Source organism: Dipodomys ordii, unplaced genomic scaffold (genome assembly GCF_000151885.1).
Source record: "Dipodomys ordii isolate 6190 unplaced genomic scaffold, Dord_2.0 Scaffold31, whole genome shotgun sequence".
In the NCBI taxonomy this organism is placed as follows: domain Eukaryota; kingdom Metazoa; phylum Chordata; class Mammalia; order Rodentia; family Heteromyidae; genus Dipodomys; species Dipodomys ordii.
This window is the reverse complement of record NW_012267247.1, coordinates 9,412,048-9,479,353: the sequence shown is the minus strand read 5'-3', so window position 1 is coordinate 9,479,353 and position 67,306 is coordinate 9,412,048. Positions and strand designations below refer to the sequence as shown.

The 67,306-nt window shown below is 45.0% G+C and overlaps 1 protein-coding gene and 1 pseudogene across 1 annotated transcript; one reads left to right on the top strand and one right to left on the bottom strand.

Annotated features, from left to right (window-relative positions):
- Positions 1-661: 661 nt before the first annotated feature.
- On the bottom strand, positions 662-14,881 carry Med9 (mediator complex subunit 9). Its single transcript, XM_013016274.1, has 2 exons — positions 14,638-14,881; positions 662-2,496 (listed from the first exon to the last, which is right to left on the bottom strand). Exons 1-2 carry the CDS (start codon positions 14,859-14,861, stop codon positions 2,280-2,282), a joined length of 441 nt encoding a protein of 146 aa, XP_012871728.1. The 5' UTR covers positions 14,862-14,881; the 3' UTR covers positions 662-2,279.
- A 17,403-nt stretch (positions 14,882-32,284) lies between these two features.
- On the top strand, positions 32,285-62,915 carry LOC105985711 (annotated as a pseudogene).
- Positions 62,916-67,306: the final 4,391 nt, after the last annotated feature.

Genomic DNA, 67,306 nt, shown 5'->3' with positions numbered 1-67,306 from the left:
GCAGTGAGTGGCTCCAAAACTGCTCTGCACCTTGTTGTCTCTAATGGCTCAGGGTACCTGCTTGTGACTCATTCTCCCTGCCATTCCTCATAGCAAACCTAGGGCAAGGGGCACTACCAAGGTCCAATACTTCACCTGAGTAGTACAGAGAACACCCTCTGCATGGGCTGCTGTGGGGATTAAGTGCAATGTTTGAAAAGTACTTAGCACAAGTGTCTGCTGCCCAGTGAGCCAAATAATTGGTGGCTTCAATTATCTGCTCACTGTGAGGAACACTCAATGCTGCTCTGGAGAAGGCTATCCCTTGCCAGGGCTGGACCCCCCTCCCCCGCCCCCCCCCAAAAATCACCCAAGGCACCTGTCCCCATATACAAGGGATGACCCAGACCTTCCATAGGCAGATGCAGGCACCACCCACCAGGCTAACAGCACCCATGGGACAGATGCTATTGCCATCAGAGTAATTATTCTGCTTTTATACTGGCTTAACTAGGGACATGTGCTGGGAAAAGGGAAGAAAGGATGTGTCTAAATAAATATTTTTTTTCTAATTTATCCAAGGGCTATCCCATTGTGAATTCTTTAGGATACAAACCATGATCCTGTGGGTTCAATTCTCATCACTGCAAAAACAAAGAGAAAAACCACAGTGTCCTGAGAGCAGAGCCTAAGTTCTTTTAATTATACATTTTTAAAAAATGTCACAAGTGAAGACATGAGAATATTGGAAGGCTGCCTCTCCCTCTAGTCCTGTGAGGAACACTTCTCATTCCGGCCTTGCAGAAATGATCCTGAAGTTCTTGTATCTCTATATGCTTCATGGTATTTGGTCTGAGCCTTACAACTGGCCCACCCACTACTCTGAATGAAATTTCAAATAACTGATTCAGTTAAGTAATAGTCCCAATGTAGAGCTGTAGAACTGTCTAAATCGAGTTTGTTCTGGCTAAAGCCACTGAAACCTGATATTTCCTACCCACAACCCTCCCCCCAGCCCCAACACACACAGACAGACTCCAGTCCCAATGTCCCAGCCACCTCCTGACAGTGGGCTATAGGCTAATGCCACTGGAACTCCTAAAAACATCTCCAGCCAGCACTCCTGCCAACAAGGTCAGTGACAGGCACCTGCTAAGCCCTGAACTGGTGGTCAGCACAGGGCTTGTGCCCATTTCTAAATCCAAGCACTATTCGGTTACTTCTCACCTTGCAGGGAAAGAACTGCTCTCTCTCCTCAGTCTGACAGTCATAGGCCTACCTGGACACTAATGGGGCTGAGCCCGGGCCAGAACCTCCAGGCCTAACCCATCTAACTCTTCAGAACAGTTCCAGAAGCATCCAGTCATTGCTGGCTGTGGGACGATCCCACTGCCACTTGAAGCCATCCATTTGTTTACAGGGCAGCAAATGTGGCTGGCTCTCGTGGGCGGACTAGAGGAGAGATAATGGTTTAAGCTAGGCCAGTGTAAACAACAGAGCAAGCTGCCTGCCTAAAAGACTCCCTGAGCCTGTTTAAGAAGGGTGAGTCCTCTCCATGCCAGAGAAGTGCTGCAGGTGTAGTGGTTTGGCTATTGTTGGGCACTAACCAGAGGTAATGGGGGGTGAGGGGGGTGGGGGAGACAAAGGAAGCAAGAGTCAAATGTGGAAGGATAGAGCCTGGAGTCAGTGGCTGTGTAGTGGAACTCTGGGCTGACACCCCCACGGATACAGTTCCATTCATTGGCTCAAACATAAATGGAACCATACTATTTGAGGGGGAAAAAAACCCACCCACCCTGTTTTTTTTCGAAACAATGTTCATTCTCTCACAGGCTTCTTTAATCAAATTAAATCTGTGCCATATGAGTGCAGGCCTAATTCACCCAGTGAATTCTATGCAAATATTCATGAAATTGCTGCTTGGGGAACAATATGTACCTAGCACATGGATCTTATCAGGGTAGGAGGAGCTGTGTCAGGAAGAGGGAGCAGCCTCCACTCCTACTGTGTTCTTCTGATCTGCCAGTAGGGCCTAGGCACAGCAGGTGGCCCCTCTCTAGCAGTCCCCCTCCCCCCAGCCTCAGGAACATTCTCATTCCAGCAGCAGACATATGGATAAGTACAAGCTCGAGGTGGGTGCTCTACACAGACAAGGCTAATTTCAGCTCCGAGGCTCTCCACAAGCCCCACTCGGCTATCTGGTTCGGAGCTATGGTCCTTAGCTGCTACACACCCAGGGAGTGTGCAGGGCAGACCATTTGCCTCCTGCATCTTGGGCATTCCTGGAAGATGGCCTCCCTCTATTCTTTGGGGATCTCAAACATGCAGAGGCTCTTGTACTTCTGTAGCAGTTCATTCTTGGTCCTGACTTGCTCTCGGAGACTGTGCAGCTGCTGCTGCTGCTGCTCAGGGCTCAGGTGGATGCCAGGCATGGTGCTGATGAGCTTCCGCATCTCCTGAAACTTGGTTTTTAGGGCGTTCAGGTCCTGGTGGACATCTGGGCTGTCCTTGTCCATGCTGCAGGAGCAGAGGGCAGTCATTAGCATACACAGTTCACCTTCATGCTGGCTTCCCTGCTCTGCACCTTATGATATGGTTTAGAATGCTTTCTTTGATGTATCTGTCCTCTGACTAGGCTGTGCACCCCAGAGGGCTGGGACTGGCTTGCTTCTGTATAAGCTTTAAGCCAGGCCATAAAAGCATCCTTTCATCTAGCAAACCCACTTCCACTCTAAACTCTTCAGCTCTGAGGACAGCCTCACAGGTATCCCCTCCCACTGTGGTGTGGTGTGCTGGACACTGGAGACAGAATACTTGCTGAAAGAACGAATTCCTGGCAAGTAAGTTCACAGATGTGTCTTGCATGAAGAAACAAATTATCAGCTGACCAACACCAAACAAAAGTTATTGAGGGGCTGGGAAGGTGGCTCAGTGGTAGAGTGCTTGCCTTGCGTGCCTGAGGCCCTGGGTTCGATTCCTCAGCACCACATGAGCAAAAAGAAAAAAGCCGGGAGTGGCAGTGTGGCTCAAGTGGTAAAGCACTAGCCTTGAGCTGAAAAGCTGAAGGACAGCGCCCAGGCCCAGAGTTCAGGCTCCACAACCAGACCTTCCCCCGCCCAAAAAAAAGTATTGATATACTCCAGTTTGTTTAATGAGAGCCATTTTTAGGCCAATCAGGAGACTCTTTCAGTTAGCAAGAGCCAATTTTAGCTGAGGGTTGATGCCTATTAACGACAAATTTCCATAGAGCTGTTCATAAATTTTAAATCACTTACAAGTTATTGGAAAATGCTTAGCAGTTATCAGCCTCTAGTCATGAAAGCACCTTGCCTTTGGGTTAGGTTCATTTGAAGTCAGGTCATCATCTCCTCTCTCAGCTATTGTCAGCTACACAGAGAGCTCTACTCTCCTACTCTCCTACCAAATTAAAGCAAAACAAAAACAGAAACTTCACTAATGTATGTTCCTATACATTTTCTTTTTAGAAATTAGAACCTGGACAAGCTTTAGAAAACAAGCAGTTGAGGGTAAAACCAAAATGCCAATTCAGTAAAATGTTCTAAAACGATGCTCTCAAGAGGGAAAACTATAAATGATCAGTTATCTTTTTTTTAATATGCATTTATTCCTGGTGGGAAATCTCAACCCAGATGGTACTAATTCATCTTTTTATTCATCAGTTCTCTGCTTACGCAGACAGAGTATCTCTCTTTCCTGGCAATCTGTCAGCTGTGTCTCACACCTCATGAATCTGTCAACCACTAGGGTCTGCTAGCTATTTATCAATAGCTCTAGAGGCGGGATAGAGAGAATCAATCATTTCTTCTAGGGAATGAGCAGCCAGGCAAACATTTCTTCTTCCTCTATGATGCCCCTTAGTTCAGAGAAAAAACAATGGTATACTAATGATATACTATACCTTATCTCAATTGTTAGGGAGGGTAACTGGAATTCATGAGAACTACAAATGGTTTGGAAGGAGGCAAACACAGAGTTTTTCTTCTTTTTTTTTTTCTTTTTTTTGTGCTGAGGATAGAACCTGGGGCCACATGCATACCAGGCAAGTGTTCTACCCACAGCCAGGGAAGTATGTTTTAACTTCCTTCTTTCTTTTTTTTTTTTCTTTGTTGGTCGTGGGGCTTAAAACTCTAGGCCTGGGTGCTGTCCCTGAGCTCTTCAGCACCACTTGAGCCACTTTTGGCCTTTTCTGTTTATGTGATGCTGAGGAATTGAACCCAGGGCCTCATGCATGGGAGGCAAGTACTCTACCGTTGAGCCACCTTCCCAGCTCTCCTTCCTTCCTCTTTTTCTTTTCTTTCTTTCCTCTTTCTCTTTCTTTCTCTCTCTTCCTCTCTTTCTTTCTCTTTCTCTCTCTTTCTTTCCTTTCTTCTTTCTTTCAGTTTCAGCTCAAATACACAAATCTGGACAGAAAGCATCTTACTTCCAAAAGCATTACACTTGGATGGCATGTGTGTTAACACACTAAAAAACTTATGTCCAGAAAGTTTGGGAATTTAAATTCATTTTAAGAAAACTGACTCTCATAAGTCTAGAAGGACATAATAAAAACAAACAAAAATATATAAAATTTAAGAGGAAGAACTGGCAATCCAGTTCTTAAAGCAGTGCTCTAAATCTGAAAGCAAAAAGCGGGCCATGTTTAACATAGTGATTTCTGAAAACCTCCAAATCTACAGGACTGCCCATTCTTCACCCACTAAACTTTAGGGAGATGGGGTGGTCTTCAGATAAAAAAAATAAGAAGCCATATGAAAAGTACCTTTCTTCGAGCTGCTCACCTGACCTAGTTGGTAGCAGTAAATAGCACAGAAGTCCCGGGGTGAGGAAAACACACTATTCTATTCAGAAACTAGCTCAAACCAAGTGGGAACCTGCTATGCCAGGATGACTGTGAAGTACCCAGGCCCAAAGGAAAGGAACAGGCCCAAACACTGAGAGAGTCAGAGCACAAAGCTCTAAATGGGGCTGCCTTTGTGCCTAACATTAGTCATCATCCAACTTTAGAAGGGGAAAAAAAGAGACTAGGTCAAGAAGGATGAAAATTATACAAACAAGGGCAAAGTTAGGGCACTTTGGTCCCACCTACTATGCTTTATTAGAAAGTGGGCAAAAATACTACAGCTGTGGATGATAGTCAGGACACCCTTCCAGCAGACAAGGACATCTGGGTCTCCAGATTCCAGGCAAAAGCATGGGGTCAGATGAGTGCATCTAACAATCACACTACAACCAACCAACGAACCAATCTTCCTTCCTTCCTTTCTTCCTTCCTCTCACCCCCATCTCTCTCTTTCCTCCTCCCCCTCCTACTTTTCTTTCTCTTTCTTTTTCTTCTTTATGCTTTATTAGAGAGAAAAGAAAAGAAGCAAACAGACAACAGGGCAGTGTGAACTCAGAAGCAGAGGAAACCCATGAGATTGTAGTCAACCTGGTCCCTAAACGCAATAGTCCTTTCTTTTGGCATCTGGTCCTCCATATGTTCTCCACAAAACTTCCACCCCCTCACCCACATGCCCCTAACCCATGCCTGCTTGCTCACCCATGACTAGTGCTCTGGCCCTTTCTTCTACTCACAGTCTTTCTTCCCACTGTATTGACACCAGTGGTCCTTATCTTTTCAAAACTGCTTTTTTTTCTTTTAAATATTCATGGATGATTGAGGGGGAGAAAAAAAAAACCACACCTCAAAAGTGACAGACACCAAGGCTTAAAAAAGGGAAGCTCCTTTAGTACCAGAGACAGCCTATGGTAATGACATAAACACCATTATCAGAGCATTTCAAAACCCACAGTAACATACAAATGTACGCAGACTTCTGTTCACCTACACTGACAGGAATGTGACCAAACTTGGTTCTGATTGTTGCTTCTTCACATAACTATGCACGATGGAATATGCCTGTGTTAACAGGCATACAATTAAACAGAGAAATTATTTGTGTTTGGGGTGTTTGCAATTTATCAGAATGGCAATGAACATTTTACACACACATCTTTATATACCTGTGCAAGTATTTTAGTAAGATAGTTTTCTACCATTGGGAATTCTTGTTCAAAGGATATATATTTTACATATGAAGTAGCGGTAGGTGCCAGAGAACCAATAAACTTTTAAGTACACCTGGAAGCAATTTTGGAAGCAATCTCCAAACATGCCCTATTGGCCTTCCTCTTCCTCTCTGAGGCACTGTGGTAATGATGCGCAGCTCCACTGTGGTGCTGGTGCGGGCACTTCTTGCACAGCCCAGAGCTGGTCTCAGCTGGCTTGGAGAGCCAGGCGGATCAAAAAAGACCCTGTGTGGGAAGAGGCAGGTCAATAACACCCTGTTCCCAGGAAAGAGGTCTTGCTGGAGCTCCAAGGTCTTGCTGACCTGCCAAAACAAGTGGACTTGCTTCAGCAGCCCGGCCTGGCAGGGGGGCCAGCTTGAAAGGTGCATCACTTGAGCTCTCTGTGGGGTCAAGGATGATTCCCCTGTACCCACTAGCAACCTAAGGCATTGTGCAGAAGTAAAACATTTAATTAGAGCCATGTTGTGAAAGTACCTATACTGACAGAATATGGGAACTGGATGGGCCAAAAAACAGCAGGAAGGCAGAGACAACCACAATTCAGAATTCCTAGGCTGGGACACTTAGTTCTAGACTCAGATTAGATTTGCTGTACTTGAAGGAAAAACTTACAAACTTCCCTGGAGTTGGGATTTGTAATAGTTCTTATAGGCGCATCCCATGGAAGGCTGTAGCTCGCAGCCCTGAGCTCAGGAGGTACATTTGAGCGAGTTCCTCAAGAACACACAGGATCTCATGAGGAGTCCCCCTTCTCAAAGACCCCACTCTAGGCCTCACAGCGGCTTTCCAAGCAGGCTATGAAAGGTTGTCTGCTGAGATCCCTGACTGGAAGGCTAAAAGTTTGGGCTCAGTTTGAGAAGAGGGAGCCCTAGAGAATTTTGAGCAGAGAAAATATTAACCTGATAACATGCACTGATAAACTACAGAGACTTTGAAGTCTAAGAGACTAATCAAGGCATTATTAGATCCAAAACTGAGGTTTAGACGAGGATGATGCATGGTATCCACAAGCATGGGAGTAAAAGAGCAAGTTAAAAAGGAAATGCTCCACTAAACAAAAGTATCATGACCTCAGAAAGGGTACTGGGAAACTGGACTGGAATGGTAAGAAGCCACAGGGAAGTACAGCAAGAGTGAGGAGGGGAAGCCTGCTTTAAAAGGAACACAAATGCATCATGAAGTTTAGAATATAGAGGCTTGATGCCAGAGGAAAAGAGAATGTCTAGAAGCAGACCAAAAAGTATCTGGGGGGACTGGGAAGGTGGCTCAGTGGTAGAGCGCATGCCTTGCATGCCAGAGGCCCTGGGTTCGATTCCTCAGCACCACATAAGCAAAAAGAAAAAAAAAGCTGGAAGTGGCGCTGTGGCTCAAGTGGTAGAGTGCTAGCCTTGAGCTGAAGAGCTGAGGGACAGCGCCCAGGCCCAGAGTTCAGGCCCCATGACAGCCAAACAAACAAACAAACAAACAAAAAGTATCTGGGAATTCAGTAGATGATAAAGACAGTAATTCAAGCAGGGACAATAATAAATATTCAGTAAGTGGCCATGGGAAGAGGTGGCTAACTGAGGAAAAGCTTGTCCTCTCTAGTACTTTCCACCAAAATAAATTTTGAAAGCACCCAACTAAAAACTAGTTGGGCAATGCTGGTTAATGCCTATAATCCTAGCTACTCAGGAGACTGAGATCTGAGGCTAGACATTTAGAGCCAATCCAGGAGAAAAAAGAAAGAAAATGAGACTCTTACCTCTAAATAACCAGCAAAAAGCAGGGAATGGAGGTGTGGCTCAAGTGGCAGAGCCACAGCCATTAGTGAAAAAGCTAAGGAGAGAACTCGAGGCCTTGAGTTCAGGCCCCAGTACTGACCCCCCCAAAAGTTAAATCCATGGCTAGAAACTTGCCCTGCAGAGATTCTGGAAAATCTGAAAAGAACCACAGACACAGATGCTCACTGTAGCACCAAATGCAACAGTAACACCAGCCACTCCTGCCCTTAAACAAATTGTTTGAGTATGTGATGGCACAGTCATAAAATGGAGTTTGAGACAAGAAAGGAAGCAGAGAGGCAGAAGGAATCACTTCCCTTTTTTTTTTTTTGTCAATCGTGGGGCTTGAACTCTGGGCCTGAGCGCTGTCCCTCAGCTCTTCAGCTCAAGGCTACAGCGCCACTTCCGTTTTTCTGGTGGTTTATTGGAGGTAAGAGTTTCACGAACGTTCCTGCCCGGGCTGGCTTTGAACTGCGATCCTCAGATCTCAGCCTCCTGAGTAGCTAGGATTACAGGCCTGAGCCACAGGCGCCCAGCTCACTTCCCATTTTATATCTACAGCTGGCTACTCAAGGAGTCCATTATGGCTTTCCATTTTTTAATACTTTTAAGGTGGTAGGTTTATGAACCATTTTAAGTTAATAGAACTTTTAGGTTAATTTAAGCAGCCAGTCTCTGGGACTGAATTTTGGAGGAGTTAGCTAAAGGAAGATGCAGTGAGTAATAGCTATTGAAGTAAGTAAGTAAATGCATGTGTCTCCTGTTCCAATAATTACTCTATAGAGGCTTACCTCACAGACTGCCTAAAGGTTGCTGATACCAGTACTGCTGGCAGCAACAAAAATGAGAGAAACACCTAGAAGCTCCTAGGTGCAAGACTAAGACTGGATTTCGTAAACGATAGCACATGTGAGAGATGGAATTCTCTGCAGCTGCCTGAAAGGGGGCCGATCTGAGTACAGAACAGAGTCCACGTAGTCCACGTCAGGCTTATCAATGAAAAGGCTAGGCCTTATCTTTATTTGAGGGACTTTCTGAAAGGTCATAAGCAAACAACTTCTGGAAGGAACCTTGGGAAAGTATTCCTGGCAGTTACACGTTTCTGTACTTGTGCAACTATAGCTTTTAATGCTTAAAAGCAAAACAAAACTAACCTGATGATGTAATGCTGAGCTTTTTATGAGAACAAGAAAGGTGACACTCACTTCACATCAGTTTTGCCTTCCTTCCCTTATTCATCCTGATAAAGAGCAAGTCATAACAGATTGCTAAGCTACCAAATACTGAGACCAGGGCCCTGGGTGGGGAGGGGGGGGGTGCCGTCCTGGGTGACCACACTTGACCCTGGACCTCATCCCCTCCGACTAGTTCTGCCAGGGTGGTGTCCCTGTAAATTTTGCTAGCTTCTTATCCCTCAGAAGTCCTGTCCCTAAAGGGAATGTATCCTGGCTCCTTTTTTTTCCTACGTGGTCCTTCTGAACAAAAAATCAGTGCCAATTCTTGGCTTCACATCCTTACCCTTGCTTTCTAAACCAAACCATTCTCCCTTTCTCTCCTCATTTCAGTTTAGTGGTAGATGCTGCTCTCTCTAAGACAGCCCCTGGCTCCTTCAAGCCTTTTGAGGTCTTCTGTGCCAGCCCCCTGCCCTTATCAAGGTCCACATTTCCCCTCATTGGCCAGTAAACGCAAATACACAAGACACCGAAGGTTTTCAGACAGGTTCCTAGTGTTCTGTCATGGAGACAGAATCACTTTCTCTGTGAGCACTGTCGTGTTTTTCTTACTGGGTTTTTTTTCTCCCATGCTTAGTGGTCTGCTAGACCATACCTTACAAGTAAAGCAGTTTAAGTTGGGAGTGATACATTAGGATTCTCTTACAATGAACTGACCTGGCTTTTCGTAGGGCAACAAAGTTTTGTTTTGTTTTTGTCAGTCATGGTGGCTGAACTCTAGGCCTGGACATTGTCCCTCAGCTCTTCAGCTCAAGGCTAGCACCCTACCACTTGAGCCACAGTGCCACTTCCAGCTTTTTTCTGCTTATGTGGTGCTGAGGAATTGGAATCCAGGTCCTCATGCATGCAAGGCAAAAACTCTACCACTGAGGCCCCTTCCCAACCCCAAACAAAGTCTTTTCATTCAGTGTCTTTTTTTCTTTCCCAATGCTTTTTCTCTTTAGCTGGTCAGGTACCCCAAAGGAGGCACCTTAATCTGGCTACTTTTAGCAGTAACACCAGGGGAAAAAGACTAAAGGGCTCACTATTCAATCTGGGAGCTTGCTCTCAATCCCTACTTTTGACATGGTTCCCCCTACCAACTCTTGCAAAGTGCCTGCTATGTCCCAGGACAGATACTCTGTAGTTTCTCCTTACAAATGTTAAATCTTAGGAAGAGCAATGCTTTCCTTGTCTGCCAAAATGGAAGAAGGGCAGTCACCCATATGCTTACAGCCAAGAATTGGGGAGAACCCAAGACTTTGAGTACTTGTTTCTTAGGCTTCCTTCTGTTCTTAGCATGCACACAAGTGTACACACACACAAACATCCCTACCTTATACTCTCTTAGGGAGGCTTCTGGCAGCCAAGTCCTGAGATTTGTGGGAGGCTATGATCAACGGCAGATGTTTCAGGGCTTTTAGGCGAGGCAGCCCTTGACTATCTGCTTTGAGCCAACTATTTCCTATCCTGTTCTTTTTGTTTTATGCTTTAAAAAAAAATCACTTCAGTTATTCTTTAAGACAACACATATGATCAGCCTGCCATCTTTCACATGTGTGTATGTGAGTATATCTCATAATTCTATGACAAGTACCACTGTTCCATATGTCAAGAAAAAGAGGCTTGGAAAGCTAAGTTACCTGCCCAAGGCCACCCAGGTAGTACATTATAGAACTCTAATGTGAACCTATTATTTGAGGTGGCCAGTATTCACATATTAGAGACAGGTAATGACAACTGGGGAAATTAAGTATCAGCAAGTATCAGCACACAGACTTGAACCCAAGACCAACTGACTTCAAAGCCTATTCTCCTTAGTATATCTTACTGCCCCATATTGAAGGCCAGCCCAATCCAAATGCTCTATAAGGATTTAAGAATACCCCTTCTGAAGTCCAAGTGCTGTCTTTGCGAATGACTTGTGAATAATAGTTCTTTTCCATATCTTTCTTTTTTTTGGGGGGGGGAGTCCGGTCGTAGGGCCTGAACTCTGGGTCTGGGTGCTGTTCCTCAGCTCTTCAGCTCAAGGCTAGCGCTCTACCACTTGAGCCACAGCGCCACTTCCGGCTTTTTTCTTTTTGCTTATGTGGTGCTGAGGAATCTAACCCAGGGCCTCATGCATGCAAGGCAAGTGCTCTACCACTGAGCCACCTTCCTAGCCCTTCCATATCTTTCTTAAACTCAGTATATTTGGATTAATCTGGATAACCCCTGCTAATCCAGCTTTTCCCTGGGACTTGGGTCTTCATTTGTACATCTGTTCGTGATTTTGGTACTGCTAAGTAGTGCCACTTTATTGCACTCAGCTAACTCAAACACAACAGAGTGGGCCTTGTACTACCAACAGCATTTTCACACTGAGCAAAGTGAGAGTCTAATGTGAGAGCAAAGGCTCACCGCAATAGTCACCTGAGGAGAAAAGTGACGGAAGAGAACTGACCTCACGTGAATTTCAACTACCCAGTCCAAAAGCAGGTTCCACGTTGGGAGCAGCAATTCACAAGAGCACATTATGCTCATCTGAATGTTACCGGAGAAGGGTAATTGTGCCTTAATTTGCCATTTTGGTTTTACAATAACTAAAAGAGAAGTTATAAACTCAGGAGTTTATGCCTAGTATCATGTAGCTATACAGTCATGTGCCAAAGAACTTTTCAGTTGGGCTGGGAAGGTGGCTCAGTGGTAGAGCATTTGCCTTGCATGCATGAGGCCCTGGTTTCAATTACTCAGCACCACATAAGCAAAAAGAAAAAAGCTGGAAGTGGTGCTGTGGCTCAAGTGGTAGAGCGCTAGCCTTGAGCTGAAGAGCTGAGGGACAGTGCTCAGGCCCAGAGTTCAGGCCCCACAACCAGACCAAAAAAAAAAAGAACTTTTCAGTCAACAACAGACCACAGTTATTATGATGATTCCATAAGATTATACTGTAATGAATTAAAAAGTTCTATGGCCTACTGACACAGGAGCTGTGATAATGCTGTAGCATGAGGCATCAGAAAACCAGCCTACTGTGGAAGTATGAAGTATGGCAGGTACAATTATAGACAGTACATAATACTTGATAATGATAACTGTACGTACTACTAAGCTGGGTGCTAGTGGCTCACACCTGTAATCATACTCCTAGCTACTCAGAAGGCTGAGATCTAAGTACAGTTCAAAGCCAGCCTGGACAGGAAAATTTCTGAGACTCTTATTTTCAACTAATCATGAGAAGACTGGAAGTGGAGCTGTAGCTCAAAGTGGTAGAGCACTAGCCTTGAGCAAAAGAGCTCCAGGACAGAGCCTAAACCCTAAGTGAAAGCTCCATGACCGACCCCTGATCCCCCCCCAAAAAGACTGTGCTACTGAGGTATATACTATACTGTATTTATTGTTATTTTAGGGTGCACTTAATTAAAAAAAACAGTCCACCAAACACAGTGTATCATGTGACAGTAAAGGGCAGTATGTCAGGTGATACTAAGAGCAGCCTCATACATCTGTTTACCAAGTCTCTTGATTGCATCAAGAGTTCCCCAGCAGAGGTTGACCTTTACCACCTAGTTTTAGGGAAGTATCTTCCAGGATGTACCTCTTCAAACATATTCCCATTCTTTTTTTTTTTTTTGGTTGGTCGTGGGGCTTGAACTCTGGGCTTTGGCACTGTCCCTGTACTCTTCAGCTCAAGACTAGCACTCTATCATTTGAGCCACAGCGCCACTTCCGGTTTTCTGGTGGGATATTGGAGAGAATAGTCTCACAGACTTTCCTGCCTGGGTTGGCTTTGAACTGTGATCCTCAGATCTCATCCTCCTGAGTAGGTAGGATTACAGGCGTGAACCACCTCAACATGTTCCCATTCTTTTTTGTTGGTGGTGGTGGGCATGGGGCTTGAACTCTGGACCTGGGTGCTGTGCCTCAGCTGTTCAGCTCAAGACCAGTGCTCTACCACTTGAGCCAGAGAACCACTTCCAGTTTTCTGGTGGTTTACTGGAGATAAGAGTTTCATGGCTTTTCCTGCCCTGGCTGGCTTTCAACCTCGATCCTCAGATCTCAGCCTCCTGAATAGCTAGGAATACAGGCGTGAACCACCGGTGCCCAGTTATGTTCCTATTCTTAAGCAACACAACTTGTAAGGAAGTAACATAAAAGAAATAAAGTATACAAAAATTATAATTAGGTAGACTTTGGGCCAAAAGAATGACCACATCCTTGGATCCTATGTTACTACTGCGATCTAACCATTTGGGGTTTCTTGCCTCATATGTTTTCCATGATCAGGTCTTCTCTCAATTAAAAAAAAGGGGGGAGGGGAATATTACCTAGGCAAGGTGGCTCATGCCTGTAATCCTAGTTACTCAGGAGGCTAAAATCAAAGAGAATCAAAGATGAAGGTAGCTTGGAAAAAGTTTGTAAGACACTATCTTAGCCAACAAAAAATCTGGGCACAATGGCATTTGTTTGTCATCTCAGCTACCAAGGAAAGTATAATTAGGAGGATAGGAGAACCAGGTCCAACAGGCAAAAAGCTATATCCTAGCCAAAACTAACCACAATAAAAACAACTGGAGGCATGGCTCAAGCAGTAGAGCATCTGCCAGCAAGCATGAACTTTTAGTACTGTAAAAAATAAGTAAAAATTATGGGTTCTTCATGCTGAGCTGGGTACAGGATGGTAAAAGTTGGCCCCTGTGCAGTGTGCCACATAAGATAGATTATGCATATATGTTGAAAAAGTGAACCAAACTGAGGATAAGGTAAACATCTATACTTTATTATTTTTTTTGGTCATGGCTTGAACTCTGAACCTGGGCACTGTACTTTAGCTCAAGGCTAGAGCTCTACCACTTGAGCCACAGCACCACTTCCAGTTTTCTGAGTGGTTTATTGGAGATAAGAGTCTCAGGGACTTTCCTGCCCAGGCTGGCTTTGAACTGTGATCCTCAGATCTCAGCCTCCTGAGTAGCTAGTATTACAGGCATGATCTACTGGCGCCCAGCTAACATCTATACTTTGAAATCAGAAATACACAAAAATCTGAAAACTTAAGTGGGTAATCAAGTGGAAAATTCCACCCTTGGTCTCATGTGACTAGTTTCTGATAAAACACAAGGTGAACTACAGCTAACTAAAAGTACTTTCAGGCTGTGTGTATAGGATCTCATCCCCAAGCTCTTGCATTAGGTATATGTAAACATTCCACAATCTGAAAAAGAAAAAACACACCTAAATCTGAAATACTTTTGATTCAGGCATTTCAAATAAGGGACACGCAATCTCTATTAACCTATATTAAAAGTGAGGAAACTGAGGCTCAAACAAGCGTAACTTCCTCAAGCTCGTTGGGATGCAAACTTGAACCGTCGCACTGAAGAGCCTGTGCATTCATCTGGTCAATCCGCAGGCTTCGTTCTTAAACATATTGCAACCCACGGGGTTCAAGGCGCATGCTGGACTCATGGACAGGTCTCTTCCCGCTCTGGGCCTCAGTTTCCCCACCTGTGAAATGGGGGCGTACCCAGGAGCGCCCAAATCTCTAGAAGCTAGGTCTGAACTCGGAGAGACCGGAAGCGAGGAAGGATGCGGCGGCTCGGGGTCTCCAGGGCGCTTACCATTTGATGACGTTGTGAACCAAAGGTAAAAAGGAGTGGTTCTCCTCCTCCTTCATGCCGGTCGATGACTGAGGCTGCGGCGCGGGGGGCTGGGGCGGCTGGGGCGCCGCCACTGGCGGTGGCGGCTGAGGAGGCGGCAATGGCTTTGATTCGGGCAGAGGCGGCTCGGACCCCGTCGGTAACGCGTCTTCCGCCTGTCGCCCGGCAGCCACCCCGGAGGCCATAGCGCCGGGACACAAGTCAACAAGTCAATCAGCCCGCCGAGAACGTCGCAGACTATACACGTCACTATCGCGCGCCATTCGAGGACAGAACGACTGCGCGTGCGCATTGGAGTGGGCGGGGCACAGGTACATGGGCGGGGACAGCCATGGCTGTGGACCCAGCTGGAAGGGTTTGGATTGGGTTGCGATAGCAGAGTTATTAAATAGTCTTTGTGTCAGGCGCCGGTGGCACCTGCTAACAATCCTATCTACTTGGGAGGCTGATAGTTGAGGATCGAGGTTTGAAGCCAGCCTGGGCAGGAAAGCCCCTGAGATTCTGATCTCCAATTAGCCACCAAAAGCTGAAAGTGGAGCTGTGGCTCACGAGGTCTTTAGAAAAATCTCAGGGACAGCGCCCAGGCCCTGAATTCGGGCCTCAGAACCAGAACCAAATAAAAAAATGTATTTTAAAAATATAGAGAGTTCTAAGAGGTTGGAGATTTATTTCAGAATAACTATTTTCTTATTTCTATGATAATAAAGCACCACATGGCCCAGTTTGCTGAGAGCTCCATGAGGACCCAAGTGGAGCCCTGGGAAGAGTAGATGACATTTAGGGAGCACTTCTGTAAGTCCTTGGCTCTGCAGACACAGAGTCCATACAGAGACAAAAGACCTGAGCTTCCTTACCATGCTGGCTGACCTCCAGGAGAAACTGTAAATCTGGCCCATGGCTGGAGACCCCAAGGCAAGAGCAAGGGGCACGGAACAAAGAAATCATTTTCCTCAGTTCCACAAGACTGCAGAGAGAGAAACTAATAACTGTACTCCATAAATATTTAATATGCACCTGAACCTATTGTCTCACAGGTGCTGGGTTGTGTGTATGTTTGTAATTGAGGGGATGCTGTCCCAACTTTCCATACAAGGCAGAAGGGAGTTTGGGACAGGAATAAATGCCAGAGCCTTAGGAGAAAGCATCTAATACGCTCAATACTTTTGAGGCACTTGGCTCACCTCTAAGCTAGTTAGTCCAGGGTCATTGTAGATCCTAAACTACATTCTAATTTCGAATGCATAGTTTTCTTCAAATGGTTTTATAGGCATGGAGATCCTCTAGGATCCTGGTCCAAATAAACGGATTTATGATAGGCTTGTGCTCATGTTGCTCAAAACACGTATGATATGGAAATGTATTATAGATTTTGGGACAATAAGAATAGCCATCCTAAGACAAGAAATTAGGAGATGAGCAAGGAAAGTGTCAGTTGACAGAGCTCATCCTGCATTAGTTCACTATCACAATCCAGATGAATCCAGACACTGAAGGCCAAGGTAGCTAATCCCTTAATGTCTGAATTTTTATTTATTTATTTATTATTGGCTGAGGGGCTTGATTGGGCCTGGCTGCTGTCCCTCAGCTCTTCACCTCAAGGCTAGCGCTCTACCACTTAAGCCACAGCGCCACTTCCCGTTTTCTGGTGATTTATTGGAGATAAGTGTCTCATGGACTTTCCTGCCTGGGCTGGCTTTGAACTGCGATCCTCTGATCTCAGCCTCCTGAGTAGCTCAATTATAGGTGTGAGCCACTGGTTCCTGGCTAGATGTCAGTATTTTCAAGAGCATTGGGAGGAGCAAGTACAGGCTAGTCCTTACAGTGGACATTGGAGGACTGCTGGAGAGGTTTTAAGATATTGGTGTCAGCCCAGCTAGCTTTTATCAGTTAAAGTTGCCCAGAATTCCCCAGCTGGAAAAGCAAGGAAAGCCCATAGGATGTTCTTCTCTCTAACCATATAGCTCTCTATGTAAGAAATGAGTTCAAGTCATAATGGAGAACAAAGGTGATGAAATAGGACCAGATGTGCCTGAAGAAACTGGATACTTTTGGCAGTCATTTGGAGAAATAATGTTGATAGAATAGTGGTAATAATAGTAGCAATTACCACAATTGTGATAGAATAAATGTAGATACAATGAACAGAGTTAAAACCCCCATCTCCTTTAATCCACAGGAGAGCTCTAGAAGCTATGTATTAGTTTCCCCATTTTATAGATAAGGAATTAGGTTTATGACACTAACTACAAAATCACTTGGTCACAAAGCTTGCCAAACACCAAGTGTGATCTAAAGTTACACTTTGGTGACCTTAGCTTCCTCCTTGTTCTGTAACTTCATGATTCAACATTCAACTTTAACATTAAAATGAGTTTTTATTCAGAATTTTAAAAGCAATCCAATAGTCATCAATAATATTCCCATGGCAACCGCTCGTTGTCTTCTCCTTCCCAGTGTGCTTTACAACTTAATTATAAGCCCTAACTTTATCATTGACAGAATAATGAGGACATCTCTTAAAATAAATAAAACACTTTAGGTATAAATAGATATGGCTAAAGAAAACAAATTGAAAACGTAAAAAGCAGGAATAAATATGGGGCATTGGCATCTTGCCCTAAAAATAGCTAATATAATTAGTGGCAAAGAGTAAAGCTGACTTCATACTATTGCAAGTGGATGTCAGAAAAATACTGCCTGTGAGGATTTCATTAAAGCTAAAATTGCTGCAACAATTATGTATCTAGGGGCTGGGAAGGTGGCTCAGTGGTAGAGTGCTTGCCTTGCATGCATGAGGCCCTGGGTTTGATTCCTCAGCACCACATAAGCAGAAAAAGCCGGAAGTGGGGCTGAGGCTCAAGTGGTATAGCGCCAGCCTTCAGCTGAAGAACTGAAGGGCAGCACCCAGGTCCAGAGTTTAGGCCCCACAACCGACAAAAAATAAAATAAAAAAGTATGTATCTACATATCTGCTCTGTTAAAAGTTAAAAGAGCCTAATGTTCCACTGATAGGGAAGGAGGATGTATTGTCAGAGACATCAAGTTCAACTACAAGACCATTGCTCTCTTGGGCAGATTTTTACTATTCCTTATAGTACCACATCCTTTTCAGGTTAGTGGCTAAAAGAACAGACTTCAAATCCAGCACAGCCTCTCTGAAGTTGTATGACTTTGGACAATCATTTCATCTCACTTGGATCAGCCATGCAACTTTGCAGGATGACCTATTGGATTATAACAGATTGCTGTGGTTAGAATGTGGCCCCAAAATCCATGCATTAGTAATGATCCCTAAGGTTGAAAAGTGACACCTTTAAGAATGGATGCATGGGGGCTGGGAAGATGGCTCAGTGGTAGAGCACGTGCCTTGCATGCCTGAGGCCCTGGGTTCGATTCCTCAGCACCACATAAGCAAAAGGAAAAAAGCCAGAAGTGGCGCTGTGGCTCAAGTGGTAGAGCGCTAGCCTTGAGCTGAAGAGCTGAGGGACAGTGCCCAGGCCCAGAGTTCAGGCCCCACAACCCGACTCAAAAAAAAAAAAAAAGAATGGATGCATGAGCCGGGCAGTGGTGGCTCACACCTGTAATTCTAGCTACTCAGAAGGCTGAGATCTGAGGATACCAATTCCAAACCAGCTAGGGCAGGAAAGTCCATGAGATGCTTATCTCCAATAAACTACAAGAAAAATGGAAATGGTGCTGTGGCTCAAGAGGTAGAGTGCTTGCCTTGAGCTGAAGAGCTAAGGGATAGCAGCCAGGTTTGATCTCTGGTTCAAGCCCCACAACAAACAAAAAGAAAAAAAAAGAATGGATTTATGTTATGGTAAGGAGTGGCTTTATTATCAGACCGCTCATACTCTCTGACCCTTTGCTGCTTTCTGCACAAACACCCTCACCAGATATGGCCTTCCAATACTGTCCTTCCTAGCCTGTAGAACTGTGTGTAATTTATCCCATCTATGATATTCTGCTGTAGAGCATAAAATAGACTAAGAAACTTGCAAAGGACTGGGAATAAATTATCTATGCACAGTAAATATTAATTTTAATTACTCAGATGCAAGACTGCCTCCCTTACCAGGTAACAAAACCCAGACTGACAACAGTTTTAAAAAATATATATCTCGGGCTGGGAAGGTGGCTCAGTGGTAGAGTGCTTGCCTTGCATGCATGAGGCCTAGGTTCAATTCCTTAGCACCACATAAGCAGAAAAAGCCAGAAGTGGCACTGTGGCTCAAAGTGATAGAGCACTGACCTTGAGCTGAAGAGCTGAGGGACAGTACCCAGGCCCAGAGTTCAGGCCCCATGACCGACAAAATAAAATTTTATATATATATATATATATATATAGGCTGGCTTTGAACCCAGATCCTCAGATCTCAGCCTCTGAGTAGTTAATGCAACTAAAATATCATCTTAAAAATTATGATTAAGCCAGGTGCTGGTGGCTCACGCTTGCAATCCTAACTACTCAGAGGCTGAGATCTGAGGATCTGGGTTCAAAGCCAGCCTAGGCAGACTCTTATCTCCAATAAACCACTAGAAAACCAGAAGTGGCACTGTGGCTCAAGCAGTAGAGGGCTAGCCTTTTGCTGAGGAGCTGAGGGATAGTGCCCAGACCTAGAGTTCAAGTTCCATGACCAACAAAAAAAATTATTATTAAGCTAAAATTTCATTTTTTGTGCCAGTTCTGGGCTTGAACTCAGGGCCTAGGCACTCTCCTTTAGCTTTTTCCCCTCAAATCTAGTGCTGTATCACTTGAGCCACAGCTCCACTTCCCATTCTTTTTTGGTGGTTCCTTTGTTCCTGTGGCTCAAGTGGTAGAATGCCAGCCTTAAGTGAAAAAGCCAAGCAAGAGTTCAAGCCCAGCACCAGCAGAAAGAAAGAAAAAAGGGAAGTGAAACTGTGGCTCAAAGTGTTAGAGTACTAGCCTTGAGCAAACATGCTCAGGGACAGACCTGGGCTGCAAGTTCAAGCCCCTCAACAAACAAATAAAATAGACTTCCCAGGCACTGGTGGTTCATGCCTGTAATCTTAGCTACTCTGGAGACTGAGATCTGAGGATTGCAGCTTGAAGCCAGCCCAGGTAGGAAAGTCTGTGAGACCCTTATCTCCAATTAACCACCAGAAAACAGGAAGTAGTGCTGTGGCTCAAGTGGTAGAGCGCTAGCCTTGAGCTGAAGAGCTTAGGGACAGTGCCCAGGCCCAGAGTTAAAGTTCCACAACCAACAACAACAACAAAAATCCTCTTGGAGGGCATAACTCCAATAACCAGAAGACTTTTCACCGGGTCCCACCATTCCCAACAGCACAAGGTCCTGAGAACTAAGACCTTTAACACAGGGGCTGGGGGGGGTACCTGTATCCAAACCATAGCATTATGTCAATGTTTGAAATATAAAACTCAAAACTACATAGTGTCCCTAGCTAGATATGAGACAAGATACATAAAAATATTTGAAAAATCAAGTGGAGGGGGCTGGGAATGTGGCTTAGTGGTTGAGTGCTTGCCTAGCATGTATTTAGCTCTGGGCTCAATTCCTTGGTACCATATAAACCAAAACAAAAAAATAATCATAAAATTATTTTTTTAAGAAAAGGAAGTAGAGGGTACACTTACGCAGGAGACAGGGGTTGGAAGATGTAATTAAAGTATGATAGGCTTGGAAACTTCCTGTGTAGTGATTGTTTCCTTTCACAAATTCTTTGAGGCAAATAGGAAAAATATGAAGCATGGCCACAATATGGGGTTGGGGGTTGCTACATGAAAGCCAAGCTCTGCTCCTCTGTGTATAAGCTTAGGTAAGACATTTAATAACCTCCTCCTTCCCATCCTCTTCCTCTTCCTCCTCCCTTCTCCTCCTCTTCCCTCACACTCCTTTTCTCTTCTTTGCAGTACTAGGATTTGAACTCAGGGCCTTGAGCTTTAAAGATAATCAGAGTCAATGCATGTAAAGAGCTTGTTGAGAAGTGCCCAACACATAATAAATGCTTTTTTGACTTTAAACTGCCTGAGACCAAATATCAAAACCAGACTGATCTAAAAATTGTTCTTTCAGACATCTAAAGTGGACCTGCATCACAAATACCATGAACTTGCTTGTGATATATTTCTGCTATGAAAAGTCCAAAAATAGTCATCTCTTTCCGTCAGATGGACGTTGTGGGACTTGTTAAACCAATCAGGTCATTGTGTGGCTGGACAGTTTTTCACCAAAGCTATATTCTTACATATGATTCATCCTTTTCTTTTCATTATCTGGGAGCATTGAGCAGGTGGATGCTTTGATTTGTGCGTGGGGGGTGGGTAGGTGTGAGTTTTAAAAAATAATAACAAAGCAGCAATCATAGCTCAAGCCAAAGGAAATTCAGTATTTACCAGGAATCAGCTCAGTCCACCCACAATAGGTTGTCTAAGCTCCAAACAAAAACGCTTTCCTGGTTCAGCCTTTCTTCTGTCTCTGAACTCCTTTTGATTTTTTTTTCTTTTCCTTTCAATTGCCTCTTCTTACCCAAAGAGTGCTTTTATGCCTCATTTCTCCACTCACAGTATTAGTGGCTTTCTCTCTCAGAAGCTCTCATTTTGGAGCTTTTCAGCATATAAATCTGTCTACATTTCTTTTAGACGCAGAGAATTTTTCTTTTAGTTCCTATTCCTTCTGTGTGTGTGTGTGTGTGTGTGTGTGTGTGTGTGTGATATTTTTGTCAAACCCTCACCAGCTGCCCTTTACATTTCCAAACAGCTTTTCATATAATACAGGGAGAAGCAATCCGTTCCAGGAACTAGCTTTTGTCTAAAATGCCTCATTATTGTTTGGAGACCATATTCTTTCCAATCTCTTAACTAAGTCATTTTCATTCAAATTATTTTTTAGCCAAGGTTTTTTTTTTCCTTTTCTTTTTTTTTTCTTCTTCAGTCTGCCAGCTGCTCCCCCCAAAGCCTCAAACTTCACCCCTTGTTCATTATTTTTAATGCCATTCTCTAGGAAATCTTAATTTAAAAAACATATAACGCTTATTTATTTGCAATTTCATCCTGTAGCTCAAACCTGGATACTTCTGCTTGCTAGGCAAGCAGCTATACCATTGGACAATAGCCCCAGAACTAAGACTTCATTTCTTTGTCTTTTGTTCTTTTTGTGCTACTACTGAGGCTTGAACTCAGAGCTTTACTCTCCTCACTTAGCTTCTTTGCTCACAGCTGGTATTCTATCACTTGAGGCACACCTCCTGTTCCTTTCCTTTTCTTTCTTTCTTCTTCTTCTTCTTCTTATTATTACTATTACTATTGGTTGGCCATGGGGCTTGAACTCTGGGCCTGAAAACTGTCCCTCAGCTCTTCGGCTCAAGGCTAGCACTCTACCACTAGAGCCACAGCGCCACTTCCAGTTTTCTGGTGGTTAATTGGAGATAAGAGTCTCACAGACTTTCCTACCTGGGCTGGCTTTGAACCAAGATTCTCAGATCTTCCTGAGTAGCTAGGATTACATTAATGAGCCGCCGGGGCCCGGCTTGTTTTTTTTTTTCTTTCTTTCTTTCTTATTTATTTATTTATATTCTTCATTCCTTCCCTTTTCCAGAAATTAGTTTATTTTGCATTTTTGGACTTTTTTTTTTGTTCTAATACTGGGGCTTGAACTCTAGGCCTGGGATGCTGTCCCTTAGCTCTTCTTTTCCATTCAAGCCTGATGCTCTATGGCTTAAGCCAGAGCTTCACTTCCAATGTTATGGTAGTTAATTGGAATTAAGAATCTCATGGACCTTACTGCCCAGATTGGCTTCAAACTGATCCTCAAATCTTAGTTTCCTGAGTAGCTAGGATTACAGGCATGAACAACTGGTAACTAACTATCTTCTTGGATTTATTGTAACTCTTTCCATTCAAGTATTTACTCCTATTTCAAAATTACAGTTAAAAGTGATAGGACTCAGATTGTGGTTTGGTGTACAACATGTACTTAGCATGTACAAGGCCCTGGGTTTAACTCTAAACTGTCTTGGGAATGTATTAATTAAATAAAATAAATAAAATTTAAAAGTAGGATAGTGAATTGGAATGCTAGGGCACATGTTGGCTTGAACTATGTCAGTACTTGCAGCTGGTTGATGATGCCACAGTACCCAGGTTGGGCCTTCAGACCAAAGAATGGAAGGGCAGGACACATAGACACAGATGTTTCAAACCATCCAAAGCTGTGGAAGGAAGCTGAAATACTGAAGCAGTGCTGAGCATGAGCCGTGCTCATCACTCCTTACCTCCTTTTAACACATTCCTAAAAATGTATCTCTTAGAGCTCTGCACCTGATTTTCACCCCTGACCCTCCTTTCTTTTTTTTTTTAAATTTTATTTTATTTTATTTGTGAACATACTGTACAGAGGGGTTACAATTGCATGGGCAGGATAATGCGTACATTTCTTACCAAGCACTGCAGCCTCCTCCTTTGTTAACCTTCCCATCCCTTCCCAGCCTCCCCCCTCCCCCCCATTGACCCTCCTTTCTTTAGCTTTCTGATTCAGGGTCTCAATATGTAGCTATGGATGGCCTTCATTTCACTATAAAGCCCAGGCAATAGCCTTGAACTCATGACCCTCCTGCCTTGGCCTCCCAGGTGCTAGGATCACAGGCTTGTGCCACCTGGCTAATGGTTGTTTATTGATCAGCCTTGTGCTAGGCATTTTACATGGGCTTACTCCCTTCTTAGACTTCTCTGAATGATCTGTATCTTCTCTAGGCACAAGGTGAGCTGGAGACTCGGGTGGACCTCCCTCTCTTAGCAGCTTACATTGTGGTTCTTTCTGACCTCTGAACCTTGATGGAGTTCAACCTCCAATAAACCTGCTTGCCTCCAGCTGCCCTCCTAGTGGGGACACCATCTGCTCCTCTCTTCTGGCTCTCTCTAGCTAAGACAGCTCACTTTGGAGGTAGTGAGGACAGGGAAGACAGGTGGGCTGTAGGGCCAACAGGGGACTGATATGTGGGTAAAGAGCAGCGGGGCTCTCCTGAGAGGTGCTGGGCTGAAAGAATGAGCCACAGCTAATGGGGCAGTGTAGAGCTGGCACCTGTGCCCTAGATCCTATTTCCCTTCTTTAACATGCTCTGGGTAGAGGACAGAGATGTCACCCACTGGACACTGCAGGCTTAGGTCATCCTCTTCTCTCAGTGCCCTTTCCTCGCCTGCAGATTGAGAACATGGATACCATTTTTCATCTCTCTTGGAGCTAGAAGTGCTCGGGCAAGGCTGAGCTAGAATGTGGGGACTTGGGAAGAGCCTCTGTGGCCATATTATATCTAGCAGAATAAATCTAGGGCTCATGAGCTCAATCCTGGTTCAAACAAACAATATGATCTAGAACTGAAATACCCTCTACCTGTCCACATACCATGTGAGCCCATTCGCCTGCCAGGGTCCATTCTGGACCTGTGGATAAAAGGAGGCAGGGAGCACCCCAGACTTGTTGCTTCATTGTAGAGGCACCTGGGGATAGCATCCCCCATTCTGCACTCGACGGGGAGTTGGGGTGGGGGAGGTAAGGGCACCTGAACAATGCATTTGAGGTCACGGTGTCTGTTTGTGGAAGAGTGGGGCGTGGAAACCAGGAGCAATTGTATGATCCTGACCTCAGGAAGAAATCAGGGACCAGGGACAGAGGATTTCAGGAGTCATGTTACTGTTGCCAGCCTCTTAACTGGTTTTAAATTCACAGAAAACACAACATTGTTGTTTCTCCTGCTTTGGAAAAACTCAGGGATGGTAATGAGAGGGCTCAACGCAAGCCTCCATGAGCTTCTGGCAAGCACTTGCTGGCTTGTGTATGTCTTAATTTTCCAGGTGGCCTTGGTGACAGTTGGCAAGAGGGACGCTTATGTAACTGCCTTGCTGGGGATTGCTGTAAGCACAGACAGAAAAGCAAGTGTGGGAAGAGCCATCCCCAGCAGAGGGTGAGGAATTCATAGATGTCTTTTGAAACCTCCTTGGCAGGCAAGCATATGGACTTGTGGTGACTGCTGATCCTGAAGTAGCTGTGGCCTCAGAAACAATAGGAAGGCAAAGCCAGCCACAGACCAAGTGCTCCCAGAAGTAAGCATCCTCCTCTAAGTTAGTCCCAAAACTGTTTGTTAAGGCCAAGCTAGTCACGATGGTCTAAATGCCTGTGTCCATACCCAACTCCTATGCTAAAATCTTAACCCTCATGATAATGGTGTTAAGAGGTGATCAGAGCTTGAGGGTAGAGTCCTCAGAACTGAGATTAGTGCCCTTCTGAAGGAGGCTCCAGTGTGTTTTTTGGCTACTTCTTGATCTGTGATGGCAGTGAAAAGGCACATTGATGAAGCAGGAGACCAGCCCTTGCTAGACACCAAATGTGCCAGCACATTTGTTGTTAGTTTTGTTATTGTCAGTCCTTGGGCTTGAACTCAGAGCCTGAGCACTGTCCCTGAGCTCTTTTACTCAAGGCTCATGCTCTACCACTTGAGCCTCAGCTCTACTTCTGGCTTTTTGGTGATTAACTGGAGATAAGAGTCTCAGTGACTTTTTTTTTTTGCCTAGGCTGGCTTTGAATCTTGATCCTCAGATCTCAGCCTCCTGAGTAGCTAGGATTACAGGTGTGAGCTCCCAGTGCCAGGCACCTACACATTTCTCCATCTTGGATTTCCAGTCTCCAAAACTGTGAACAATAAATCAAATTGTCCATGAGCCACCCAGTATATGGGCTTTTGTTATAGCAGCCCAAAGAGTCTTCAAGGGTAGTTTCTTTTTTTTCTTTTTTCTTTTCTTTTTTTTTTTTTTGTTGGTTGTGAGGCTTGAACTCTGGGCCTGGGCACTGTCCTTACACTCTTCAGCTCAAGGCAAGAGCTCTGCTGCTTAAGCCACAGCACCACTTCCTTTTTGCTTATGTGGTGCTGAGGAATCGAACCCAGGGCCTCAGGCATGCTAGGAAAGCACTCTACTACTGAGCCACCTTCCCAGCTCAGCACCACTTCCTTCAAGAGTAGTTTCATAGGTGAAAGTTGTCTTTTTGTGCATAGGTGGGGAAATGATAGAGTAAGTTAAGTCATGGACAGCTCCTTGTCACTTGGTCTTTGGCTATGGAGAGTCTAAGCAGGAGAGGAGATACAAAGTTTCAAGGTACCATAAACCAGCTCTGTGACTCTGTTAGCCAGCAATTTGTTATTGTTACAAACACCCAAGAGAATCTTAAGAGTCAAGGCTTATTTTGGATCAAGATTTCACAAGTTTTAACCCATAGTCTCTTGGTCTGTAACTTTGACTCTCTGGTGGTTCAGTCATCATGGTAGGAGCATATTGTGGAGGAATCTACCTGGCTCAGAGCAGCAGAGAAGCAAAAAGATTGGAAGAACAGAGTCCTAATATACCCCCAATGACCTAACTTCTTCTCATTAGGATCTACCTCTAAAAGATTGTCCGCCTCCAATAGCACAGTTTAGAGACTGAGCTTTTGGCATATGGCAATATGGGCTACACTTATGGGTGACATTTATCCAAATCTTAGTTGTGACTTTAGGCCTGAGTTTCTCCACAGTAAGAAGGAGTATGTGATACTACCCCCCCTCTCGTGTATCCTGCTGCCCCAAGGAAGAGACAATGTGTTATGTGCAGTGCCCAGCACAGTGCTCTGGGTCAAAGCCATGGTTTGTTTCTTTTTCTTTTTTTTCACATCCATGGGTCCTAATTAGCCTAATTATGGGGAAGGATAACCAGAAAGGCAAATAGAAATCATGTTTCACATGTCTCTTCCAGTGCTTTGCACATGTCAGCTACAAAATGTCACAGGCAATCAGACTCACAAGGTCACATTGTCAGTGCTGACCCTGTTCTAGGGATGGGAGATTAAGGTATTGAGCACATTTACTGAGCTCTGCTGTGCATACGTGCTATGAGCTATGAGGGTATAATGGTGGTAGATTCCTCAGGAAGCTTTTAATCTGATGGGGATAAAAAATCCCATGAATGACAAGACCATTGGGCCACCATTGGCACAAAAACTCACTGGCATGGCTATATATTTGTTCCCCTATTTTATTTCTGCATGTCTGTGAGTCTGGCCAGCTCAGCCCCTTGTGGGGGGTGTGGGAAAGAACAATTATATAGGGATGAAATCACTCTTAAAAGTGTTTCTGAGGCAGGAGCATTGTCTCCAGGAAAATGAGGCTGTACCAGATGGCAGGAAACAGCAGAACTGATCTGGGGGTTGGCATATCTCTGCTGAAGAAGCTAAAAGAACTTTGCTTCCCAAGCTGGATTTGAACCAAGTGAGATCCTCAGATCTGAGCCTCCCGAATAGCTAGGATTACAGGAGTGAGCCACTGGTGCCCAGCAAGGGATTCCTTAAAAAAAAGAAAAGAAAAGAAAAGGAAAAAGGCTGTCCTTCAATCCTATTTTAGTCTCCTGAACTTTCTGGAAAGAAAAAAAATTTATTAATGGTCATCTCAAAGGGAAAATGTATATGATTTCCACAATTAATTGCATTTATGCATCTACTGGAGCACCCAAAGTGCACAAATTGTTGTACACAGCTCTTTACCTGAGTCATTACTGGCAAGAGCATCATGAGGCAAACCTGGGAACACTGTTTGGTGGGAGGTGGCCGGGTAGAAAGAAGAACCACTCTTGACAATTTCATCTTGCTCCCTCCCAGGCTGATGAGTGCAATTTTGCTTGAGTATAGAACAGATGGATCTTTGCTTTTGTACACGTTCCTCTACTCTTGTTTCATCAGAGCCTGAACAAGCAATAAGCAGTACAGCATCACCCTAAGAAGCCACTGGAAAAGGACACAACCCTCCACTCTCTGTCCCTGGTCACTGTGGTAGCTGTGTTTGTTTCCTTGGTAACAGGCACCTTGATGAAGCCCCAATGGGCAGGCAGTAAAACATAAACCCCCATTGCAGGTTGGTCAAAAGCCTAAAGACCCAGAAAGGACCTTGAGGGGTAATTTCCCAGCATTCACTGCTCCAATCAGAAATCTAAGTACAGCTCCCACAGGTGAGTTTATAGTCTAAATAAACAGACAAAGACAAGGGATGAAAGATTAGAAATGATGGTCAAGGGCAAGGTTTGGCTTTTCTCCCTGGAATTAAAATCAAGCCATTGGATTCCCAGATAATTTCCCCAAAGGCTGATTAAAATAAAATTCTAGCTTATAAGACAGGAAAATGAAGTCCAACCTGAAAAGGGGATGAAGGGAGAGGGAGAGACAGAGAGACACAGAGGGAGACAGAGGGAGACTGAGGGACAAAGAGAGATTGATGGGTGATTATGGGCAAAATAAGATTTTGAGAAAAATAGCTCCAAATACAAAAACTATTAATAGCATATCCATTCAATGCATTTCATCCTTCCTTTCTTCTTTTCTTCCCCGGTACTGGGAATGAACATGGGGCCTCCTGCATGCTAAGCAAGCTTCCTGAGCTATACTGCAGACCTCAACTTGAATTTGACAAGCACTTCCTGAGCGTGATATTTGAAATAGAAAGCTAACACATATTACTAGGAGAAAAAAAAAGCAATACAATTTCCATGAGTGAGAAAACTCCAATAGTCCTTGTAGAGAAATTCTGCCATAAGGCCAGATGTGAATTCTAGCCAACAACCCACCTGAGGCTCATGCCTCATGGACACAGTAAGTTCCTTTGGCCTCCCAGACTTCCCAGTGGGGCTCCAGCCATGGTGGCGTAGCCAAGGGCCTCCTACCACACCTGTCTCAGTGCCTTCCCTGAGCAGAACCAAGAATACAACACAAAAGGAGCATTGCGCATGGCCACCCTTTGCAGTGCTTTGTTGCCAGTGACAGCAGCTGGACCAGGTGTCTCAGAATCATTTCTCTGCGAGGCGATTCTTTCCCAATTCTGTACAGGGTGTTCTGAGTACCAGGAGGGCAGCACTCGCAGGCGATGGAAAATTGAGACTCGTCCCTTCTGCTTATTGATAAACAGTCCAGTCAAAGTCAAGTTTCAAGTGCAAGTCCTGGGTCGTGTTCTTCAGTTTTGCTTCCCCCACAGTGCAAACAGCCACAATGAGGCTGAGAAACGTCATGGCTGCCCTTGCTCTCTAAAGGCTTGCTTTTCCCTGGATGGTATCAGGCTCTGATACCATCAGAGCAAGCTGTACCAGAAGGACATGCCCAGCATACATCTTCCTGACACTGTGGCCTTGAATGTATCTGGCTGGGTTTTGGCATTTACCCTAAGTACACTAGCCCAGGAGTGAGAGGTTTTGCTAGGTTGGAAGGAGCTGCTACAGGAGGAGAAAGTCCAGAGAGCTGCAGAGAGAAAATGTCACAGACATCTAGATCTCCCAAAGCACAGCTATAAAATGCCTGGTCCTTCTCACTCACTCACTCATTCATTCCTTTCCTAACCTTCCTATGCCCTTGCAGGCCTGAGAGGCTGAGGAAGGAATTCAGCTTAGTTTCTAAGACAACCACACTGTCAGGAAAAAGAAGACGTTCAAGGATCTGTTATGGTCTTTCATCATCTGTGGTGGGGTTTTTTTGTTTTGTTTTTTTTTTGGTTTTTTTTTGGGTCCAGTCATGGGGCCTGAACTCTGGGCCTGAGTGCTGTCCCTCAGCTCTTCAGCTCAAGGCTAGTGCTCTACCACTTGAGCCATAGCACCACTTCTGGCTTTTTTCTTTTTGCTTATGTGGTACTGGGGAATCGAACCCAGGGCCTCAGGCATGCAAGGCAAGCACTCTACCACTGAGCCACCTTCCCAGCCCATCTGTGGTGTTTTTATCTCGTGTGTGTGTGTGTGTGTGTGTGTGTGTGTGTACTGATACTGGGGGCTTAAACTTAAGGCCTCTTGCTTAGCTTTTCTGATAGTACTTTACTACTTGAGCTACACTTCCACTTCTGGCTTTATTTTCCTGGTTAATTGGAAATAAGTCTCTCAGATGTGTCTGTCCAGGCTGACTTTGAACCTCAGTCTTCAGATCTCAGCCTCTTGAGTAGCTAGTATTACAGGTGTGTGCTACCAGGGCATGGTGTGTTTTATCGTGAGTGTGTGTGTGTGTGTGCGAGAGAGAGAGAGAGAGAGAGAGAGAGAGAGAGAACAGAATTTGAACACAAGGCCCTGAGCTTTCACTTGGCTTTCAGTTGATACTGTATCACTGGAGCCCTGACCATAGTCTAGAATTTTACTAGCTAATTGAAGATAGAGTCTCTTGGGCTTTTTTTCCTAGGTGAGTCTAGAATTGGGATCCTCTAGACTAGAGGATCTAATAGCTAAGATTTCAAGCATGACTACCCACATGACCACCTGCACCTAATTGGCATCTGATTTTCTAATGTCTTTTCCCCTCCAGTATAAGGGTTGAACCCAGGGCCTTGTACATGTTAGGCCATGCTCTATCATTCAACCACATTCCCAGTCTTAATAAGTTTTTTAATGTATTATTTTTTAATTGTCTAGATCATCAACAATATCACCAACAGTCCATGGGCAATGGTGTGTTTATCTCATGTTTTTACTCTTGTTTGTTTTTAGCAAGTTTCAGGACTTGAACTCAAGGCTGGTGCTCTTGCTTAGCTTTCTTGTTCATAGCGAACACTCTAATATTGAGACATGTATCCAGATTGACATGTTGCTGGGAAATTTGGAGATGCAGTCACATGGACTTTTTTGCCTGGGCTAGCATTGAACCTCCATGCTCTGGTTCTCAATCTCATGTGTAGCTAGAATTACAGGTGTAAGTTACTGATGCCCAGCATACTTTTACTATTTCTGGTGTTACTTTTTCTTGTTCTCTTTTATAGGCTGGGACCTCCAGAATGAAGGTGTGGATTGCTTTAGGAACTGGAGTGTTGTACTTGGTTTGGTGGGAATATATGTTATGGTAAAGGCTTGGCTGATAAACTATATTTGTTACTGGTTTTTGATTGTTCACTATAGTTAAGGCAATTTTGGTCTCTATTTACTGACAGACTTGTTTGGAACTTTTCTTTCCTTTTTTTCTTTTTCTTTCTTTCTTTTCTTTTTTTTTTTTTGGTCAGTCGTGAGGCTTGAACTCTAGGTCTGGGCACTGTCCCTGAGCTCTTTAGCTCAAAGCAAGAGCTCTACCACTTGAGCCACAGCACCAATTCTAGTTTTCTAGTGGTTAATTGGAGATAAGAGTCTCACAGACTTTCCTGCCTAGGCTGGCTTTGAACCACGATCCTCAGATCTCAGCCTTCTGAGTAGCTAGGATTACAGGCCTTGTTTTGGAACTTTTCTAATGAATATCATTCATTGGTGAAAGTTTCACTGCTCTTCAATAATCAGTCTTTAGGAAATGCAAATGCCTTTCCATTCTGAACTGGGTGAAAAAGTGTTTTGTTCTCAAAACCCCTCAAGCTAGCCTGAGGGTGAATCTGGGAGAGGTTAGAAGGCCCTTTAAGAGACCCTGGAAGAACATCACCTCTGCTGCTTCTGTGTAAAACCTTACCATGAAACTGGATAGAAGTGGTGCTGTGGCTCAAGTGGTAGAGCGCTCACCTTGAGCTGAAGAGTTGAGGGACAGCGCCCAGGCCCAGAGTTCAAGCCCATGACCAAAAAAAAAGAAAGAAAGAAAGAAACTGGATAGAAGGAGGATGCCTCCCTGGCACAGGGGAGGTGCTGAACTGTTTCTTAGTCTTAGTCCCTGTGGCTGTGATTCTCTGAGACTTAAGGGATAGCATTGGAAGCTACTGACACCTGTAATCCTAGCTACTCATGAGGCTGAGATCTAAGGATCTCGGTTTGAAGCCAGCCTGGGCAGGAAAGTCTGTGAGACTCTTATCTCACAATTAACCACCTGAAAACCAGAGGTGGTGCCGTGGCTCAAGTAGTAGAGCACTTGCCTTGTGCTGAATTGCTCAGGAACAGTGCCCAGGCCCAGAGTTCAGGCCCCACAACCAGAAAAACAAAAAAGGGATAGCATGCTGAAGGCTAATAATTAACCCCCAAATTCTTATTTGGGGTACAATTTACTTTAATGTTGTTAAAGGGCTCTTTTTGTAAAGAAGCATGTGTGCATGTCTATGTGTGGTACATGTACACAAATGTGTGTTTAAACCATGAAGAATACAATATGGCATGCCATCACTGGCTGTAGAAAAACTGGGAAAGCCAGATTTAGCAACTTGAGCCTGGAGGATCACCAATAATGGCTGACTGTCCACTGATGCCTTCTGTTGGCCAGCCGTGAGTTCCATTCATACATATTCTTTTTGGATAATAAACAAACTTTCCTTTGGCAAGAAAACTAATTTCTTCATTGCTCCATTTGGAATAATAATCACATCTTCCTCACAGGGAGGTCTCAGTGAGGATGGATTGAATTAACGTAGGAAAGTACTCAGCACTATGCCTGGAAAATAGTATGTATGTTTGCTAACATTTAACAATTGTTAGCAGTGGTGACGGTGATGAAGAAGATGACGGTGTCATGATGGTGATAAAGTAATTGATAATGCTGATAATGGTGATGATGGCAATGATAATAACCATTATGATGATAGTATGCTGATCATGGGAACAATGATTATGATAGTACTGGTGCTGGTGGTGCTGATGCTGGTGGTGATGACATGATAGTGATCATGGTAGTGGTGGTGATGATGAATCATAGTGATGATGATGGTGGTGGTGATGAAGGCGATGATGGAGATGGTGGTGGTGGTGATGATGTTGCTAAGGGTGATAATGATGGTGGTGGTGGTAATGGTGATGTTGCTGGTGATGATAGTGATGATGGTGACAATGATGGTGATGATGATGGTAGTGGAAAAGATGTGGATAATGATGATGATGGAGGTGGTGGTGGTAGTGGTGGTGTTGGCTGTGATAGTGATGGTAGTGACTATTATTAACTTCTCTGGATCTATTTATACATCAGGAAAAGAAGACGTGTTGTTTAGTTTCTAAGGCCTCTTCTGAGTAAGTGTCAATAAAATCTTTATCCAGGACCACATGTGAGCAGGGAGCTGGTACCCCTCTTCCAACCTGACTTTAACTTTTGTAGCTTAGTCCACGCAACACGTAGTTCAGGCCTGACTTCTACCATGATATGTGCCCCTGCAGTCTCCGCCAAATGACTGGTTTTCACTGAGCCATATCACAATAGAGCATGCCTGTTTGTACTTGTGGACCCAGAGACTTACAGAATAGTGGCCACGAACCTCCAGTCTTTCTAGGGGAGAACAGAAACTCTCCATATAACTGTGGGTAAAGCCCCACCTCCCTGGTCACCTGTTCACTTAGGTTCACTTTTAGAAGACTTGAAGCTTGTCTTTTTCAGAGGCAAAAATTCTTGCAAATATCCTTTCTCCTCTAGGAAGCAGTGGGCCTCCTGGAATTTACATGACGATGCTGTACTAGTCTAAAATGTTCTCCTTAGAATCCCTCCAGTAATGCTACTAGGTGCCAGAGGGGTGTGTATGTGAGTGTGTGTGTGTGTGTATGTGAAAGAGAGAAAGAGGCAGGCAGACAGACAGACAGACAGACAGAGACAGAGAATGATCTTAACTCTGGTCAGCACCCATCACAGGACAGCTAGTGATGTTGAGCACTGTCCTCTTGCCTGTCCCAGTGTGGGAGGCCTTACATAGTCACTGCTTATTCCCCATCTGCCATGTCCAGCTCCATCAATGACCTTGCATTCCACTGAAGAGGGAAGAGACAGCCCACGAGACTGAGCCATGCACATAAAATGAAAATGGCAGGGTTTCTGGGAAAGAAAAAAAATCCACAAGAACTATGGCTGATTGCTGACCTTACCTCCCCCTCTGCAGCCTGAGAGCATCTCCTGGTGGAGCAGGTGAGCCTTGAAATGAAGACTTGCAAGAACGAAAATAGAAGAACAGGACAGAGGAGCATCATCTCTCAAGAGCATAGGGGCTGCTGGTACATGTGCTATCCTCACTTCATTTGGGATGGTTATCACTGCCATTCAAAGTATTCTTTCCTTCTCCTCCTCCCCATACTCTCCTTCCACAGGAGCCTAAGGGACAGGAGTGCTGGGCAGGTGAGGACCAAGTTCTGACAGAGAGACAGGATCAGTTTGGCTCTTGAAGCATCTTCTTCCTGTTTGGCCATTCTGAGATGCTGAGGAAAACTCCATTCTGTTGGGGACCAGCAACCTATCTAAGCAAAAAGCCATTAGCAAGATGTCATTCCTCTCTGTTCAGATGTCTTTAATTAGTTAAATCCAGGTAGATAGATAGGTAGATAGGTAGGTAGATGATAGATAGATAGATAGATAGGTAGGTAGATAGATGGATGGATGGATGGATAGATAGATAGATAGATAGAAAAAACATAGCTTTATTTTTAAAGCCTCAATTTAAAGTACTTAGTGCAAATCGTAAGCATTATTTTCTTAGACTCAGCCAGGCAGGTTTTTCAATTTGTCACTCAAAGCTTCCTTTGAACATGAGAATCAAGATCCCTGTTAAACATAGATGCTTAAGGGTTTCTTAGCTGACAGACGTGCACAGAAGTGCTTCCAGAGAACTGCTAGGAGACAATGGGAGAGAAAAGAAAAGCTGTCAAAAACAGGTTCAACTTGCACAAAACCACAAGGCAACTCAAGTACTGCTGTCTCTGTAACATCCTCCTGCCATCAGTGGTCCTAGCCTTGCCACAGACCTCGCAGAGCACTGATTTGTGTGCTGAATCCAACTGGACCTGGCCAGTCAGAGATGCCCAGAGTCTGGACTCTAGCATCAGAAGGGCCAAGGTTACACTGTGAACATCAGCTCAGAGCCAGGTCTCTGAGCAGAGATGGACAGGGAGCTGCCACCAAAGAGTGACTGGGGACAACACTGGGTTGTCCCCTGGAAAAGAATTAGAAAGCCAGGCCGAGCTGTGCTCCCCAAGATCACACCAGAGGTTATGACAGTGAGGCCATCCATGTTCTCCTGAAGAGAAAATAACCATGTCTCCATTGGTGGGTATCACTCTAACTTTGCTTCCTAGCTACTGTGACCTGACAACTCTTGTTATCAGTGCAAGCTATTTGACAACTGGAAATTCCTCCTTTCTTAACTAATCTGCAAGCTTCTTAGGACCTTTGTGACATCTGTTTCAGGTACTGAGGGAAGGCAGGGTCTTACAGGAACATTTCCATACATCTTCTCCAGGTACTTAGTAACCCCAGAGCCTCTCAGGCATGACCCTTCATAATGGCCTGACTCCAGACACTGGTACCATTGATCCTCAGGGATTCTAGTGTTGTCCCCGCACCTGCACATATTTAAGATCCCTAGGGCCTTTAGGCACTGCCCTATGTACTGGTCCAGGTAGGTGCTTAGGGACCATCTCTGTTTGTCAGAGATGACAAGCAGTGCATGCCCCTACCCCTACATCTGTGGATATTTAGGGAACCTAGGGGCTCTAGGCACTGTCCCCAAACACTCTTCCAAGTACGTAAGGACTTAGAGCCTCAAGGCACTTTACCAGGTAACTTAGATAATACTGAATACATTAATTCCTTAGCTTATCACTTCTCCTTTGCTATCCAAGCCAAACTGCGCTGCAGTCTCACAAGGCAAACAAAGTCCCATGCCATGTTCATGGAGCTGACACTGTTGGGAACACTCATGGGACACTTTCAGACAGGATCAGGAGCACAGGAGAACGTAGGGCAGAGACTGCAACAAGGAAGGACAGGCCAGGTCTTCCCCAGGAAGGTGGCATTTCAATTGCCACCTGAATGTTGAGAAGCCCTTACAAGGAAAGGGGCGGGTATGGAGGGGAGGGGGGCTGGTGAGGGGAGAGCCTGGGGCCTGCAGAAAGTTGTCCTAGCTATGGGGCACAGTGCCATGTGAGGCATGCATGATCCATAACTCTATTCCTTTGCCACTTGCCAAAGACTTCCACCATGACCTCATCCTCATGACAGACCTGGCAGGGAAGGAGCAGAATACATGACATTCAGGAATTGATCCAGTCTATACCACTAATAAATACAATGAATACCTTCATCCCTTTCGTTTCTGTATTTTTTTAAAGGAGGGGGGAGGAATTCTTTCTAAAAAATTTGTGGCACTTTGAAAAATGTCATAGCATGGAGGTCTCTTCTGTAATGAGAATGGGTGTGACTGAACAATATGTCAGCTATTGTTTGCTTCTCTGGTTTGAGGAATAGACTGCTCAGCTTTGAATAAAGCCCATTTGCCTTGGTCCAAATGTCAAGATTTATGTTAAATTGGATTTCAGATGCTGAGTCTGTGCATACCACTTAGCAGAGCAAAGCAGCCAATACAAATAGCCCTCTCCTCGGCTGCATCAAGCCTGACCCAGTTAGACAAAATAAGGGTGATTTCAAATTCAAAGGCAGGGAACCAAGGTTAGATACTGTAAGTGGGGTCATCTGGGGAACCTAAACCAAGAAATAACAACCTGGAGTAGCCAAAGCGCCCCAACACACCCAATATAACAATCAGAGTCTGGCTTTGTTCTCCAGACCTGATTTCAGGTTTAAAGAGAGAGAATTGCATGGAAGTTTTCTCAACCAATCGACTTGCTCACTTAGGTTGGGTCTGAATTATTCTCCCAGACCCTAGATCAGGAACAGGGGCTTGTTGAATGTCCTGTGTACAGGCAGGGAGTGACAGCAAGAATGTGAGACTCCATCTCCAAAATAACCAGCAAAAAGCTAAGCTGGAGTGTGTCTCAAGTGGTAGAGCATTGGCTGAGCAAGTAAGATGAGTGAGATAAGGCCCTGAGTTCAAACCCCAGTATGGTCAACAACAAAAACAATGCATATACATGGCCCTGTTCACGAAAAGTTAAAAAAAAAAAAAAAAGAAAGAAAACAACCACCAATCTAGAACTCCAGATGGTGGTAGCACATGAGGGGTTCTGGGAAGCTACTCAGGCACTGAGTTCTGTTTTTGATCTGGGTTCTGATTTCACAGGTTGTTTACTTTGTCCAAATTTGCTGAGCTGGTAGCTTTGGACCTATGACATTCTCTATAGGTATATAGGGCTTGATATAAAAGTTGACATTGAAAAATTTAAACATGCTGCATGAAGGTTTCTAGAAGCTCTTGAGAGGGTCAGAAAGTGAGGCCTGAGTGCTGGGCACCAGTAGCTCACACCTGTAATCCTAGTTACTCAGGAGGGCTGAGATCTGAGGATCTCAGTTCAAAACCAGCCCGGGCAGGAAAGTCTGAGACCCTTATCTCCAATTAACCACCAGATATTCCCAGAGATAATTCTGATTTATCTAATCTTGGAAAAGAACCCAAAATATTGTCATTGCTATTAAATCTTATTACTGCAGTACTGGGGTTAGAACACAGGCTTTCTAGGCAGGTGCTCTATTACTTTAATCACACACCTTCCAACCCTTTCTACTTTCATTATTTTTCAAATAGAGTCTTTTTGTGGGGGAGGAGGGGCAGGGCTAGGACCAGCTGGACAATCCTCCTACTTACATTTCCCATGTAGCTAGGATGACAAGCACATTCCACTATGCACATCTTTTTATTGGTTGAGAAGACGTCTCAAGAACTTTTTTTTTTCTTCCAGATCTGTTTTTCCTCAACTCTGGGCTTATTAAAAATTGGTCTTTGATGATCCTTTGAGACAGGACAGGATATGACCACAGCCACTATGGCCAAGTGATGCTGAGACATAAAACCTTCTCAAAGGAAACAAGACTGCTGGGGAAGCTGGGGTCATGGCCACCAGACATGTCTTTAGTAGTCACTTGTACTATCCTGCCTCTGGAGGTTTTTAAGGCCTTTTAGGTTCTTTTTTTTTTTTTTTTTTTTTTTGGGTCCGGTCGTGGGGCCTGAACTCTGGGCCTGGGCGCTGTCCCTCAGCTCTTCAGCTCAAGGCGAGCGCTCTACCACTTGAGCCACAGTGCCACTTCTGACTTTTTTCTCTTTTGCTTATGTGGTGCTGAGGAATCGAACCCAGGACCTCGAGCATGCAAGGCAAGCGCTCTACCAATGAGCCACCTTCCCAGCCCCTTTTAGGTTCTTTAAGGCCATGGTCCACTTCTTTATATCTCCCAGGAGGGAGTAAATAGAGATAACTCCTCATCCATCCTCTTCTTGTATACCTTCTGTGACAGGGCATTCATTATTTCCATAAGTAATTCCTTTTGTGGAATTGGTCTCCATCTCTGCAACTGCTACCAAAGATGGGTTGGATGGACAGGGCCACTGTGCCTTCCAGTAGGGTACAGCTCTCCTTCCACTCCAGATCAGATTCAGGGGCCCTTGGGGAAATTCCTTCCATGTCTCTCCTCAAGCCTAAAATAGTCACTTCCTTCTTGAAGATGGGCAGCGGGAGCAGTGTAGGGTTGAGGTGAGCCGTCCACAGATGCCTGGTTTGGAAACATTCCTGGAAAGGTCATCATCTGCATCAATGACATTGGGCAAGGCACTTCCGACTGGTCACTCACCCTGGGGAAAGTCCAGAGGGAGCCGTGAATGCTGAAGTCATGAATAAATGTGTGCTCCTGGAGTCTGACTTCCATCTAAGGGAATCAGAGATTGTTTGGCAATAACATGGATGGCCACTATTCCAATGAACGTCAGGCTTTCGGTCCACACTGGAAGGGATATATGGCTCTTTCAATATGATAAATTAAGCTCTCTTCATGGTTGCCTGAGCAATCTCTGAATGGAAAAACATGCAGGGCACAGTTTGGAAGTGCCTGCAGGTAAGATCTCATACCTGCCACATTTTTTTGGTTTTGTTTGTTTGTTCTTGTTTTAGAAAAAAGCCCTGATGGGGATGTGGCCATCACGATCCTCTATGACATTCACAACTCCTCTCTCCTGGCCACCTTCTTTGTTCCATGCAGAGCTGGCCTGGTATAGGCAACCCCTCTTCTCCCCCAGAGATTCTACTTCTCTTCCCCTGTGCTGTTGACTGGAATGGATAACTCTGCTTGCACACAGCTGAGGAATGGGACCATTTGCTGGGAGCCACTTGACATAGGCAGCACAATCTTCATTGTCCTGTTGTCTCAGGCTGACTGTCCTGTGGACACCAGGTCTGGCTGACTGGCTGAGAATGTCTATGTCCTTATCAGGGCAATCCTCAGCAAATACTCTTGGGCAGCCTTGTGCTACTTCCAGTTTATAGGAAGCTGATATGACCAGGTCTGAGTGCCTGAATGGAACCTTCCCCAGAGGTCAGGAGAGAAAGTGCAAGGACATGGAAGGAGGGAAGAGTTTGGGAGACTTGCAGATATGTCCTGAAAAGCTATTGGATCTATTGAAATTCTCAAGGAGAGGGGAGTGGCTTGCCTGCCCACAAAGGAGCCCATAAAGTGTCACCTGGCCTCCCTCCCTCCTCAGGGGCTGCCAACCATGTCTCTGCATATGTTCAGAGAGTGCTGCTTCCTTTAGCAGGAAATAAAGGTCCTCCTGATTGGGATTGGCAGGACTGGGACTTTGGATGTTTCTCATCTGCACCAGAGGTTGCTGTTCATGGTGTGGTAACACACGGGAGCTTGTCGGAAATGGAGAAACCTGAGTCCTGTCCCAGGCCCGCTGAACTGGAATATGAATTGTAAATGATCCCTACAAATCTGGGCCCTTTGGCCCTAGAGAAGTTGTGCCTAGGAGTTTAGGAATGTCAGCTCTGGCTCAACGGAGGTCATCTCTAGGAAGAGCCATTAGAAGATGGTATTTGGCCAAATCTGAAACACAGCTAGATCAAAGTATACCAGTGCAATCAGAACCCTGAGCCCATGTAGGTTAAGGGTTGAAGCTCTGTGGTTGGGATGCTCAATAGTACATTGCTTATATAGTATAAATGTAGTCCTGGGTTCAATCCCCAGCATCACAAAGGAAAAAAAAAAAAAACATTGGCTCTAAGAAGGTATAGGTGGCTGAATTGTGATATCTCAGAAACTAAGAGTGTGACCTAAGAGTGTGGAAAAAAGGGTCTTAAGAGATACAATTGAAAGATCTTGAGATGAGAATCAGCTATGCGGGTCCCCTAAATTCAATGACAAGTGCCCTTGTAGCAGACAGAAGAAGAGGAGAGACAGAAAAAGAGAAGAAGGCTACGGGGAGAAAGAGGCAGAGAGTCGAATGATGGGGCCACTAGCCAAAGAACACATGTAACCATCCGAGTCTGGAAGAGGCAGGAAGGACCCTTGTACTCCAGGCCTCCAGAACTGGCTAACAACAACTCAGAATTGTGTAAGCCAGCAGTTGGTGGAAGCTTATTAACAGCAATCACAGGAAGCAAATAGCAAGGAAAATAGCAAGGAAAGACAAGAAGGCCAAAAGTAACTCAAGAAAGAAGCAATGATCCAACCAGTCCCCATGTACAGTAATCTCAGCTCAGTTCCCAGAATTAGCTGACTTCTATCTACCTCATTTCCTTGTTTCTTTTTTTTTAATGCTCCATGAAGCCTAGAAGCAGTCAGGTCTCAGGGCACCTGGTCTTGCATAGTTACTGATCACCAGACCAGGAAAGGCTCCCCAAATAGCTCCTTTGTGCTCCCACACATAGCTCTATTATTTGTTCCTAGTCCACCTTGTTTGGAAATTAGTTAAAGCACTTAAAATAGAACAAAACTAAATCATATTTTAAACTGCTACAGTATTACTTAAAAAGAGATGCTAACAAGTCTTTTGGCAAATGAGTTTAAAATGGCTCCATTTTCTGAGCTTAGAGGACCATATATTGTATTTTTTGGTTTTTGGTTTTTTTGTCAGTCGTGGGGCCTGAACTCTGGGCCTGGACGCTGCCCCTCAGGCTCTTCAGCTTAAGGCTAGTGCTCTACCACTTGAGCCACAGCACCAGTTCCAGCTTTTTCTGCTTATGTAGTGCTGAGGAATCAAACCCAGGGCCTCATGCATGCAAGGCAAGCACTCTACCACTGAGCCACCTTCCCAGCCCATATGTTGTTAATTTATTTATTTATTTATTTATTTATTTTTGGGTCTGGTCATGGGGTCTGAACTCTGGCCCTGGGCGCTGTCCCTCAGCTCTTCAGCTCAAGGCTAGTGCTCTACCACTTGAGCCACAGCGCCACTTCTGGCTTTTTTCTTTTTGTTTATGTGGTGCTGAGGAATCGAACCCAGGGCCTCATGCATGCAAGGCAAGCGCTCTACCACTGAGCCACCTTCCCAGCCCCACATATGTTGTTAATTTAAAGCAAGGTTTACAAGAAGTCCCTCCCACCCTCTTTTTTTTTTTTTAACTTAGGGCCCAGGCACTGTCCTTGAGCTCTTTTGCTCAAGGCTAGCATTCTACCACTTTGAGCCACAGCTCCACTTCTTGTTTTTTGGTGGTTAATTAGAGGTAACAATCTCATGGGCTTTCCTGCCCGGGCTGGCTTTGAACTGTGATCCTCAGATCTCAGCCTCCTGATTAGCTAGGATTACAGGCGTGAGCCACCAGCACCTGATTGGTCAAAAATCCAATATCCCTAGTGGATGCATAGAAACATGGGTAGTACCAAATCCTAAATATGCTGGTTCTCTTCTTATCCTGCATATAAAAGCTATTACTCAATTTGTAAATTAGGAATGATAAGAAATTACCAGTACTAACTAATAATAAAGTAGAACAATCAGAACAGTACAATGTAACAAGTTTGCCAGCATTACTGCTCTTGCACTGTGGAGCTATTATTGCATAAAATGCAGATTACGTAAGCTGGGTGCCAGTGGCTCACGCCTGTAATCCTAGCTACTCAGGAGGCTGAGATCTGAGGATCTCAGTTCAAAGCCAGCCCAGGCAGGAAAGTCCATGAGACCCTTATCTCCAATAAACCACTAGAAAACCGGAAGTGGCGCTGTGGCTTAAGAGGTAGAGCACTCGCCTTGAGCTGAAGAGCACAGGGACAGCGCCTAAGCCCAGAGTTCAAGACCCACGACTGACCAAAAAACAAAAAAAAACAACAGGTTACTTGAACACAATACTTGTTCCAATACTGTAACATTAAACTGATAACTAAGAAGGTTACCAAGTGACTAACAGGAAGGTAGCATATACAGTGTGGAAACTCTGGACAAATGGATGACTCAATTCCCAGGAGACATGGAAAGGGACAATGAGATATTTTATCATGCCACTCAGAGTGACATACAACTTGAAACTTATAGATTATTTATTTCTGGGATTTTCCATTTGATGTTTTCAGACCATGTTGACTGCAGATATTGAAAGCCAGGAAATCAAAACCACGGATAAGAGCTGAGGGGGGAAAAACAGCTAGAATTAAGATGTGGGGAAGAAAAGCAAGGAGAAAAAGAAGAGGAAAGGGAAGAAGAGGGGAGGGGAGAAAAGGACAGAGAACTGGATACCTAGGTCTATGGTTGAAGCTAGCAAGACCCACCTTTGTTCTCCCTTATCCTATAAGAAAATAAAGTTTCTTTTTTTAGGATTTTGCTTGCTTACTTTTGTCAAAGTTAACTTGGGTGGAATTTTGTCATCATGCGTAAAACCATCCTGTCTAATCTCATCTCCCTAGAAAATAACATGTTTTAAGTAGTGACAAGAAGAATGCAGATTTCACATCTTTTAAATTTTATTTTTCTATATTGCCTTTTGGTAGCTGGGATTACCAGTTTGTGCTGTTACACCCAACGAGATTTCATTTCTTTATGATAGCCTCAATGGAACCAGCGATATAGGCTTGCTGTCTGTAGCCTTCCACATCAGCCCTTCCTCCACCACCTAAGGGAAGAAGCCGACAAAAAATGAGAAGGAACAAACAGACCCTGACAACCATTCACAGCTGCCTGTTTGGTGCCATATGCTCAAGTGGAGATCCAAGCCGGCCCAGAATGGGTTTCTCATTGTCCCAGCTGTCCCCAGGCTCTGTGAGGGCAAAGACTGTGTTTTCACAGCCAGTTTCTGCCTGAGCATCCAAAAATGGAACCTTAAAGGGACTAAAAAGTACAAAGAGTATTCTTTTAACAATAACTGATGTTGAATGAGTCCTAACTCAGCTCTACACCTGAGGCTAAGGGATTTGTCTGCAGTAAGTCATTTAACCACCATAAGTATGTGTTGAGGGGGAAGGATTCTATTATTACCCTCCTTTTACAGGTGGCAAGACAGAGGCCCCAAGACTCAGTAATTTTCCCGAAGTCATAGGCTGATAGATTTGGCACTTTGAGTTTAATGGTAATACATTTTCCTGTCATTTCTTCACCTGAAAGCATTGATCCTGGGATTTTGGTGCATTTCAGCTCCTTTAAGATAGAAAAACAAAGAGAGATAACATGTGTCAGTACCATTAAATACTCTCTGTCTCTCTGTCTCTGTCTCTCTCTGTCTTTCTGTCTCTGTCTCTCTCTGTCTCTCTCTCTGTCTCCCCACCCCCTCTTCTTTTGCTGCTCAGCCAGGGGCTTGAAACCAGGACTCTAATGGCTTCTCTGAATTTTTTTTCTTTTTTATGCCATTCTCACTCCCACTGAGCTCTGCTTTCCTGAGAAAGCCGATGGTAGAGGGAGGAGGATTTGTGAGGAGCTCCAGTGCCCAGCCTGGCATTTCACAAGCCACCTGTGCATGTCTAATTGTGTTTTCTGTGTCAGAAGGGCAGCCTGGACTCGTCAGAAGCTCATTAGGACTCTAGCCAAGGGCTTGTTTGTGATTTCAGAGCTGAGCAAGGAAAGTGCTGGCTGGGTCTTTCTACTCCAAGTGGACCTCCTGCTGGGCAGTGAGTCAGGTGTCCACATCAGCACCCACTTCCCCCTGACCCTCTTGTTGTTTGTTTTTCTCAAGCTCTTGGGTGTTTTTTTCCCCTCTTTTCTTTTTCTTTTTTTTTCTCCTGAAGACAGAAGTAAAAAAAAATAAAAAAAATCCATGCCTCCCAAGGTAGGAAGAGACTAGATTTTTTTTTTCTGGTCCTTCCAGAAGCAGTGTGAGCTCCACTAGTCCTTCTGCAGGGGGAGTAAGCCACATCAAAGCAAAGAACTCTATCGCCTCACATCCCTGGGTGGAAGGATGCCAGCCAGCAAATGGGCACCTGCCATAAAGCTGTATATGTTCCTATGGTAACGCCTAAGCCCAGTACTTTGCTTGCAATTAGGGCATCCTGCCAGCAGAAGGACTATGGGACCAAAGTAGCAAGACTTCCATCTTCAGCCCGATGAAATGTCAGCAAGACTAAATCTTTCCTAAGAATGTTTTTAATTTGTTTTTCCCATTATAGCAAGACATATATACCGTGTGTATGCCGGTACTGGGGCTTGAACTTGGGGCCTATATGCTACTGTCTCAGTGCTTTTTCACTCAAGGCTGTCTGTCTATCACTTGATCTACAGCTCCATTTCTGGCTTTTTGGTGGTTAATTGGAGATTAGAGTCTCATGGACTTTTCTGCTCAGTCTGGCTTCAAACGGTACTCCTCCGATCCCAGCCTCCTGAGTAGCTAGGATCACATGCATGAGTCATGGACCCTAGCTGGCCACCCTTCTGTTGCAGTTGTAATAACAGAGCCCCTCAGTCTCTCATACAACTGGCTTCACTGAATCTCATATGTAAATGTGCAATCCATTGGAAGTGAGCTAAAAAGGAGATCTTTGCTGTAATGCATATCTGTAACCCAACTTGGTTACTGCTGGGATTTTCTTTTTAGGGCAAGAAGAGGGTGACTTTATGAGAAGGGAGACCTTTCCAACCCATCTGTCTGTGACAGCTGAGTGGAGGGCAGAAAAAGTGATGTTCTAAAATTGGGCCCAGGGAGCTCATGCTAAACCCCAGGAGGATATTGCTGTGGGCCCAGCAGAACCAGAACCAGGATGGGCAACACTGAATGACCCCACCACTCAATCATCTTGCTGTAACTGACCAGTGTTGTCCAAACCCAAGACACAGATACAGGGCCTGCTCACCCCTCCTGCTGCCCTGCTACCCCTGGAGGATGGCCCTGTTTGATGTGATCAAGGATTCTTGACCATCTTAGCCACCAACTCACAGCTCATCAGCACCCTTGAGGCCATGACAGGTGGGTTTCCTATAGCCTGGGAACTAGCCCTGAGCTCATCCTGGGAAATGTGACTCATAACTGAATGGGGGCTCTGGTAGCTCCCAGAAGCCTTAAGTAGCTGACTTCTTACATCTTCAGATAAGGATCCACGATGCAGACATCCCTTTGCAGGCAAACACTCTTCCCTCCAGGTGTGGCAGACCCACTGACGCATTCTCCCTCACCCAGATTAACCCAAGCACACACAGGCATAGACCCACAAAAAAACCTTGCCTCCCAGGAGAAGCTGGGAGATAAGGACAGAAGAGAAGAATAGGGGAACTAGGGAGACAGGGTTTGATGGTCTGTATAACAGCCACAAGATGACCCCCCCCCAGGGGTGGAAGCATTTGAGAGGAGAATCTCAGTCCTCACACACTGAACTTGGGAAGAATTCACAGGGAGCTTCAAGAATGAGAATCCTTGGGTGGGGACAGGAGAGGGAAATACTGGGAGAGAATGAGGGAAGGGGTAACATGTCCAAAAAGAAAAATACTCGTTACGTGACTTATGTAACTGTAGCCCCTCTGTACATAACCTTTATAACAATAATAAATTTTTAAAAACATATATCAAGCCATTTTTCTGCTTCTCATACTCCAGGCTTCTCATTTCCAATAAAGTACAATGCGATCTTGGGACAGGCTTTCAGAGGCTCTACCATCCGCAGATCTGCAAGTTAGAAGGAAGATTTCATCACAGTAAAAGGTAGGAAATGACCAGTGTCCAAAGAGGGGCAGCAGAGTGGAGCATCTGACATAGCCACTTACTTTCTCAATTTTCCAAAAACCTCGCCCTAGGAGATCCTTGTGGCCCTCACAGGGAGGAAGGGGGACAGATAGGAAGCTGAGAGGAATCTTGAAGACTAGGTTGGAGATGAAGCCTTTCCTGCTGCTTTTTGTTGGCCACAAGATAAATGCTGAGTCAGGAGACGGGGAAATAGGTGGCACCTTTTTTCCCCCTCTTCTTGGCATAGAACCAAGGATCTTATTCATGCAGAGCAAGTACTGTACCAACACTGAGCTCCATCCTTTACTCAGCCACTATCTTATGATGGGAGGAACTGAAAGTCACATTGGGAGGTTGTGGATGTAGGGAAATATTGGAGAATTGGGACCGTTTTTCAATGTTTCACACTGCCCCAAATGTTCCTTTTAAGTTGAGGATAAAGTAGGGCAAGTATCATGAACAATTTATGTTAGAAGCCTAGAGGACACACTTGTGTCTTTCCAAAACATCAGAATTTATTGAATAACAAAAGCTACATCAATCTCATTGATATGAATCTACCAAGTACTACTAATGTCATTTGATAGTGGTGAGCCATTTGCAGCAGATTCTTTTATTCCTATCTTTAAAAAGAATTGTTAGTGTCATAAAGCTGATGTACAGAGGGGTTATAGTTAGATAAGTAAGGTAACGAGTACATTCCTTTCTGGACAAAATGAACATTTTCCAAAAATGAACATTCCATTTTGTCACCCCTTCCCTTGCTCTCAGTTTTTCCCTCCTGTCCCAACCCACAGTGGTATAGTTCATTTTCAATAGTGTCTAGTGAGTACCACCACTGAATTTGTTCACCCTTTGTCCCTCCATTTCTGTGCTTTTACTCCTATCTTAATTACTAATATGAACTCTCAGATCACACATGCTACTTCACAATGATAATAGGCTACAGAATAGCTTAAGGAAGAGTTAGATAGGCTGTAGCATCCAAAGAGGGCTTGCTGAAGGCAGGAGCGAGGAGCTGATTACTGAGACAAAGAGAGTCACTACAAATGAACATATAAGATATGAATGTAAGGAGTCTAGTCCCAAGCTGTGAGGCCAGGTGGTGTCAAAACATAATGATTAAGGCTCAGAGCTGATTCCAAGCTTATTAGTCCCAGATGGACAGGCTGATTTAAATGGGTTATATCAAGCAGAAAGGCTTGTATTGAGTTGAAGCCCCAGGGACAGAGTTGGAAATTTGTTACCTATCCACCCATAGCACGCACCTTGGTTGGTCTCATGATGAGTGTGTAAGTGTCATTGTACCTCAATGACAGGTGCCTCTCCTTCTATATGATCCAGATATGGAAGCTGTATCATTCCTTGATCCAATCTGTAGGATAGACTCTTGAGCCTGATTGTTCTGATAAGCTCTTAATAAATCCATGAGTTTAGTGGATACATTTATAAGTCAAAGTCTTCTATTAGTCTTACATGGTTTGTGCCTGACAAACAGAGCTGTTTCCTTGTACAAACAAGATGCAGAGTCATCCTGCCTCAACATTTGACTCAAAATGGAGCAGCAACCTGCTGTTTTATAAAATGGAGTCACTCGGTGTCAATCAAAGCCTGAAAGCTACCATTCTATACAATGAGGAGTAACTTTGAGCCCGGGAACAGCCTGATCTCCACAGAAAGTAAATAATAGGCAAATAAACACATCGTTAGAACTCTTGACTAACGGCCCATTTTTGAAACTATCTCCCATCTCTTGGAGATTTGAGTAATCGTGTTAGAAATCTATCTACTGGACTGCAGAGATTCCAAAGAATGCAGCCTTCCAGCCATTCTCCCCAAGCTTCCAGGTGTGCAGGAAAGCTGTCTTGCCACCCCCAGACCACTCCAATCACTAGGTAAAGCCACATGGAGTAGAAGGTTTGCTGATGGGGGCCTCACTGAAATCAGATCTAATCAAAATGATGTTCAGCCATTGTGTTTTGGAATACAATAATCACCTGGAGCAGAAAATTGAACTCGGCTGGCTTATCTGATTCCAGAACCTAACACTAGGAAAGTATCAACTCCCAGACCAAAAGAGGATTAGTTTGCCAGCCCCGGAGTGATACTACAAAGGAAGCTCTATAATAACTTCATGTATTTTCTGTGCCAGTCCCAAGAATTGAACTCAGAGCCTGGATGCTGTCCCTGAGCTTTTTTTGCTCAAGGCTAGAACTCTACCACTTGAGCCACAGCTCCACTTCTGGCTTTTTGGTGACTTTCCTACCTCAGGGGTTTCAAACCAAGTTCTTTAGATCTCAGCCTCCTGAGTAGCTAGGATTACAAGCATGAGCCACCTGCACCTGGCTTATATAATAACCTTGTCTTTTGAAAATGAAAAAAGAGTCTGAATGCAAAGGGGACACTTAGGACCCTATAGAGATAGGCCAGACCCCAGTCAACACACTTAACCCCTCGAGGCATGCACCTGTCCCCATCTCTGGGCATGTGCGCATAAGCATTTCTGACCCCCACCCCAGCCCCATTCCTACTTTCCAGCCATTCACATGCACCTCAGGCCCAAGAGAGGCAGCTGCCCAACCTCCTGTTTTCATGTTCTCCTCAGCCACAGTTTTCTGCCCAAGGCTTCTTTCAGAGACGTCATTAATAATAATGCGAATGGCTCTTGCCCTGCCGGAAGTGAAGATGACGTGGTTACTGGACTCAGGTCGGAGTGAGTAATTATTAGCTTTTTTTGGTCCTTATTCCTTCAGTGGACAAATTGCATCCATCGTTGGCAGCTCATTTGGTTTACATTAAAAGAAAATGCAAATACAGGACACAATAAGAAACAGGCCATGACTCAGTGGCTGGTCTCTACCACATCTGCTCCACAGCGCTGGAGCAGTGGGGCGGTGAAGTCTGTATGGGGAGTGACACAATGGTAGATGCACGCTGAGACCTCTTGGTGAGCTTTGTGTTTCATATATTTTCCAAGATTTTGTGTATCCCACTCAGCACCTCTGGGTGATTCAGCAAGGGTTACCTTTTAAACTAATGCTGTTTCAGATGAATGACACCTGCAAAATCATGGTCAGGAGAAAGGTGTCTGGCTAAGGTCTCTTGCATATAACCATTGCTCCAATCTGGCAGATCCACCACCACTGGCAGAATGTCCAGCCTGCAGTAACGTTCAGTATTGTGAAGGTTTGGAGTCCAGGTCACAGGCTGGTAAGAGAATTTAACAAGAAAGGAGGATAGTCGAAACAAAGGCTTGTTAGGACATGGGTTCAAGGGAGACACTATGGGCTTAGTGGTAGAGTGCTTGCCTAGCATGCATGAAGCCCTGGGTTTGATTCCTCAGTACCACATAAACAGAAAAAGCAGAATGTGACACTGTGGCATAAGTGGTAGAGTGCTATCCTTGAGCAAAAAGAAGCTCAGGGAGGAAGTGGCGCTGTGGCTCAAGTGGTAGAGTGCTCACCTTGAGCTGAAGAACTGAGGGATAGCACCCAAGCCCAGAGTTCAAGCCCCACGACCAACAACAACAACAAATAATAATAATAACAATAATAAAAAGAAACTATTTTGTGGAATCTACTGATTGGCTGTTTCTTGCACCATAGTTTAAATTTTTATCTCAGAAAAGTTTGAGCCCTGGTTTTCATATCTGTGTCCTGTGGGGCTGGGAAGGTGGCTCAGTGGTAGAGCGCTTGCCCTGCATGCATGAGGCCCTGGGTTCGATTCCTCAGCACCACATAAGCAGGGGGAAAAAAAGCCGGAAGTGGTGCTATGGCTCAAGTGGTAACATTCTAGCCTTGAGCTGAAGAGCTGAGGGACAGCACCCAGGCCCAGAGTTCAGGCCCCATGACCGAACCCATAAGAAAAAATAAAATCATATCTATGTCCTTTCTGGCCCATATCCTGGCTTTGACATGCTTCCTCATTCCCCCTAGACCTTGGTGTTTCACTGTCTGCCCTGTCACCTTAAATGAAGCCTCTTCCACATTCTGTTTTGTAAGGTATTAAAATAAGCATTAAGCTGGTGGCTCACGCCTGTAATCCTAGCTACTCAGGAGGCTGAGATCTGAGGATCGCAGTTCAAAGCCAGCCCAGGCAGGAGAGACCGTGAGACTCCTATCTCCAATAAACCACCAGAAAAACCGGAAATGGCACTGTAGCTCAAGTGGTAGAGCGCTCGCCTTGAGCTGAAGAGCTGAGGGACAGCGCCCAGGCCCAGAGTTCAAGCCCCACGACCGACAAAAAAATAAAATAAAATAAAATAAGCATTAAAATTTAAAATCAACACTTTAAAACAATGGCAGGGGTCTGGGAAGGTGGTTCCGTGGTAGAGTACTTGCCTTGCATGCATGAAGCCCTGGGTTTGATTCCTCAGCACCACATAAGCACTGGCTCTAGTGGTAGAAGAGCTGAGGGACAGCACCCAGTTCAGGCCCCACAACCGAGAAGGGGGGTGGGGGGGAGACAATGGCAGACCTGAATTTAATTGATTCTTCGTTTCTCTGGCTTCTTTAGTTACAAATCCTCTTTTCAGGGGCTGGGAAGGTGGCTCAGTGGTAGAGCGCTTGCCTTGCAATGCATGAGGCCCTGAGTTCAATTCCCCAGCACCACATAAGCAAAAAGAAAAAAGCCGGAAGTGGCGCTGTGGCTCAAGTGGTAGAGTGCTAGCCTTGAGCTGAAGAGCTGAAGGACAGCACCCAGGCCCAGAGTTCAGGCCCCACAACCGGACCCAAAAAAAAAAAAAAAAGCATATCCTCTTTTCAGTTAGACAAAGCAGAAGTGTGCCCAGATAAAACACTACATGTCCCATCTTCCCTTGTGGCAAAGTAAGACCATGAGATTACATTTTAACCAATGCGATAAAAGTACAGGTTATAGGCTTTGTGCCTTTTATAATTCCCCTCTCTCCCTCCAGCTATCTGGAACCAGGGTGGTTCCAGCAGCTATCTGGATAATTCCTTTTTATTAATAGCTCAAGTTTATCCCTCACCTATCCTTCTCTCGCCTATCTATATTTTTGAGAAGAGGCTGGCCTAACCTTATTATGTCCCCCAAGGTGGCCTCCATTTCATGATCCTCCTTTCTTGGATTCCCAATTGTTGGAATTATAGGTATTTGCCACTATATCCAGCTCAGTCAGTGGCCATCTTAAACTAGGAATTGACCTTAACAGTGGCTGTTGGATAGTACAGAAGAAGGAGAGCAGAAGCCTGAGTCCTTGTTAGTTCTCAGGAACTATGAAACTAGGTCTGAACAAGTTACCTCCTGACTTATTTTCCTTAAGTAAAAGCAAACTTCCTTACTGCAGTCCTGGTAATCATGCAGTTTTATTATAGGCCACTAACTTAATCCTGAGGCTGTTTGTCTTGGAAAAACAAAATAAGTGGTAATCTGGTTATATACTCTTTTCTTCTGTAATAGATATTGTGATATAATTCACAAATCATAAAAGCACTCTGTGTTAATAATGGCACAGAATTACATCCCTTCTCTCTGCAGTCCAGTAGCACATGCCCTGCTTGGATCTTGGTTTCTTTTCTTTTTCTAGTGTTGGTAGATAGAACTCAGAGCCTTATGCCTATGAGGCAAGCTCTCCGCCACTGAGCCATACCATCCACCCTCTGCTGTGAGGTTTAACTTGCAGAAAAGTAAGATGTCTGCTTAAAAAAAAATACAGGAATAAACTCCAGGAGATCAAAGTCAGTTAGGATATCCCATCCCGAAAGTAAAAAAGGAGACACATGCACTTGCTGACAAAGACCCATCAACTCAGCAATGTCCTTCTTTCCTGTTTTCTCTCTGTACCTCTTTTCTCTCCCTGTAAAATTCCTTTTCTATACTTGAGTTCCTTGAGGTGGATCTAAATTCATAACACCTTACTTGAAAAAACCAAATTCCTTTCTCCCAAAATCTCAAGTATTGGCTTTTGAGCAAGTAGCCAAATCTGCTTTATTTATTTAGTTAGTTAGTTATTTGCCAATCCTGGAGCTTGAACTCGGGGCCTGGGCACTGTCCTTGAGCTTTTGCTTAAGGCTAGCACCTTATCACTGAAGCCACAGTGCCCCTTCTTGATTTTTCTGTTTATGTGGTACTGAGTAATCAAACCTGGGGCTTCATGCATGTTTAACAAGCACTTTACCACTAAACTACATTTCTAATCCTTCATAGTCTTTCTTAGTGTGTCTGTCTCAGTTTCCCTCAGTGGCTCTGAGTTTAAGGGTTGTTATGCCTTGAACTGTTCTCTGATTGGCTGTCTCTATTATAATTAGGTGCGTTGGAAGGTAACCCTTTATTGGTGAGATCAGGTACCTCTGCCCAAGGAAGCCTAGATTTCATTTCCTGAGTCTAACAGCCCCAGGTATCACAGAATCCCACAGGGCTAATGACAAAATTGGCTTTTTTGTAATTCTAGAATCAGGCAACTTACCATTTTGTTGGGGAAGGAGGGGAAGAAAAAAGAGTGAGTTTCAATGAGCTAGGAAAGGGACTTTGTGTTTTACAGACAGAGAAAAGCTAGAGAAAGTAGAAACAAAGAGCAAAAAGATGGGTCATTTCAGAATCTTATCCTTGTAAGGAGCTGGATGAACAGAAAAACAACTGATTGGTTAGCATCAGGTTATTCCAGGTAATTGTTATGACAGGATCAAGGGAGAGAACTTCATTAACATGCCAAACACTGGTTTGTTTAGGAAAGTTAGCTGCTGTCTTTCTAATCCTGATTTCTAGGAAGGTCAGATAAAAAGCTAGATTTCAGAGAGCAACTTCTGTGAGTCTCTGTTTTGATTTTCCAGCCGGTTACTTTAGCTTACTTAGCCTGAACAAAGGCCTCCTTTGTTTATTTGGCCAAGGTATTCAGAGAATTCCTTTCACAGACAGGGTTCATGGTAGAATTGGACCTCTATTGGTTCTTCCAGCCTGGGACTGGTTCTCAATCCCAGTAGTCCAAACGTTTGTCCAAAGGCTGAAGAATTACTGTGGTCTCTTCTGCGTGCGTAGCTGTGTGTATTAGTCAGCTTTCTGTCATTGTAACAAAATACCGGAGATAATCAATTAATGAAGAGGGAAAGTTTATTTAATGGCTTAGAGTCTAGTCCCTTAGTCCCTGATAGGGCAGACACATTGCTTATAGAACTGGAGGGCAGAGGTGGGGGGGAGGGCCAGCACATTGTCATGGGAATGAGTAGTTTAACAAAGTGGCTCCTAGACATAAGTAAAAAGAGATAGAGGGAGATGCTGGGGTCCCATTATCCCCCTTTGAGGGCATGGCCACAGTGAGTAGAAGGCCTCAGATGCATTCTCCTAATAGCACCATGCTGGAAACCATGTATCCTTTGGAGGACATTCCTGATCCTAGCACTATGTCACCCTGGAGGACCCAGTAGGGTCAGACTGCCAGATTTCTCTCTTATAATTCAGATCTTTATTCCAAGACTGTGTCCCATAGTTTTTAGGGAAGGGGTTTGGGGAGGGGGGGAAGGATGGGTGAATGAGGAGGGCACTTCGCGGGCTCTAGGCCACAAGTCCCAGAGGCTTCAAACTCCCAATACCCAATGAAAAATGACTCATCTGTCAAAGAAGAGGACTTGAGCACAGTCCAGCTATGAGCCGCTGAGTCCATTCCTCCATGTGTGACCTGACAGGGAAGCAGAGATGGCCCTCACCCCCCAAGGATGATGCTTCTGGTTCTGTATCATGCCTGCTGAGCTGTTGGGAGCCCAGCTGAAACTATTTTGCTTTGTACTTCAGAGGAACAAAACAGTGGATTGGTTTGAGGTTTACAAGTCGGCATGAGTCATTTCGGTCCAGACCCACTTGAACCAAGGACTGAGGCAGCTGGGAAATGTCCCCATGGCCGCAGGGAGTCCTTTGTATTAGGGTGGATTTGTCTTTCATTGGTAGAGATACAGGGTTTTTCTAATGTTTTTCCTAATTTTTAGTTTTGTGTGAACAGATTAATACTGAACAGTGACATAGGCCCATTACTTATAGTGTGACGGGGAACTTTCTTCTTACAGTAAGCACAAAAGATGGCAATGGGTAGCTTGCCTGTTTTCTACTGAGGTAGTAGCATGGAGAGCTTTGTTGTAAGATCTAGGAGGGTTGAAAGTGGGGAGTGCTTTGAGCCACTGGTTTTTATCAATGCTTCTTATTTTGGTGGTACTGGCTTTTGAAGTCAGAGCCTCATATTCTCATATTCAGCTTTCTTGCCTGAACCATACCTCCAGCCTGGTTTTTTAACTGGTTATTTTGGAGATAGAGGCTTGTGGACTTTTCTTGCCCTAACTGACCTCAAACTTTGATCCTCCAGATCTCAGCCTTCTGAGTAGCGAAGACTATACTCGCATAAGCCTCTGGGGCTCAGTTCTTATTGATATCTTAATCCACAGTTGCTCCACAATTGCCCTTGTTGCTCTGGGCCTGGCCTAAAGCTAAGTTGAAGACCCCACTGTAAGCCCCTCCCATGAGAAGCCACCAGGTTGGCAAAGTGGGGGTAGGAAGGAGGGAGGAAAGAGATGGCTATCACAGAGTCCTTTCAGTGATCTTGCAGGGCTCATTCTTGAAACTACGGTGCCTTGAGTGGATGCAGAGGAGGAGCTGGGGTAAGAGAGAAGGCTTCCCATAGGAGGTGCTTTCCTGGAGAGGTTTGGAAAGACAGGTGGGTTTCTTAGGGACATCCACATAAAAAGAAGAGCCGGAATGAGGACAAGCAGCTGGCTTCTCCCTGAGAAAGGACTGTGGGAGAGAAACCAGGAAGAATGTGGTAAACCTGAATGGTGAATAAACATATTAATCAGAGAAATGCAAATGAAGACCACAGTGAGCTAGCTTCTTATACCCACAGCCTTGGCAAAAGATGAGAAATGTGACGGGTTATCATGGTTTGGCAAGACTCTGACCAATTGCCCCGCAGTTGGTAAGTTATTGTTAGGAGCACTTGGAGAACTATGCAACCCTGTGTGGCCAAGTTCAAGGATCCCTGCTGCCCAGTCATTCCATTCCCAGGGTGGACACATGCTTCAGAGAATTGGAACAGCAGACGGAAGTCACTGTGTGTGGGTATATATACAGATAAGGGGTATATGTACATCAAGGTCCAGTGACAGTTTGCAATTTTAGAAGTCTATATATGTGAGTCCATGTGCTTCTGTCCCCAAACACATCTGGAGCCAGCTTTAACCAGGGAAACTAGACTGTGGGCCCAATGCCTATTCAGTCATGGTGGCCAGCACGACAAACAATGCTGCTAGCTTCAGCTAGCTGGAGCTCCTTTCAAGACCCACTGGAACCATAAAGGCTAGGGATAGGAAGATGGTGTTGCCCAAAAGGAAATGGGGGACAAAAGAATACCCTAGTGTTGACCTTCCTGGGACCCCTCACATCACTTCTAACTTGTTCTTGGGTCTCCGCCACAGCTACTACGTACTTGAGAAGCTCATACCTGGTTCTTCAGTCCCTGCTGCCCCTTCCCCGGTGGGGCCTTGGAGTTCAGGGCCCTGTGCCTCACAGTCCAGGGCAGCCAGAGCCAGTGATGAGGAAGTGAGATAGAAGGCTCCGCTCCCTAGCCTCAGCATTCAGGTGTGATTGACAACTGAGAACCCCAAGATGAGGCCTATACCAGGCCCTTCCCACTTGCTTCCCCGTCCCAGGAGCAGACAAACCTTTGCATCTGCATTTGTTTCAGGGCATCCAACCTAAGTCAGGTACTGTTTTATCGAAAGAAAGTGACCAAGAGGAGGAGGAGGGAAGAGATCATAAATGTGAATCGGTCAGCAGGCCTCTCCTGACTTCTGTTACTTCATTATAAACAAGGAAGCTGCCACCAGGCAGTTTACAGAAGAAGGACTGTGAGTGACTGGGAAAGAAACACAGAACATTTTGTCATCTGTCAGGTGGCAGAGCTCAGAAAGAATGTCAGCTCCTGTGCCAACCGGTGTGAAGAGAAGGCTCTCTCTTCTTTGTGGAAAGTAGGATAATTGGTGCAACCTTTTTGGGAAGCAGTTTGGCAGCATCTATAAAAATCCACCTGGGTAAATTCTTGGCCCAGCATATTCACTTTGGTGAATTTACTCCACAGTGATACTTGCCAAGAATTCAAAGAAGTATATAAGGGATGTTCATCAGAGCACTGAAAATGACTGTAATGACTTGTGGTCAACTGGAGTGTCCTTTGGCTGGAGAGTAGTTAAAAATGGCAAAAAAAAAAAAAAATTCCTGCTAGACTATCAGATACTATACAGCCCCAGAGAGGAGTATGGTCAGGCTCTGGGATCTTAAATAGAAAAAGCAAATTACAAAACAGGATGGATAATGAGTTATATTTTTACAAAAACCTTCTAAACAAAAATAGATTTGTAAGCTCATGGAACTATTTTACATATAGTACTCTTGGAGATTCAGCTGGGAAATTCTTAGTTCTTTATTTCTAATTTTTTGATGGTATATGTTTTTAAAAACATATACTTGGGAGATGGATATTGGGAGAATCTTGGTTTTGGTCAGTGCAGGTAAAAAGTTAATGAGACTCCTTTTAACCAATAAACCAAGCATGATAGTATGTGCCTGTGATCCCAGCTACTTGATAGGCATAGGTTGGAGGTTAGAAATCTGGGGCTAGCTGTGGTCACTCAACAACCTACCTGAAAAATAACTACAGCAAAAAGGGCCAGAGGTATGGCTCAAGTGACAAAGAGTGTCTAGGTAATAAGCGCAAAGCCTGGAGTTCAAACCCCAGTACTGCCAGGAGAAGAAAATAAAGTTATTCTGCTCATTTTAATTTTTCCAGTAGGAGTGATTTTGAGCTTATTTTCCAAGCCAGGCTGAGAAAGCCCTGCAGCTGACACTAGCTAGCTCTCCCAAATGCCCATTGAAACAGAGGTTGCCATAAGCCTCCATTTTACAGATGAGGAAACCAAGATAGTTGAACAAGTCAGAAGTCACAGATCCTAGATTGAGTCCAGACACCTCAGACCAGGTCTGGACTCCTCCCATGCTGCTGTCTTACCTCCAAGAGGAAAATGGAGTTTATCATACTTTGTTGCTTGCTACCAGACCCCCTTTCTTCACACAGAACATTGTTTGGGTGCTGTTTGTTCTACATGGAGAAATTAGGCTAGGTTCCTCTGCTCCCTTTGCAGGGACTCCCTGCTCTACCCCCAAGGACCCAGGCTGCCGAGGACCCCAGTTTGGAAACCACACAGACAGGTGGTCCTGAGGCCCCGCCCCTTTTATGACTGCCCCTCCCCTTTCTTGGACCGCATGACCTGCACATGCACTGTCCCCTCTGAAACACATTGAGGATTTAACCCTTATTGTGAAGAATTCAGAAGGTGGAAACTAACCCAATATGGGGGTGGGGAGCTCCTGTGGAGGGTATTAGATTACATAAAGGCATCAAGATAAAGCCCAGGAGTGAATCCTGTGTGGTTTACATTCATAGAGACACAAACACACATATACATTCATGCACACACATTCACACACACACACACACACACACACACGCACACCCTTCTCCATGGGATGTCCCACATCAAGACAACAGCAAGATAGCTATCACCTTGATGTTAGACTAAACCTAAAGCTACCATAAGCCTTCTTTCTTGCTCTTTTGTTCTGTGCATTATCCTATTAGCAGCAGCAAATTGGCTGAGATGGAGGCTAAATGGGGAAATAAATCTGTGTCACTGGTCCATCAGAACCAGGTGAAGAGCCACAGCTTCAAAGAAACAGTGTCAAGTTGTTCCTCACTCCTCACAAACAGATGCAACCATTGTCCTGAGAATAGTATCCATGCGGGGGATGCCCACAGCTTGGCACACACAAGCTGCACCAAAAAAAGCTCTATTCTAGACACCACTCATAGGAAATGGTAGCCGTTTCTGCCCACCATGGTCACTGTGGCGCCTCTGTCATTAGGAACAAGAACTTGCACACAGTAGGCATTCAATAAATACTTATAGAGCCGGGGTAGTAGCTCACACCTGTAACTCAGGAGGCTGAGATCTGAGGATGGAGGTTCAAAGTCAGTTGGGGCAGGAAAGGCTGTGAGACTCTTATCTCCAATAAACCACTCAGAAAACCAGAAGTAGTGCTGTGGCTCAAGTGGTAGAGTGCTTGCCTTGAGCTGAAGAGCTGAGGAACAGCACCCAGGCCCAGAGTTCATGTCCCATGACTGACCAAAAAAAAAAAAAAATTATAGAATGAAGCAGGAAATGTGCAGATGAGTGAACCAGCCAACAACCAATTTGATTGTTCACGCTTCAGGCACTGCTTGACAGTTTTCAGTTGATTTGGTGTTAAGACCTGAGAGGAAAGGGGGATGGATAAAGAGCTCAGAAGTTCCTCCTATCTCCATCTGGCTGTGAGGTCCTGCCAACAGACTGCCTCTTTACACCAAGACTACCGCTACTGCGGTCCGTCCATCTGTGAACTGCAGCCCATCCTGAGTGTTTCCTGCCTCCCACAGGGACATGGGCCTGTGGGTCATGCTGCTGGGTGGTTTTCATCACAGTTTTCCTTGGTGGTGGGGACGGGGGATTGAAGGTTGGAGAAGAGCAGCAGCCTGTCCCCAATGCAGGAGAAGAAACTTAGCAGTGAATTCAGGGGTTTCAGAAACATCCTTTGCAGGATGGTACCCTAGACTTCTGAGGGTGTGACAAGTACCACTGGACTAAGCCAGTCAGTCCGCCAGGCAATGGGAGCTGTGGAGGGTAGAAAGGAAGAGCGGGTATGATTATGTAGCCAGCCCAAAGGGCCTGGAATCATTAAATGCCGGAACAAGTGAGCGACAGATCAAGATAAATGATAGTGTTGGATTTTTCATCTCATTAAATCAAATAAATATTCAGTGTTTCATTCTGATATAAATAAATGATGTATAAGTAAATGGGGAATAAGGGAACATTTTTCCTCAGGGAAGCTTCTTATTTACATGGAAAAGAAACAAGGGACCCAGAAAGTCACAAACGTGGCAGAAATGGTTGCTATGGGCCAGATCTGTAAAGCAGTGAAGATATGAAGATTGATAGCTGAAGGCTGAAGGAGAAACAGGTTTGCACAATTGCAAATGTTGACTAATAATAAATGGGAGGGGAGATAATCACTTTGCCATGAAGTTCAGCAGACACCACTTCCAGCAAATAGTTGGGGTTAACATCACTGTGTGACAAGACACACTGACAAGTGTCCATTGCCATGGTTCAGGACACATCACTCTTCTATAGTAAATTTCAGATGTTATATAACCTCAAGCTAACCACCAGACAAACCCAGAGATGCACTTGACTCATTACCTGACTCATCCTGTTCAACAATGCCATCCATGATCAAAGATATCTTTCTTCTTCTTTTTTTTTTTTTCAGAACTGGGGATTAGACTCAGGGTCTCATGCATGCTAGGCAGGTGCTCTACCACTTGAGCCACACCTTCAGTCCTTTTGCTTTTAGTTTATTTTTCAGATAGGATTTTATGCTAACTTTGTCCCTGGATGGCCTCAAATTCAGATTCACCATGCTCTGCATGTAAATAACGTTTTATTGACATACAACCTCATTTATCCCTTGATGTATTGTTTGTGTCCCCTTTTGTGCTATAACGGCTCAAAGATTGATAATGTTGAATGATTGCAAAAAAGATCATATGGCTGGCAAAGAAGAAAAATCTTTATAGGAAGTATTTACTGACTCCTGCTGTAGTGGGAAACCTGATAAAACCTGAATAAAATCCTACTTTTTAAAAAATAATATTTGGGCTGGGAAGTTGGCTCAGTGGTAGAGCGCTTGCCTTGCATGCCTGAGGCCCTGGGTTCAATTCCACAGCACCACATAAGCAAAAAGAAAAAAGCCGGAAGTGGTGCTGTGGCTCAAGTGGTAGAGCACTAGCCTTGAGCTGAAGAGCTCAGGGACAGTGCCCAGGCCCAGAGTTCAGGCCCCACAACTGGATAAAAAAATAATAAATATATTAAAAAATAATATTTGAGAAGTTTTAACAGTCATTTTGAAAACTGTTTCATGGTTCTGTAAGGTGGAGGTTTTGTTCATTTATTAAGTGAAAAGTCTTGGGCTCAACCCAAGTGTGTGTGTGTGTGTGTGTGTGTGTGTGTTGGTACTGGGGCTTGAATTCAGGGTTGGGCACTTCCCTTATTTTATGTGCTCAAGGCTGACACACTACCACTTGAGCCATAGTTCCACTTCTAGCTTCTGGTAGCACTCTCTGGCTTTTATTTTTTTGTCAGTCCTAGGGCTTGAACTTAGGCCTAAGCACTGTCCCTAAGCTTTTTTGCTAAAGCCTAGTGCTCTACCACTTGAGCCTCAGTGACACTTCTGGTTTTCTGATGGTTAATTGGAGATGAGTCTCACAGACTTTCCTGCCTGGGTTGTCTTTGAACATGATCCTCAGATCTCAGCCTACTGAATAGCTAGGATCATAAGCATGAGCCACTGGCACCCAGCTAAATTTTCTTTTTCCTTTTTTTTTTGTCAGTTATGGGGTTTGAACTCTGGGCCTTGGTGCTATCCCTGAACTCTTCAGCTCAAGGCGAGTGCTCTAACACTTTGAGACACAACACCACTTCCTATGCCCAGCTTTTTACAATTCTTTTGTAAATCCAAAATTATTTTTAGGAAAAAAAAAAGTTTTCCTGTCTGTCCTGGGGCCTCAAGGCCTGGGTGCTGTCCCTGAGCTTTTTTGTCCCTGAGTCCTCAGATCTCAGCCTCCTGAGTAGCTAGAACTACAGGCATGAGTCACCGGTATCTGGCAGAAGGAAAAAACACACACACACAAAGAAAAAGAAAAAACAACTTTTAATGAAATAAAGATGTCCAGAATTTTGAGCTGGGGAGCTCTATGGGCAAAGGAAGCCAGGCTCATAGCTCTCCAGGAAGCCACTGTGTGCAGCAGTTTGCTTAGGTTGTAAGACACTGAAATCCACATGGTTCATTCAGGTAGTAGTAATTCTCTTAGAAGCTGCAGGAGTGGGAGCAGTTGTACTTCACTGGAGGTTAGGCCTGGTGTTGTGAAACCAGGACAGTATGTGCATGCACGCACTCATGGCGTGTGTGTGTGTGTGTGTGTGTGTGTGTGTGTGTGTGTGTGTGTGTTGGTGTCTTTCTCAGTTTCTTCCTCTCTCTGTGTGCCAACTCTCTGGTTGTCTGGGTGTCTCTATGTATCTTTCTGTTTCTCTCAGGGTCTCCCGTGATCTCTCTAGGTTTTTTTTTCTTATTTCTCTGGTGTCTTTTCTGTCTCTCGGTGATATCTGTGTGTCCCCATCTCTCTCTTTGCATCTTTTCTAGTCTCTGTCCCAGTGTATTTCACTGTCTCTGGATGCCCCTTTATCTCCCTCTGGGTCTCTTTTGTCTCTTACCGTCCCTTTTCTTCTCCCTCCCAGTCTTTTTCTCCCTAACATGGTGACCCAGAACACCCAAAGTTGCCAGGACCACAGAGATGATGCCTCAGTGTTACTGCTGTGCCCAAATCCACATTCCTCACAGACAGAATTTGGCTGGTTCATCATATCACAGACTTGACTCCACTTCATGATGATGACAGAGGAAGAGCCATGGGGCATATCTGACCATAGCCAACACCATGCTGGAAAAAATAATCAACCAAAAAAAACAAAAAACAAAGATCAAGCAAGCAACAAGATACAGGGTCCATCAGAAGGATGAGGAGAGAAGACAGATGCTTATTGACCACATTAGTTTTTTGCTGTGGCTGTAACAAAAGAGCACAGCTTAGTAGCCTAAACAGCTTATTCTTTTCAGTTAGGACAAGTCGTTTTGTTCCTCCTGGAGGTGTGAAGCTTGTTTCCTCGCCTTCTCTACCTTCTCATGGTCACCTGCATTCCTTGGCTTGTCGCCCCTCCTCTATCTCCAAAGCCGGCAGTAGAGAATTTTCAAACCTTTCTCCTCTCCCACACTGTGGCTTCTTCCATCTCACATCAGTCTCAATCTCTGCCTTTTCTGTAACCTCTCCTCTTAGAAAGGCCCCTTGTCATATCTGAGCCCACCTCATGGTCCAAGGCTGGCTCATGCTCCTTAACGTTAGTACCTCTTCAAAGTCTCTTTTACTCCAAGGTGGTAGCATACTTCCAGCTTTCTAGAATGAATCAACTTGATGAGAACAGTAGAGGCAACAGAAATAAAGGTACCTATTACATTCTGGGCATTTCTCCTGAACATCGAGGGTGGGACATGAATATTAAGAGCCTGGAGATCTGCATTTTGGGAAGACCGAAAGAGGCTCCTAGGGGAAGAAACTGAGACCAGAGATCGAGAAATGCAAGTTCATTGCTTCACTAGTGACCATGGATGGACCCCTGGGCCTAGAAATTCGGATAAGTTCACAATGAGATCAAGTTAGCCTTTAGCGGGCCTTGATAGTCACAAATTATTCACTAAGTGGGGCTCACTGGGCCCTTTGCTTTTCATATCACCTATAGGAGGTGACTTTTGTCCATCCGCAGACACCGTATTTGTAGCCTAATAGAAAGAACTCACAAGAGCCTTGTAGAGTGACCAAATATGAGCCTTATATGGAAAAGAAAATCAAGTTTGGGTGGGTAGAAGGGATGCTGACCAAAGTTATACAGGTAATAAGGGGAGAAGATGATTTCCAATATCCATCATGCTTTTGTTTTTTGGTCAGTCATGGGGCTTGAACTCCAGGCCTTCAATGCTGTCCCTTAGTTCTTTTTTCCATTCAAGACTAGTGTTCTACCACTTGAGCCAGAACTCCACTTCTGGTTTTAAGGAGGTTAATTGAAGATAAGAGTCTCATGGGCTTCCTTGGCATGATTCTGTCCTGCGTCTTCCCTCAGCCGCAGAGCCGCTCTCCTGAGCCCGCTACAGCCCCAGAACTACCTATTCGGTTGCGAACTGAAGGCTGACAAAGATGATCACTTTAAGGTGGATAATGATGAAAATGAGCACCAGTTATCACTAAGAACGGTTAGTTTAGGGACTGGTGCTAAAGATGAATTGCATATCATTGAATCAGAGGCAATGAATTATGAGGGAAGTCCAATTAAGGTTACACTGGCAACTTTGAAAATGTCTGTACAGCCAACGGTGTCCCTTGGGGGCTTTGAAATCACACCGCCTGTGGTCTTGAGGCTGAAGTGTGGTTCAGGGCCTGTGCACATCAGCGGACAGCACTTAGTTGCTGTGGAGGAGGATGCAGAGTCAGAAGATGAAGAAGAGGAGGATATAAAACTGTTGAGCGTGTCTGGAAAGCGGTCTGCCCCGGGAGGTGGTAGCAAGGTTCCACAGAAAAAAGTAAAACTTGCTGAGGAAGATGAGGAGGAAGAGGATGAAGATGAGGAGGATGACGATGATTTTGACGATGAGGAAGAAGAAAAAGTTCCAGTGAAGAAATCTATATGAGATACTCCAGCCAAAAATGCACAAAAATCAAACCAGACCGGAAAAGACTCAAAACCAGCGATACCAAGATCAAAAGGTCAAGAATCCTTCAAAAAAACAGGAAAAAACTCCTAAATCACCAAAAGGACCTAGTTCAGTAGAAGACATTAAAGCAAAAATGTAAGCAAGTATAGAAAAAGCACATTGAACAGTCCTGGGCACTACTGGTAAATTGAAGCCCAAAGATGGGGAAAGAGGAAAAGGAGAAACAGATAGTCCATACTATCATCAACAATCCAGACTGAAGTCTTCTATCTTAATCTCAATCTCCTTTCCTGATTTGCCACCTATACCCCCTCCAGGCTGGAAGCAATCTTGGTTTCCTAACGCACTCTTGGTGCTGCTGCTGTGATTGAATCATCCTTGCATACTGCTTTCTTTTTTGCATGTGCTCCATCAATTTGACCATGCCTTAGTCCACTTTGTATCTCATAGCTGCTCAATAAATAGTTGAATGAATAAAAAAAGAGTCTCATGGACTTTCCTGTCTGGGGTGGCTTTGAACCATGATCCTCAGATCTCAGCCTCCTGAGTAGTTAGGATTATAGGAGAGAGTCACCAGCACCCAGCTTCCTTCATCCTTTTCTTCATGGCAATATGTCCATATTAATTGTACTTTCCTCTTTATGCAAGACCTTCTCAATTCCCAGAAAGATGGGGAAGCCACTGCCAGGCTGCTTGGTCCCTAAAAGTCCCACAGAGGCCTGGGGCAGTTTCCTTACAGAGGACAAAAGAATGAATCTCCTTGTCTCCTTGGGCATTTCCACTGGGACCTGGGTCTGAGCTGTTTCAGGAACAGCTTCTGTGTCAGGGGCCAGAAAGGTGGACAGACAGGGCTCTGTTTGTTTGATTTTTCTCTCTTCTTCCCAAGATATGTTTGGCAATGACGTATGAACCATGTAATCCTCCCTTCAGCCCTTTGTCAGCACAGCATGTCCCCAAGTACACCAAAGGTCACCAGACATACAGAGCTGGGTTTAGCTCTGAGCTGAGGCTGGGCACAAAAACCTCCTGTGACATCATCAGAAGTTACGTCAGCTACCAGGTCAGGACAGGTAGATGCCTGTTAGACAGCAAGGGCCTGGAAGAACCCAGGAAACACATCTAGACTGGAGCTCCCCTGCATCCTTTGGGAGCCCAGGGGTTCTCCATGTCCCATCTCTGTTCACTTTCCATGCTGAGGCTCCCAGGGATGCTGAAGGGACAGGCCTGGGAAAAGAATACAAACTACTCTGTATCCATCCAACATTTCCCTTGATAAGCAGGCAGGTCAGAGAGAGGAGAGGTCATTGGAAAGTGAGTCTCAGTCTGGGAATCACAGGCTCCCACCTGGCCATGTGCAAACCAGATAAGGATGACCTCACCATGCTCTTGTCAGTTCTGTCTGACTGCACAGGATAGCCCTAGACAATTTATGGAGCATCTGTCTCATAGAGGAGACAAACAAAGTCAAGGATAAGTCAGATGGAACCAGCTCCTGTCTGCAGAACTCTATAGTGCTTTCTGGGGCCACCTTGAAGTAGGCCTGGCCCCTAGCCTTCTCCTCCCTTACCACATTACCATGTCTTGTCTGTCCAACACTCAGACCTTTTAGTTCCCAACCTGCTCTCCCACCTGCTCCTGAAAACCGCCCAGGAAGGAATGAATACTCCAAGCCTGCTGTCTCTTTCGCTGTGCCAAGCAGTAGGGATAGCTGAGCTATAAACACAGACCTGTCGTGTTGGATGGATTTTCCACTATTTTGAAGCCAATGACTTGGACACAGTCCCTCTGTGCTACCAGCTGAGTCCTGAAGCCCTTCCTACCATCGTCTCACAGGTTCCTAAGCAGGGAGGAAGCAGGAGGAAGACAGGAGATGAGATAGAAATGACCTTATACTAGATCTTTATACCCCATACACATTATCTCCATTGTATCCTCAGCACAGCCTCATCAGGATCTCTTCCTGGCCTCTTTGAAGGCTGGGAAACTGAGGCTCAAAGAGGTAGATTCAATCACTCACCAGGCTGGTAGTAGAAAATTGGAACAGTGTCTCACAATGCCCAAGGTCAGCACATCTGCTTTCTGTGCACAAGACTGATTCTACTGCAATGAGCTAGGCTCCCTGAGGAGCAGCTTGGGCACCAAGCAGGTGTTAAATTTGAGTCAAAAATGTATCGGCCCAGCTATGTCACTTCCTACTTTCTGGTCCCCAGGCAATGATTACAGCCTCTAGGACCCTCAGCCTCTTTTTTTTTTTTTTTTTTTGGTTGTGGGGCCTGAACTCTGGGCCTGGGTGCTGTCCCTCAGCTCTTCAGCTCAAGGCTAGTACTTTACCACGTGAACCACAGCACCACTTCCTGCTTTTTCTGCTTATGTGGTGCTGAGGAATCAAACCCAGGGCCTCATGCATGCAAGGCAAGCACTCTACCACTGAACCACCTTCCCAGCCCCTAGCTGACATCTTTTGAGGTTGGACATTGTTTTCTCCTCACAGACTTTGTGCCCAAGAGAAACAAGCCTGACACTACTCAGTGCCTCTATACAGATCCCCGCCCCAGTAAGGCCTAGGGGTGGCTGGTTCTCTGGCAGCTCAGTCCTTAGACAACTAAAGAGGCAGGCAGTATTCTATAGGAGCAACCAAGAACAAATAAGAATCACCTTGAGGGGGGCTCCATGAGGGATTTGGGGTGCTGTCAAGACACACAAAATGGTGATGTACCCTCAGGCTGAGAACCAAAGCAGATTGCAAATCATGGAACCTAGGATGGCTGTTGCCAGAGGAAGTCATATCTTCCCAGGATGTAACACTGCCAACCCTGGTGGAGCATGGGACTGGCTGAGAAATGCTGGCCTCTATACATCCTGCTCTCATCCCTCCATCAGCAGCCAGGGGGTGAGGGTTCTCCATGGTGGGGGGGCGGCTTCTTGGGGAAGAAATGAGAGGCAGAGCACAGGGCAAGGGGGCACCAAGGTATCACGTGTAGCAGCCCACCCTTTCTCCCTGGCTCAAGGTCCTTTAAGTTCCTTGCCACATAGGCCAGGTGGCTCCACCCAGCTGCCAATGTGCCAGGCTTATTTTCTTTCTCTGCAGACATCTCTCCTCAGTCCCCATTTCCAGTGTACAATGTTAATTGAAGGCAGAGGCTGCCAAATTACCCTCCGAGCACAGTGCAGAAAGGGAGGTGGTGTGTGGGTCCTCAGCTGACTCTGACAGGGCAGGCAGGGAGGGAATAGAAGCCTACACTCTGGGCCCAGGCAAAACTACCACCAGCAAAGATCTCCCAACCTCACCTGGCTTCTGTTATTTTCCTAATATCACCCCTGAGGTCCGGTGTGAACACAAGGAAGTGGATTTTTCCCTGGTCCTATTTTTAAAACCTTGGTTTCGCTGGCTTGGCTTTATTGCCATTCTGGGCACTTGGCCCTTGTTGTTTTTCTGGCTGCTTCTTATAAATAATCCACAGCAGACAGAGCAGAGAGACACCTGCTCTCCCCAGCCCTCTGCCAGGCTCAGACTTTTCTTTTGTGTGTGTTTGATCCACCCCCTGCCTTGTGGGAACCATTGGCTTCCTTCACTGATTGAGAGAAACCATGCTGGTGGCTCATACCTATAATCCTAGCTACTCAGAAGGCTGAGATCTGAGGACTGAGGTTCAAAGCCACCTTGGGCAGGAAAGTCTGTGAGACTCTTATCTCCAATTAACCACCAAAAATAGTAGAGTGCCAGCCAAGGAACAGAGAGAGAGGAAAGAGAGAAGGAGAAGGAAAGGGAGTGGGGAAGGAGAACGGGAAGAGAAAGGAAAGAGAGAGTACACTGCAAGTCCTGTATGTTGAGAGCACAGGAGCTATGCCTTATCCTGAGCCTGGATGAGGCTAAAAGTCTCTATCTGTACTCCACCTGGCTTGCCATTAGACCTGTAAAACCTGCTGATCCTGATCCTGTGTCAAAAGCCATATTGGACCACACAAGCATCCTCATTGGCAGAGACACAGTCCGTCCCTGCAAACCTGGGGCAATAACTGATCTGCTTTTTGTCTCTGTGGGCTTGCCTCCTCTGGGCATTTCCTATAGTGGAATCCTGTAGGATTCCAGTCCTCTCTGTTTCTCGTTGACATCATTTTCTGAGGTCCACCTGTGTAACATGTGCCAGGGCTCCCTCCTCTGAGTCAGGGACACTGCAGTGTAGGTGACTACATGCCATTGATTCCTCAGTGACAGTGGACTTGTTCACACCGTTGCTAAATGAACTGTGCTACTGTAGACATCTGCCTACAGGTTTCTGTCTGAACACCGGTTTTTGCTTCTTTTGTATAGATTCATAGGCATGGGATTACTGTCCCTCTGTAAAAGTACAATTTTTTTTGGAAGTACTAGAAATTTAACTTAGGAAGGACCTTACACTTGTTTTTGGTTTTTTTTTGGGGGGGGGGGTCAGGTTGTGGGGCCTGAACTCTGGGCCTGGGCGCTGTCCCTCAGCTCTATCAGCTCAAGGCTCGCGCTCTACCACTTGAGCCACAGCGCCACTTCTGGCTTTTTTTCTTTTTGCTTATATGGTG

Bases quoted from the DNA above. Each gene is read 5' to 3' on its own strand.
- Med9 (XM_013016274.1), bottom strand. From the start codon at position 14,861: ATGGCCTCCGGGGTGGCTGCCGGGCGACAGGCGGAAGACGCGTTACCG. The intron at 2,497-14,637 runs GTAAGCGCCCTG...CTGCTCCTGCAG, and splicing joins GTTCACAACGTCATCAAATG to CATGGACAAGGACAGCCCAG.